The sequence below is a fragment of the Phascolarctos cinereus genome, unplaced genomic scaffold (assembly GCF_003287225.1).
Source record: "Phascolarctos cinereus isolate Bilbo 61053 unplaced genomic scaffold, phaCin_HiC Scaffold_726;HRSCAF=1367, whole genome shotgun sequence".
NCBI classification, from domain to species: domain Eukaryota; kingdom Metazoa; phylum Chordata; class Mammalia; order Diprotodontia; family Phascolarctidae; genus Phascolarctos; species Phascolarctos cinereus.
The window spans coordinates 55318039-55378986 of NW_027556098.1; the positions used below are offsets into that span (position 1 = coordinate 55318039).

The following is a 60948-nucleotide window of genomic DNA, read 5'->3' on the forward strand; positions in this document are numbered from 1 at the left end:
TGTGTCCCATTCATGTAAATGCAAGAGCAAGACCATCAATGCAAAAAGAGCCAAATATGCCACTCATGTTGAAGATCCATGAAGAGAGTCTCCTGTCTTGATTATTCAAGAATTTGCACATTAGAGGATTTAGAGCTACAAGGGAGCATAAGGATTATTTTATTAGACCCCTCATTTTGCAGATTAGGAAACCAAGGCCCTGAAAGTTTAGGCAACTTTTCCAGGCTCACAAAGGTAGACTACAATAGAGCTGGGTCTCAGATCTAGGTCAATGGATATCACGTGCAGTATTCTTTTCAATCCTCCTCATGGTATGGTGTAGTTTCCATTCTTGGTTTCAGCTTTCATACTTTGTTTTCTCCTCCTGGCTGCCTTATGTTTATTTTCGTTCAATACCCACTCAGAATTCTTTATTTAGAGCTCAGAAGGGAAGCATAAGGCTATTCTTAATAAATAAGTCTTTTTTAAAAAAATTTCATCAAATATGTTAGAATAAATCAAAATGAGCCTAAGAATGAGCCTCCTCTATACAACTTGTCCTTCCCTCTAAAGAAGAAAGATATACTATAACTATGGGCCCCAAGTCATTATAAAATACCAAACACATTAAAGTTAGATAAAATAATGTGTGTTCCATTAAGCCTTTTGAGAAATATGACATGAGTGGGAAGGGGGTTTTGGTGGGTTTTTTCCTTTGGCTAACTTAAAGATTCCCCCACCGCAACCCAGCCCCTTCTTCATTCTACTAATTCCACACATTATCTTTTGATCACAGTTTACAATGGAACCTCCCCCTCAAAATTACTTTGGCTTTGGGCTACACATGTTCTAAAATAATACATACTAGTATTGTTCTGATCAATCAATTAATCATTTAATTAACAAGCATTAATTAGGTACTTACTATATGTATAGGGACCTACTTGCTAGGAAATAAGGATTAAAAAAAAATTAAAACATCTCTGACCTCAATTAGCTTATATTCTATGGGGGGTGGGGAGGAGAGATAATACATGCCCCCCCCATATGCTTTTTGTTGTTCTTCATTTGTTCAGTCCTGACCAACACTTTGTGATTTCATGGACTATATGTAGCAAGCCAGTACTGTACATGGAATTTTCTAGGCAAAAATACTAGAGTAGTTTGCCATTTCCTTCTCCAATGGATTAAGGCAAACAGAGGTGAAATGACTTGCCTAGGGTCACCCAGCTAGTAAGTGTATGATGCCACATTTGAACTCAGATCTTCCTGACTCCAGGCTACTTTGCTGCCATACACGCACATGCACACACACACACACACAATACACCCCCATATATATGTATATATGTGTATACATATATATACATATGTGTGTATGTATACATATACACACCTATATGTATACATACACACACATCATCTCAAAAGTCTTAGTGTGGTTTTAAGTCATTAAAGTTTAAAACTTCATTAAGACTTTGAGGGCATCCTGTATAACTCCAATGACTCTGTGAATTCATTGATTCAGGAGTTCCCTCTAATAATGCAGATTGCAACCTAGCTAAGCCTGATCATTCAAAATGTATGTAGAGAAAAGAAAAACTACACAACAGTTCATTATTTCAATTAAGAAGCATTTATTAAATGTCTACTATGTGCCGCTCGCTATGCTAGGTGCTGGGGGATATATGTATAAAGAATTAAATAATCCCTACACTCAATGCATTTCATATAAAATCCCTTTTTTCTTTGTATATCAAAATGCTCATGTTTGTTGATGTTTATTAAATTCACAATAAAAAAGAAATACTCAAAAGGATGTGATCTAATCAATTTAGGAGTAATCTTTCACAATACAGATTATAACCTATTCATGCCACCTATCTTGTTCTCCCATCTATGTTCTTCCATAAATTTGCCACAGAAGGTCCACCCAACATTCTGGAGACTTTGCTCAGTTTCTTCCAACATTGCCAGGGCACTGTCCACTTGTCATCATTTGCTTTTGCTATATAATTAGTCCATCTTCTCTTCCTGTTATACAATCCTTTGACTTCCTTTACTCCTGCCCTTCTTTAGTTATATGTTATTTATTGATTATATATTGTAGCCTTCTGACACCCACTATGCATCTTTCTATCATGCTCTGTGCAGTACTTCTCTTTAGTTTATCAGAGGCAGTGATGTTCTCTGTCTTATTGCCAATAGTGACATCGGGAAAATGTTGGTATTGAACAGATGGACCTTTGCTTTCATGGGAAGCATGGAGTCAGTAAAAGCACTTTGAAAGTTTCTTAAAACAATTGAGTCCATTCCCCTACTCCTTTTCAACCATCACCGAGATCATTCTTGCTCTGTATTGTTACACTGTTGGACAAGGCCTATAGAAGGTTCATCCAGTTTTGTGTTGAAATATGGGCAATAGGTATTCTTGATCCACTTGTTCTTTATTGTGTGCATGGACAGGCCAAACTTTTTTGAATGATTACAGGAGTTTCTACAATGCTTTTTGGCTCAGTACAATCAATATCATCTGTAAACAGGAGCATCAGGAAGATCTTACCATTTTGTAGGATACCTGGATCCCCTTTACTTAGAGAAGGAAATGGCAAACCACTCCAGTATTTTTGCCAAGAAAACCCCATGGACGGTAGAGTATGGTCTATGGAGTCATGAAGAGTCAGGCTCAACTGAACTACTGAAAGACAAATCTCCTTCATTACAATGTCAAACACTTTTTGTGTAAGTACATCTCGCACGTGTCTCTCCTTTTTTTTTTATAATCAGAGGGTCATTGAACAGGATTATTTCTTTTGCTACATATTCCACAGAGTTCTGAATGATTTTAATGGATGGGAGTCAAGTTGCTATAAAAGGCAACATTTTGTACTCCCAAATCAAATGTCTGTTCATAATAAGCAAAGACATATAATAGGACCTTCTAGCTACCATGTCTTTCAGATAATCATGAAATGGTAAACACATGGTCAGTCCATTGTTGAATAGTGCTTGCAACAACTTAGATTTTTCCTATTACTGCCTTCATTGAGGATGACCTTAGTTTGTGCATGGATGACCCTCATAAAGACTTTGTATATATTGGAAAGTAGGTATATCAGTTATTAGTTACTAATGTTCCCTTGGTCACCTTTTTAAATTATTAATAAAGTCCAGTTTTTCCCCATACTTCCAGTATCTTCACCTCCTTCACGTACTTGGTATATTGATTTCTCAATGTCCTCATTTCTTCCAGCACAAACATGCTGTATATATACTTGCTCTAATCTGGCTGATATTTTTTTCATCTTTGTTCTCTTCAGTGCCATTTTTGCTTCTTTTATAAACACCTTTAGACTGTGATATTAAGGTCCAAATGTGATGGTTCCACGCTCCTTGAGAGAGAAAACAGTTTGTTGCAATGCCTTTTGCAATTTTTTTCCATTCTACCCTCCCTCCCCCATTTGTAGTCCTTTTTCCAATTTTCAATCTTGAAGGCTTTGGGGATGATTTTGTTTAGCTGGACATCTTGCCAAGATTTCTTTAAATTGGTTTTCCCCTCTACTGCTTCTCTCTGATTTATGACTGTAATGCCTATAATTATGTATCCTTCTTAATAGATATGTGAGTATATATAAAATAAACATAAACAAAATAAATACAAGTAACTTATAAGGGAGACACTAGGAGTTGGAAGCTTAGAAACAAACTTCAGGAAAGCTCAGAATTTTTGGTGGCCTATAGTAAAAAAATATGGAAAATTAAATTATTGCTTTTAAAAAGAAGTAGCATGACATTTTGGAAAGGAAACAAGACACTGAGGGGAGGCAGCCATAATAAGTTAAGTCCCAAACACAGGATGATTTGGGATAAAGAAACTCTAAATACTAAAGTGATATTTGGGGTGCCAGGAAGTGGTTTTTTAAAAAGATTGAATTACCACTGTCATTACTATTCTTTCAGGCATGGCCAATAACTAGAAGAATTTTAAGATCATCTGTCTGGTTGGTCACATCTTCAGGGTAGGGACATAAACTCAATTGTTGTGTCTCAAAAAAAAATGCAGCTTACTTAGGTTTTAAAAATTAACTCACTTGCCACCCCTTATGTTGTCTTAAATGGAGACATCAATGTTCTCCCTTTTTACTCTGGAAACTTCTACTACAGGTCTAGGAAATTCAGTAGATTAAAATAAGAAGTAATACTGGAGGCAGCTAAGTGACACAGAAGATAAAATGCTAAACTTAGAATCAAGAAGATGTGAGTTCAAATCCAGCCTCAGATAATTACTTAGTTTTGTGCTGTGTAACTCTGAGCAAGTCAAGTTAAACTTTCAGTTTCAGTTTCCTCATCTGTAAAATGGTGATAATAATAGCACCTACCAACCAGGATTGTTGATAGGATCAATAGTAATAATTCCAAGAATAATATTATATATTTTTTTTATTATTGTTGTTGTTGCAGGGGAAAATGAATGCTGATAATCCTGAGATATTTTGAGATCTTAAAGTGCTTTCTGAAACATCCAAGAACTTTGTAATACAATAATAATGATGATGATAACCTCCTAAAAGCCCAACCTACCATCTATCAATCAATCAATCAATAAGCATTTATTAAGTTCTAGGGGCTGAGAATACAAATGAAAAGCAATAAAAAGTCCCTCTCCTCAAGAACCTTACTTACATTCCAGTGGGGGAGGCAACATATGTAAATCAGTGCATGTAAGATAGCTATAAAATAGATGGATGATAACCTCAGAAGGGATGGCACATGCAGCTGGAAGAACCAGCAAAGGCCTCCTGAAGAAAATAGTGCTTGAGCTTGGCTTTTAAAAAAGCAAGAGATTATAGGAAGCACAGCTGAAGAGGGAAGGAATTCCAGGCATGGGTAACAGTAAGTGTAATGGCAAAGAGATGGGCAAGAGTGCTATATGCAGAGGAACAGAAAATAGGCTGGATCATAGAGTATGTGGTGGGGAGTAGAAAACAAGAAGAATAGAAAACATTGGAAGAACTTGTGAAGAACTTTAAATGATGATCAAAGGACACTATACAGTATTTAATTCAATAGGTAAGAGGGAATCATTGGAGTTTATTGAGTAAGAATGTGCCAAGGTCAGACTTAAAAATCATTTTGCCAGCTATGTGGAGGATGGATTGGAGTAGGGAGAGACTTGTTTTAGGGAGACCAAGTAAGAAGCAATATAATAGTTCAGGTGAAAGCTGATAAGAACCAAGAACCTGAAGTAGAGTAGTGGCTATGTGAGTGGAGAGAAGGGAACATGCACAAGAGATTTTGTAGAGAAAAAAAATGGTAAGATTTGGCAGCTGATTAGAAATGTAAAGTGAGATGAGGAGCTGAGGATGATGCAAAAATTGTGCACCTGGATGACTGGAAGGATTGTGGTGTCCTTGATAGTAATAGGGAAATATGGAAGAGAGTTTTGGGGGAAAGAAAGTGATTTCTGTTTTGGACATGTTGAAGTTGAGATGCCTGTTGGACAGTTTGAAATGACCAGTAAGCAGTTGATGATATTAGACTACAGCTTAGGAGAGAGACCTAGGGAGGTCTGAATAGGTAGACTGGAGGAGCAGCTGCATAAAGAAGACGACTGAACAGCTGATGAGGTCAAGTGAGATGGTATAAAGTGAAGAGAGAAGAGAGCATAGGACATTCATGCTATGAATGAAGATCCAGCTAAAGATACTGAGAAAGAACAGACAGGTAGGAAGAGAATCAAGAGAAATCAGAATTATGAAAGCCAGAGAGTAGAAATTATCCAGGAGGAGAAGGTCAACAATGTCAAATGCTGCAGAAAAGTCAAGAGGATGAAGATCAAGAAGAGACAATTTGGTGATTAATAGATCACTTGTAATTTTGGAAAGAACAATTTTAATTGAATGATGAGGTCAGAAAACAGACTGCAGAGTGTTTAGTTGAAAAATAAAAGGAGAAAAAGTGAAACTATCTATTGTAGATGACTTTTCCAAGGAATTTAGCTGAGGAAAGGAGGAGAGATACGGAACAATATCTAGTGAGAATGGGAGAATCTAGTGGGTTTTGGTTTTTTGATGGGAGACCTGTTTGTAGGCAGCAGGGAAGATACCAATATATAGGAAAAGACTGAAGATTAGAGAGTGGGGATGATGGTGAGAGCTATCTTCTAGAGAAGATGGCAGGAGATGAGATCAAGAGGGATAGCAAGTAGAAGAGTTGGCCATTGCTAGCAAAAGGGCTACTTCATTATCATACAACACAGTAAAGAAAAATATAGAGAGTAGGGGACACAATATGAGGAGGAAAGGAACAGAAGAATCTCTTTGCAAATGGTCTCAATCTTTTTCCCCAAGAGTATGAAATAAGGTTCTCAGAGAGAGTATGGGGAAAGAGTGTCTTAAGGAAAGAAAAGAAAGCTGGGAATAACTGCCATGGTGAGTGGGATACAGCATCAATTGGAAAGTAGTAGTAAGATTGTCTTGCTGTAAAACAAAGCCCTGTTTAGATTAGCTAGCATAAATCTGTAGTGGATCCAGTCACCATGGTTCTATGACTTCTTCCAGGTCCTCTAGTTGGTGCCACATGAATAGGAGTAAAGGAAGTGGATTGGAATAATCCAAGGTGTGACTGAAGGTAAGAGAAGTAAGAAAGGATTTAAAGAGGTGAAGATAATGTTGGATTGAACTGGTAGGGAAGAAAATAGATTGTAATGACAGCAGGGGTAATAGCCTGGTATAGTATTGAGAAATGGAGGGATTGGAGGTCACAGTAGGGATGAAGAGTGAGTTTAAGTGGAATAAGTTGTATCGAGAGATGCAAGATAATACGTTATGATCAGATGAAGGAAATTCAGAATCTTCAACATGTAAATAGAATATTTATGAGTGATGGAAAAAAAGGTATGACTATCTTAATGTATAATTGAGATGGGGTGGAAGAACAGGGCATGGGAACTGAGTCGATCAAATAACTTGGCAGTAAGGGGATTTGAGAGAATATCAAAGTGTATGTTGAATTCTCCTAGAATGAGAGATGGAGTTGGAGTGAAGAGGAAGACTGAATTAGGCATTGAACTCATTGAAAAAGGAGGGACAATGTCATGAGGGTTGGTAAATAATAGCTATCAGAATTTGGATTGATTGATAAATTTGAATTAAATGAACTTCAAAAGAGGAGAGGTTGTTGAGTAATGATATTAAAAGAAGAGGTTGCAAGTGGCAAAAAGGAATAAGGAATATTCTGATTCCCACCACCAAATTCTAGAATGTCTAAGTCAAAGAAAAAAAAATTTCAGATAGACTAAAAGAGTTCAAGTAACATGGAACCACAGTCATAACACATAAGACTATGTTGCAACCACAATAAAGTAAAGAAAATCTTTGAAAATGATATTCCAAAAGGCAAAAGAAAAAGACTTACAACCAAGAATAACTTACTCTAAAAAACAGTGTAATATTACAGGATAGAAAAAAAAATGGAGCCTTAAAAGAATATAAAACTTTGAAGTATTATTGATGAAGAGACCAGAGCTTAGTAGAAGCTTTGAAATGCAAATACAGGAGAAAAGAAAAACACTGAAAAGTAAATACATCATAAAAATTAGATAGGAATAACTGATGATTAATGTTTACCTTCTACTAACAGGAAAAAAGACAAGTGTCCTCCTACTTTACAGAGGAAGTAAAGTAAGAAAAATGTAGCACCTGGGGGGTGGTTTGATTCTGTAGTATAGGTTTTAAGAAAATAAAGAAAAGGGAAAGAGAAAGAAATATACAGGAAAAACCAGGAAGAAGTGAGAGGAGGAAATTACTATTTTAATGTATTTAAGATGTGCAAGAAAAGTAAGCAAACATGAAAGAGGGAGTAGAGAAGGAGGTCATATCATGAATCATTTTTTAAAATCTGAATTGGGTGAAGTAGAGCTGAATTTGATGCTGATACATTAAGCTCAACAGAGAAACAGCTAGGAAAAAGGAAGATCGGGCTTATAGACTAAGAGATAATAGGTTTTGAAGTGGGAGAAACTTGAGAAGTTATCTAGTTGAACCTCTCAGTATAGAGAAGGAAATTGAGGCACAGAAGGGATAAATGATTTGCCAGGGGTCACAAATCTAATAAGTGTCTAAGACAGGATTTGAACCCAGGTCTTACTGGAAGCTAGGGGGCACAGGATATAGAGTGTCAGTCCTGGAATTAGGAAAACTCTTCCTGAGTTCAAATCTGGCCTCAGACAGCAGTTATGTGACCTTAGGCAAGTCACTTAACCCTGTTTGCCTCAGTTCCTCATCTGTAAAACCAGCTGGAGAAGGAAATGACCAACCACTGCCTTATCTTTGCCAAGAAAACCCCAAATGAGGTCACAAAGAGTTGGACATGACTGAAAACAACTGAACAGCAACAAGAGCAACTTACTGTAAGTCTTGGTCATGAGCAAAATAAAATTTAACTCCAGAGGGTGTATCGTAAAAGAGTCATCAAAAGGAGAGGAAAAAATATAATTCCAAATTATCAGGACCTGCAGTAGGTGAAGAGAGGAGGGGAATAAGAGTAGGATATTATATTTTCATAAAGGGACAATGAAGGGAAATATGAGGATAGAATGGAGGGAAATTCACAATAAATCATCACAAGAGTGAATGTTAATATATGAACTCTCCCTTAAAATAGAGAAGGATGGGAGGGACAGAGCCAAGCTGATGGAGTAAAAGCAGGGACTCGCTTAAGCTCTCCCCCAAACCCCTCCAAATACCTATAAAAAATGACTCTAAACAAATCCTAGAGCAGCAGAACCCACAAAAAGACAGAATGAAACAAATTTTCAGCCCAAGACAACCTGGATGGTTGATAGGAAAGGTCTGTTGTACCAGACTGGGAGAGAAGCACACTTTAGCATGGTCATCACAGACAAAGATGGGCCCTCAGCAAACCCCAGGTCTCAGGGGACTGAATCACAGGAAGCTGTGGAGGTTTCTAGACTTCTCAACTCAGAAACACCGTTACACCTTAGAAGGTCAGTGGGAAATATCTGTCAGACCTGGATGAGAAAGGAGTGTGGTTCAACCCTGGCCCTACCACAGCCCCGGGGTGACGACTGGGCAGCTGCTTCTGGAGCTCTCCGCCCACAGATATTGGAGAAATTGAGCAGCTGATCAGAGAGGGATTGCAAGGATCTCTTCGCTGGTGCTGGAGTAGGATTCTCTTGCTTTGCCTGTGCTTGGATCTGGGTTGCAGTCCTGGGTGGCAGTCCTGGGGTGAGGAGAAGTGCTAGCATGGTCGTTTGTGGCCATGGTAGACAGGGAATCCTCTTCACAGTTCCAAGGTATAAAAGAGTGCTTGTGGTCACTCATAGACAAGAGCACAGGCCAGGAAAGTACACCTCTCCTTTGATCATACTACCTTGGAAGAACTGAAAATTTACAGGCCCCTAGAAGTATCTCTGAAAACAGCTGCACAGAACTCCTGAAGCTTGGGACAGTACAACCTCCACACTGGAAGCAGACCCCTACCTTAACAAAGAGATAAAAAGTCAAATAATTGGCTGGGAATGTGAGAAAACAATGGAAAAAAAACCCCTTCAGACTATAGAATTTTACTTTGGTGACAAAGAAGATCAAAACATACAACCAGAAGAAGACAATAAAGTGAAAGCTCCTACATCCAAAGCCTCCAAGAAAAATATGAATTGGTCTCAGGCCATGGAATAGCTCAAAAAGGATTTTGAAAAGCAAGTAAGAGAAGTAGGGGAAAAATTGGGAAGAGAAATGAGAGTGATATAAGAAAATCATGAAAAACAAGTCAACGGCTTGCTAAAGGAGACCCAAAAAAAATACTAAAGAAAATAACACCTTAAAAATAGCAAATGGCAAAAGAGTTCCAAAAAGCCAATGAGGAGGAGAATGCCTTAAAAAGCAGAATTGGCCAAATGGAAAAGGAGGTCCAAAAGCTCACTGAAAAAAAAAAAATTCCTTAAAAATCAGAATGGAGCAAATGGAAGCTAATGACTATGAGAATTCAAGAAATTTTAAAACAAAACCAAAAGAATGAAAAAAAATAGAAGACAATGTGAAATATTTCATTGTAAAAACAGCTAGGGGACAACTAGGTGGTGCAGTGAATAGAGCACCGGCCCTGAAGTCAGGAGGACCTGAGTTCAAATCTGACTTCAGATGAAACACTTGACACTTACTGGCTGTGTGACCTTGGGCAAGTCCCTTAACCCAATTACATAAAAAACAAGCAAACAAACAAAAAAACAAAACAAACAAAAAAAATCAACTAACCTGGAAAATAGGTCCAGGAGAGATAATTTAAAAATTATTGGCCTACCTAAAAGATATAAAAAAAAGAGCCTTGACGTCATCTTTCAAGTAATTATCAAGGAAAACTGCCCTGATATTTTAGAACCAGAGGGTAAAATAGAAATGGAAAGAATCCACTGATCACTTCCTGAAAGAGATCCCAAAAGGAAAACTCCTAGGAATGTTATAGTCAAATTCCAGAGGTCTCAGGTCAAGGAGAAAATATTGCAAGCAACCAGAAAGAAACAATTCAAGTATTGTGGAACACAATCAGGATAACACAAATTTAGCAGCTTCTACATTAAAGGACCAGAGGGCTTGGAATATGATGTTCTGGAGGTCAAAGGAGCTAGGATTATAACCAAGAATCACCTACCCAGCAAAACTGAGTATAATCCTTCAGGGGAAAAATGGATATTCAGTGAAATAGAGGACTTTCAAGCATTCTTGATGAAAAGATGAGTAGTAAATTTGACCTTCATGTGCAAGACTCAAGAGAAGCATGAAAAGGTAAACAGGAAAGAGAAATCATAAGGGACTTATTAAAGTTGAACTGTTTACATTCCACATGGAAAAATGATATTTGTGATTCATGAAACCTTTCTCAGAATTAGGGTAGTTGGAGGGAATATATATATATATATATATATATATATATATATATATATATATTATATATATATATATGTGTGTGTGTATATATGTATATATATGTATATGTGTATATATGTACATGTATATGTATATATATATATATATATAGACAGAAGGCACAGGGTGAGTTGAATATGAATATGAATATGAAATAAAATTAAGGAGTGAGAGAGGATTGTAAGGAGTGAGAGAAAGATAAAGGGAAAGATAGAATGGGGTAAATTATCTCACATAAAAGAGGTAAGAAAAAGCTTTTACTCTCATCAGATTTGGCTTAAGGAGGGAATAGTATACACACTCAATTGAGTATGGAAATCTATCTTACCCTACAGGAAAATAGATGGGAAGGGAATAAGAGAGGGGATGAGAGAAGGGAGGGCAGATTAGGGGAGAGAGTGATCAGAAGCAAACACTTTTGAGGAGGGATGGGGTCAAAGGAGAGAATAGAATAAATGGGGGATGGATAGGAGGAGGGAAATATAACTAGTTTTTCACAACATGGCTATTGTGGAAGTGTTTTGCATGACTACACATGTATAACCTATATCAAATTGTTGTCTTCTCAGTGAGGGTGGGTAGAGAGGAAGGAAGGGAGAGAATTTGGAAGCCAAAGTTTTAAAAACAAATGTTAAAAATTGTTTTTACATGAAAATGGGAAATAAGATATATAGGCAATGGGGTATGGAAATATATCCTGTCCTACAGAAAAATAGAAAGGGAAGGGGATAAGAGATGGAGGGAGTGATAGAAGAGAAGTCAGATTACGGGAAGAGGTATTCAGAATGCACACTGTTGGGGTGGGGGGAGGGAAGAGATGGGGAGAAAATTTAGAATGCAAAATCTTGTGAAAGTGAATGTTGAAAACTAAAAAATAATTAATTAATTAAAAATAAATAAGTAAATCTATAAAAATTTAAAGTCACTTCTAGGCCTAAATCTATGATTCTATAATTTTAAATTAGTATAAGTTAGGTGCTTCATAGCTGTGTAGAAATGGCAGAGAGGCTTATTTAATAGGAGAAAATTGTATTCACCTTTGAAGATTTTAAGTGGCATAGAATGGTAGACATTATGATCTCTAATTTATGGATGAAAGGCACAGTATGTTTATCTACTAGCCTTTGAAACTGTAACTGAAATATTTGAATTATTATGCTATCTAAGTTGAGAAAAACACTTTTAATTTTAAAATATAATAGAATGAAAAATAGGTTAAAAAACAGAGGGTGATGGGTTATAAAATAGAATCCAATAATACAATGTTTGCAAGAACACACTTGAAATATAAATGTCCATAGAATTAGAATGAGGGGTTGGAACAGAGTTTGTTACGTCTCAGGTAAATCTAAAAAAGTTCACTTACCTTGATGATATACTTTCCAGGGATGTACACATAGATGATGAAGTTGATGCACATATTGCTAGAGTTAGATCAATGTTTGAGAAGCTTCAAAGGAAAATGTGGGAGAAAAGAAGTATTAGACTGCCAATCAAACTGGAGGTCTATGACCTCATTGTTGTATGTTGGACAGTCTACCAGTGCCATGCCAGGAAACTGAATCACTTCCATTTGAATTGTCTTAGAAAGATTCTCAAGATCACCTGGCAAGATAAGGTACTGGATGCTGAGGTCTTTTCTCAAGCTAAAGTGCCAACCATTCAAACTCTACTAAGACAGCACAAGTCTGATGGGTTGGTCACATTGTTCAAATGACAAATATGTGTTTGCCTAAAAGACTATTTGATGGAGAACTGACACAAGGCAGGTGCTCACATGGTGGTTAGAAGAAGCAATACAAGGATGCTGTCCAGGTCTCTCTGAAGAACTTTGGAATCAATTGTGAGACATGGGAGATACTGGCAAAGGACCACCCAGCATGGTGTGTATGCATCAAAGAAGGCTCTGTGCTCTTTGAACAAAGCTGAATTGCAATAGTTCAAAAGAAACATTAGATGTGCAAACTTAGAGACATCTCCACTCCAAATTTTTACATGTACTATTTGTGCCTGACCTGTGGTAGAGCCTTCTGAGCTTCTGTCTTATCAGCCATAGTTGGACACACTATAGCTTGACCCTAACATAGTGATATCATTTTGATCCTCTTTGAGAACAAAGAACAACAACCAACCAAATCCAAAAAAAGCAGGTGAACAGGAAAACTAAACATGATTAAAAAAGGCAAAGAAACTACATTATGCTTAAAGGCATCACTGATAATATAAATACTAAATATGTATTCCCCAAATAGTAGAACATCAAAGTTATTAAAGAAAATACTAATCAAATTAGTGGTAGAAAAAGTATAACAGTTGAGCACTTCAATGTTCCTTTTTCAGACCTAAAGAAATCTAGCCCCCCCCCCAAATAAAAAGAAATATAAAAGAAATTAAAGACCTCTGTAAAATTTTAGGAAAGTTATATATGATAGATCTCTGGTGATTATTAACTATTTCTCAGCTGTGCATAATACCTTTACAAAATAGTCATATTCTAGGGCATGAAAACCTCATAAACAATGCATAAAAGTACAAATATTAAATGTATCCTTTACAAACCATAACCTAATAAAATTGTCATAAATGAAAGGCCTTTGAAGAAAAGATTAAAACTTAATATTTAAAATTAAATTAAATAATTTAATCCTAAAAAATTGGTGGATCAGAGAACAAATTATAGGAACATTAAATAATTTCCTACAAGAAAGTGGCAACAGTAATACAACATGCCAACACTTTTGAGAGGTAGATAAGGCAGTTTGTTAGGGAACATTTGAGAACAAATTAATTGATTGAGCATGCAACTAAAAAATTTTTTTAAGTAACAAATCAAAGAAGTAAAGTAAACACAAAACAAATTCTGAAAATTAAAGGAGAGGTAAACAACATTGAAAGCAAAAAATTACAAATTGGCATTTAAAACAAGGAGCTGTATTTAAAAAAAAAAGACCCTAAAAACACAGGGAAACTAATAGCTAGTCTGGAAAAATAAAAACAAAAACAGAGAGGAAAACTGGATTGCTAGTATAAAAAATGAAAAAGTAGAAGAAATATAAGAAAAAGTAAGAAATTATTTTTATTTTCAAAATTATTTTACACGCATTATTTATGCACAAATTAATTTTGAACAATTACATTCCAACAAAAATCCTAACACGAAATGAATGCATGGATATTTTTTAAAAAACAGAAAAATTTATGCACTACTATACTAAGAAATAAAGAATTTAAATGACTTAACCTCAGAAGAAATTGAGCAAGACATAAATGAAATCCCAAATAAGGAACCCCAGGATCTGATGAATTTCAACAAAAGTTATATCAAATTTTCTAAGAAAAACAAATAAAATTTACATAAATCACTAGCTAAAATAGGAAATATGATGTATTACCACATTGCTTCCATGCAATCCTTATACCTAAAGCAGGGATAGATAACTCAGAGAAAAAACCAAAATTATAGATTAAATATCAACTATAAACTAAAACAATAAATTATAAATGATATTTATAGTGAATACAAATTCAAAATACTGAATATGATATCATCAAAGAAGGTACAGCACATATTAAAATATCATTCACTATGGCCAAATTGGATTTATACTAGGAAAGCAAGGTAAGTACAACATTAGGAAATCTATTAACATAATATACAATATTGATAATAATGACAATTTTTTAAAAAACACTACATGATCATATTAATAGAGGTAGAAAAGGTGTTGACAAAATACAACATCCTTTTTAACAATGAAAAAGAAGAACAAGACAAACTCTATCTTGGGACAACCTTTATAGTTAGAATAGATAGAACAAGCAGATTCTTATGAAATCACACAAATTTAGCTAATGAAGCAAAATGTTTTAGAATGTAAGATGTAGATATTGCAGTTTGAGAATGTAAACATAGAAACCACAAAAATGTTGTAATGTCCTTGACATTTTTCACTAATTCCCACTATTGCTTAGTTCATTCTGCCTTTAAACTTATAAAAACATAAAGCTGTGGCATGTAGAATTGGGAACAGTATCTGGAGCAATTTGATTCTGTTTTCCTTTGTTTAAAACAAGTATATACACAATCTTTTAGGCTTAAGTGACTTAGTCTGTATAATTTCTTTTTTTGGGGGGGTGGTTAGGGACACTTTGGGAGGTTCTACTGAGATATGCCTTGCATAACGGATGCTTGAAGGACTGGGACTAAAACTGGTGAGAAGTGGTTTACTGTGGTCCTTTGAGTCTTCTAGACCATTGTCTCCTGGTGGTAAATATCAGTGGCAAAACAGGTGGGCTTTTGTTCTCAATATCCCTTGCTAGACAACTCATTTTGTTAACCTCTGGCTAAGGCTCTGAATTAGTCACCAGTAGGTAGGGCTTTAGCCTCTATGTAAGACTTTGTATTAGACTGTGTCTGTTTCTATCTAAATGGCAAATAACAGTAGCAAGCCCATGTTAACCCTTTGAATAGGGAGGTTAATATCCTAATATGAAATTTTACTAAACCTTTAAAGCAGAAGTATAACCCTTCAGTTTCAAGGGAAACTAAAACTATTATTCAGAAAACTATTATTCAGAATGAGTGTACATAGTGGGTTTCTGTTTGTTCACTTTTTTTTTTTGTGGTAATTTTATAACCTGGTCATCTGAACAGAATTCCCTTTTCCTGTGGTCTGATCAGCCAAGGGAAGAGAGATGAGAAAAGAGAGAATTTTTATACAGAAAATTTCAAAACTTTCAAAGAAGAATATAATTTTACCCAAAGATTGCTAAATCTAGTTAATTGAGAATATACAAAGAGATATCCTCACCCCACCTCCGTGATATTTTTTTAGGGAGGGAGGCAATAGAGGTTAAGTAACTTGCCCAGGGTCACATAGCTAGTAAGTGTCTGAGGCTAAATTTGAACTCTGGTCCTGCTGACTCCAGGGCCAGTGCTGTATCCACTGTGCCACATAGTTGTCCTCCCCTTTATCCCTCTACCATGATCTTTATTTTTTAAGTTTTAGTTTTCAACATTCACTTTTATAAGATCGTGAGTTCTAAAATTTCCCCCCCCCTTCTCTCCTCCTTCCCAAGACAGCATGCAATCTGATATAGGCTATACATGTACAATTATATTAAACACATTTCCACATTAATCATGTTGTGAAAGAAAAATCAGAACAAAAGGGAAAAACCAGGAGAAAGAAAAAAAAAGAGAGAAAATGTTATTCTTTGATTTGCATTCAGACTCCATAGTTCTTTCTCTGGATGTGGATAGCATTTTCCAGGCTAAGTCTTTTGGAATTGTCTTAGATAATTGCATTGCTGAGAAGAACTAAGTCTACAAAAGTTGGTCATTGCACAATGTTGCTGTCACTGTGTACAATGTTCTGGTTCTGCTCACTTCACTCAAATCTGCCTGGTCATCATTTCTTATGGCACAATAGTATTCCATTACATTCACATACCACAACTTGTTCAGCATTCCCCAAATGATGGGCATCCCTTCAATTTCCAATGCTTTGCCCCCACAAAATGAGCTGCTATAAATATTTTTGTCCTTTCCCTTTTTTATGATCTCTTTTGGATACAGACCTAGTAGTGGTATTGCTGGATCAAAGGGTATGCACAGTTTTATAATCCTTTAGGCATAATTTCAAATTGCTCTCCAAAATGGTTGAATCCATTCACAACTTTACCAACAATACATTACTGTTCCAATTTTCCTACATCTTCTCCAACATTTATAATTTTCCTGTCATTTTCAATCAATCATTTTTCATTAGCCTATCTGATAGGTGTGATGTGGTACCTCAGAGTTGTTTTAATTTGCATTTCTCTAATCAATAGTGATTTAGAGCATTTTTCATATGACTGTATAGCTTTCATCTGAAAACTACCTGCTCATATCCTTTGACCATTTACCAATTGGAAAATGACTTAGTCTTATAATTTTGACTCAGTTCTCTATATGTTTTAGAAATGAGGCCTTTAGCAGAGATGTTGGCTGTCAAAATTGTTTTCCAGCTTTCCACTTCCCTTTTAATCCTGGTTGCATTGGCTTTGTTTGTGCAAAACCTTTTTAATTTAACATAATCAAAATTATTCATTTTGCATTTCATAATGTACTCTGTCTCTTGTTTCATCAATAATTCTTCCCTTCTCCATAGATCTGACCAGTAAACTATTCATTGCTCTACTAACTTGCTTATAGTATCACACTTTATATCTAAATCATGTACTCATTTTGACCTTATCTTGGTATATGGTGTAAGATGTTCTATGCCTAGTTTCTGCCACACTTTTTTCCAGTTTTTTCCCAGCAGTTTTTGTCAAATAGTGAGTTCTTATCCTAGAAGCTGGAGTCTTTGGGTTTTTCAAACAGTAGATTACTATAATCATTGACTACTGTGTCTTGCATACCCAATCTATTCCACTGATCCATCACTCTTATTTCTTAGACAGTACCAAGTAGTTTTGATGATTGCAGCTTTATGATACAGTTTTAGATCTGGTATGGCTAAGTCATCTTCCATTGCATTTCTTTTCATTAATTCCCTTGATATGCTAGACTTTTTGTTCTTCCAGATGAATTTTTTCTAGGTCTATAAAATATTTTTGGTAGTTTTATTGGTATAGCACTGAATAAGTAAATTAAGGTAGAATTGTCATTTTTATTATATTAGCTCGGCCTACTTATGAGCAACTGATATTTTTCCAATTATTTAGATCTGTTTTATTTGTGTGAAAAGTGTTTTGTAATTGTGTTCACATAGTTCCTGAGTTTGTCTTGGCAGGTAGATTCCTAAATATTTTATATTGTCTATAATTTTTTTAGATGGAATTTCTCTTTCTATCTCTGGGTTATGTTAGTAATATGTAGAAACATATATAATATATAGAAATGCCAATGATTTATGTGGGTCTATTTGTATCTTGCAACTTTGCTAAAGTTATTAATTATTTCAAGTAGTTTTTCAGTTGATTCTCTAGGATTCTCTAAGTATACCATCATATCATCTGCAAAAAGTGATGACTTTGTTTCTTCATTACCTATTCTAATTCCTTCAATTTTTTTCTTCTCTTATTGCTAAAGCTATCATTTCTAGTACAACTTTGAATAATAGTGGTGATAATGGACATCCTTGGTTCACCCTTGAGCTTACTGGAAATGCTTCTAGCTTATGTCCATTACATATAATGCTTGCTAATAGTTTTAGATTGATGCTACTTATCATTTTAAGGAAAACTCAATTTATTCCTATGCTCTCTAATGTTTTTAATAGGAATGGGTGTTGTATTTTGTCAAAAGCTTTTTCTGCATCTATTGAGATAATGATATGATTTCTGTTAATTTTGTTATTGATATGGTCATTATGCTGAGAGTTTTCCTAATATTGAACCAGCCCTGCATTCCTGGTATAAATCCTGCCTGGTCATAGTGTTATTATCATCACGTTAAGTTGCTGTAATCTCTTTGCTAATATTTTATTTAAATTTTTTCATCAATATTCATTAAGGAAATTGGTCTGTAATTTTTCTTTCTCTGTTTGGCTTTTCCTGGTGTCAGTAACACATTTATATCATAAAAAGAATTTGGCTACTCTCATTCATGAAACTTTAGTTCTATCCAAACTGATTACTTCTTATCTCTAGAGAAAGCAGACAGCTTTCCCATCTCTGTATTTTTATTTGCTCATGCCATTCCTTCAGTCTCTAAAGCCCTTTTTATCTACTGATCCTTCAATTCACACCCAATCTCCTCCATGATGTTTGCCCTGATCCTTTTAACCCATGGTCTTAGAATCAATGCAATGCAAATGTCTTTCCTGTGTTCTGGTTCCTCATCACTAACTGCCTGCTGAACATCTTCGCTGGGATGTCCTAATTTCCAAATTACAACGTTTCCAAAATTTCTCCCTAATCCACCCTTCCTCCAAATTTCACTGTTTCTGCTAAAGGTAACATCATATTTTCATTCATCCAGGTTTGCAACTGTTGAATCATTCTTGATCCTTCCCTCTCCCTCAGTGCCCCACTTCCATATCCAATCAATTACCCAAGTTTTATCAGTTCTACCTCTGTAATACTTCTTGTATGGGGCAAGAGGGGAGGCTCATGAGCATCAGATCTGTCAATCATCCCCTGAGCCAGAGGTGGCCTGAACTGCCCAGACAACATATACTCTCACTCCTTTCACAAGGGAGGAGCTTCCTGCTCCAAGCAAGTCCTTCTCCTTCAGATACCGATTGCTTTCTCTTTCCAAACAATTTGATCAACCTCCCTTTACAAATACATTTCTTTTCAAACCCAATGAGTCAGATGGCTGCATCCAGGGAAAGGAAAATATTTGCCCTTTGCTTACTCCCAGGCTAAGTAGGAGTGAGACACTGTCCTAATTTCTCCCAGACTACTTTCTAATTTTCCCAGCAGTTTTTGTCTTTACTTCAATAGCTAATTTCTTTGTGTCTGTTGCACGCTGTACTACTATATTAAATTGCTTCTGGATGTTATGAATCTATCATGATCCAAGATTAACTTTTCTCTTTTTTAACCAATAGCAAATTGTTTTAATGAGTATAGTAGTATAGCTTAAAATCTGATATTGCTAGGACTCTTTCTTTACCACTTTGTTTCTCCACATGTATTTTTAAAAATAATTTTGTCTAGATCTATTAACTAAACCTTTGATAATTTGATTGATACAACACTAAATCTCTAAATTAATTTAGGCAGTATTGTCCAACCATAAACAATTCCTTTCCAGTTAATTAGGTTTGTCTTAATTTATGTAATTTATTTATATCTTAATTTAATATATAATGCAATTTATAATGAACTCTTACTCTCCTTGCTAGCAATGGGACTGGGGGGGGGTTCCCTTTCTCATGAGAAAGCAATAAACTCCTTTCTGCTTTCAAGGTCTCTAAGTCTTTGTTTTTAATTTTGAGTAAGTGGTCTCTGTCCCACACAGATACTAGAGTGATTTGCCGTTTCCTTTCCAGCTTATTTTACACATGACAAAACTGAGGCAAACAGGGTTAAATGACTTGGGCAGGGTCAAACAGCTGGTCTGAGGCCAGATTTGAATTCAGGAAGATGAGACTTCCTGACTTCAGGCTTGGCATTCTTTTCACTGAGCCACCTAACTGCCCAGATTTACACCAAGAAAGGGCCTTAGAGATTATCTTCCAACAACTACAAGTTACAGATAAGGGAGAAAATTAAGCAATAATATTTCTATAAAATAAAGGAGTTGGACTAGGTGAGCTTCCTTGTAGCTTTAGATGTGTGAACCTAAGGAACTCTGAAATCCCTCTTCTTAACACTTGTCGAACTCCCTTTTGAGGAGGAAGAAGTACTTCTTTTTCCCTCCCCACCCACCTACCCCTTTAAGTCTGCTACTGTTGAACCCAGGGAATCTCCTCCTCCTTAAAGTCAGTTAAGGAATCATTAAAAGGTGGGTAATAAGGCATTAGAATCCAACTGAAGCTTTCTGCAATGTAATCTATAAAATGAGGGTGTTGGACAAGATTCTTAGCCTGATTCCATCTCTAAATCTGCGATACTATACAAGGTATCCCTAAATGTTTAATGCAGTTTTTAGCTATTAACATGTAAGACTTTTGGAACATCTTATATAATAAAATTTGAAAGAACATTAAAAAAAGGAGAGCTTTGAGAAGAAAGTACGTTATGTTGGAAATAATTCTTAAAATGGCAAAGCCTATTCATAGGGATTTTGAGGCATAGAATATATTAAAATGTAGAATTTTTACATTAACTATCTCTGAAAAAGTCTGATATTCAATAGAAGGATCTGACCTTCTATACATCAGTGGTCAAAGGCTAGAAAGATACACCAATTGTCAAGAACCACATAAAAAATGGTTTAAAGTGCTAAGAAAAGAACTATAAATAAAAACTACTCTTATGTTTCACTTTTCATACTACAAATTAGCCAAGATGATAAAAGACAGAAATCATTTGTGTTGGAGGGGCTATGAAAAGACAGGCACATGAATACATTGTTGATGGAGCTATGGACTTGTCCAATTCATTTAAGAACACAATTTTGATTTACATAAAAAAGATACTAAGCTGTCCTCTTTGGTCCCACAATCCCACTACTGGCATATAAACCAAAGACTTTTTTTTTTAAAAGAGAAGTTGCATACAGAACAAAATACTTTTAGTAGCATTTTTTTTAACGGTGCCAAAAAATTGGTGAGCAAAATGGGTACCCGTGACTGGGCAATGGTTGAACATGTGGTATGTGAATGTGATTAAGTTCTATTACAACATGGGAAACAAGAAATAAGAATTCAGAAAAATCTGGAAAGACTTGTTTTAGTTGACATGGAGTAAAGTAAGCTGAATGAGAACAATAAAGTAAATGAAGACATTATAAGGTAGCTGAATTCAGATTAATTGCAATGGCCAGTCTTGGTCCAGGACAGGAAATGGAACAAGATACTTCCCTCCTCTTGGTTGAGAAGAGAGGTGGGGCCACAGGAGAAGAATGTTTCAGGTACTGTCAGGTATGACTGAAAATGACTGTAAAAGTCATCAATAAACTGTATTAAATGTAAAAATAAAAAAGATAAAACAATGATGCTGGTGATGGTTTTTACAGGGTAGTTTCATGTGACTAGAGTGGCTAAGACTGCATCCAGGTCAAATATGGCCAACTCTTAGTTCTCTCTTGTGATCAGGTACCAGAAAAAAAAAAAAGAATTGACCAAGTCCTTAAATAGGTCCCATTTGGTGCAAATAATAAATCCTCTGCAACGTAGTTACATCATTAAGGTTTGCACTACATATTTCCATTGGGCCAGAACCAATTGCCATATTTTACAAAATTAAAACTTTTGAGTAATACAAATTTATATATAAGTAGCTTCTTCAGAGGATTCCTTATTTGAACTAATTGGGACTTAGCTGTACAAAACCAAATAATACAGACCTGATTTCTGTTCAGAAGTCTGCTTCGTGTTAGTTAGAAGCGAATTAAATAAAGGCATGTTGCTTTTAGGTTAGAAAGCTACAAGTTTACCAGGTGCTGGATGAAGGTGGGGCATATGTGTGTAGGAGGGTTATTTTCAATTGTAAAATGGCCACTTACAGAGTAGGATTTCTGCTATCAGGGGTGGCCAGGGCAAAGTCACATAAAACCAGAGTTGGAAGGGATATTAGAGGGTATGAATATGATTCATTCCTGAAGAATCCTTTCCATAAAATACTTGAAAAATTATCATCCAGACTTTGAGGTTTGCTTGCCACTTGTAAAAACAGGTCAATTCACTTCAATTCAATAAGCATTTGTGTTTCAGGCATTGTGAAAGGTTGAAAAAATAAAAATGAGACAATCCTTGCAATTTCAGTGAGCTTTTACCCTACCAGAAGAGAGCACCATATAGATAAGTACATGCAAATTACATGCAAAATACATACAAATTAACTAAGGTATAGAGAGCTGACATTGGGAAAGGACATTCTTGAACTTAGTCTTAAAGGGGGCTAGGTATTCCAAGCAAGAGAAATGAGAAAAGACAGCATTCCAGAACGGCCTGGAAAAGTCACTGAGGCAGGAGATGAAATCTGGGTAAGAGTTGGTCAGTTTGATTGAATTATAGAGTTGAAGCCTCCAAGTGGAAATGTGAGTGTAATAGATTGAATTAATGATGACAGTCATATAGACATAGAAGGAACCTGGGGAATCATTTAGTAAAATGTTCTTATTTTATAGAGGACACAGACACTTAAGAGAGGTTACATGACTTGCCCGAGGTCATGATTGTTTTTCCTTTTTATCCTTCCTTTCTTGGCTGACTCTAAAATCTCTCATTTGAGGGAAGGGACTGTTTTTTCCTCTTTTTGCATCCTGCGAACTTAGCACAGCACCTGACACATAGTATTTAATAAATGCTTGTTTAAAATAAATAATAAATAATTCTTCATGCTTTACGAGTATTATCCTGAATAATAAGGTCCATTTCATCTGATGCTGTCTCTGGCGGCAATATGGAAAAAAAGAAGTCACCATTTTCCGCATTATAAGCTATCACACATTTCAAGAATGCTCTTAAGTCACCCTTTAGCATTCTCTTTCCAAGGTTCACCTATAAGGAAACCTGGTATAAGGTCTGCCAACCACCATTCCTTTGAGATCCCTACCACTAACTGTATTTTTCTTGAGGCCTTAGTTTGGGAAGTGGTTCAGTAGCTATTTCTCTTCAAATAGGAAAGTACTAACACAATAACCAAGTTACTTATTGTGTGAAATGGAAATATATGCATATATATCTATGTAGTGTTAAGTACTTTCTCTTTTCCAAACAATGAGAGAATAGGCAATAAACATGTACCTCCCCCGCAAGACAGGACACATTTTGAAGATAAAATTTTTAAATTTTGTAATTCTAGACAAGTTATCTAAGATGAAGCAATTTATACTGTGAATTTTTGAAACATTCATTCCCCAAATGGGATAAATACAAACAGATGGGACCAAGATCCCCTTCCAACTTCCCTCCCTCACCCCTGCAATGGTAAAAAGACAAACATTTAAACATCTAAACATTTCACACTAGAAAAAGAACAGAGACCAAATGTACAAATTTCAGAAAACTCTAATAACCTTCTACAGAAGGCAGAATGCAAGTCTGACACAGACCAAGAGTACCTCAAGGTATCAGTTGCCATCTTTTCCAACACTTTACAACGGGGGGAGCATGGCTTTTTTGAGCCGGTGGAAGATACTAATATGAGTATAGCTGGTTGATGGATCTCTCTTTTTCTTTATTTTTCTTTTTAATTTTTTCCCACTTAATAGTATTTTTTTTTCCTAATTGCATGTAAAGATAGTTTTCAACATTCATTTTTATAAGATTTTGAGTTCCAAATTTTTTTCTCTCACTCCACCCTCCTCCCCCACCAAGATGGCAAGCAATCTGAGATACGTTATACATGTTACAATCATATTAAGCATATTTCCACATTGATCATGTTGGGAAAGAAGAATCGGGTCTCTACTTTTCAATAGGGCTGACAATTACATAAGACCTGGCACTCCACAATACTGAAAGACCACTCACTAACTCAATCTAAGTCCTTGGAGCTATGAGTTCTAAATAGGCAAATATGAAGGGCTCACTGGAATGCATCTTTTTCAGGCTGCTTCATAATGCCAGTAAATGGGCATAGAAAGTGGTTGAGAAAGGGCTCGGCATTCTGTAAGAAATAAAACAGCAACTTGTGGAATCTGCTGACAGCATGTTTGGAAAACTTTGACTCAGATACTTACTGGTTGATTCAGAGTTGTAAAAAGTGAAAATTAGGGCTCATTAAACACTGTTTACTCTCCCTGAGGTGAGAAAACAAAGGAAACCTTTGATGATACTGAAAGAAGAAAAGCAACTCATGCAGCAATTGTGCTTGTCTTGCCTACAAGTTTGTTTTTTTAAACTCCAGCTTATTCAGTCTACATAAGACAACCACCTATTTCCACCTACATGTTGCAATGTGCCAGTATTCTAAAGCAACAAGAAGTCTCTTCCTTCCAAGAACCATCCTAGAGTATGAAGTCTCTAACACTCTAAGATGTTGTAGTGTCTTTCCCAGTCCCTTTGTTGAACTCCAACTCGTTCTCTCCCTAATAAGCACAAAATTTCAGAGGATTCTAAGATCTAGAGCTGGGAGTCAATTTAGAAGTCATCTGGTCCAATCCCCTTATTTTACGATGTGGAAACTGAGGCCCAAAGAGGGGAATTGACTCATATAAGATCACATGACAAAAGAAAGGTTTTGAAAACAGGTCCTGTTATTTGTTCTTTCTATTCTACTATGATGCCTAAATTTGAAGTTTCAAATCTGATTTTCAGTGAGTGCCACACCCAGAATTTTGAATTTGCCAAATGATACCCCATCCTTTAAGAATTGAACTATGAGAGGTTTTTTTTCTCTTAAAAGAAAATACACACTTCTCCAAACCCTCCAAATTTAAATTGTGTATTTCCCCAATGTCATTTGTTTCAAAGTTGTATCAATACCATGTCTGCTGAAAGGTGGAAAAAATCCTGGAAGAATAATTTTCTCTTTCCATGAGTATTAGACTTGTATATTTTGGTTCTAACTATTGACATTTCCCTTCTAATCCCCAACAGTGGGTCTCAGAATAACATCTTAGGGGCCCCGAGGTGGTACAGTGGATGGAGCTCTGGCCTTGGAATCAGGAGAACTTGGGTTCGAATCCAGTCTCAGACACATGACACTCACTAGCTCTGTGACCCTGGGCAAGTCACTTAACCCTGATTGTTTCATCAAAAGGCAAAAAAAAAGCGTCTTGTATCAATCCTCAAACATACAGTGTGACATAAAACGTGCAACAAAAAAAGCTCAAAGAAAATATCCTAATCTCAGAGAATTATGGTTTTCTCATACTACCTCAGGGTTGCCAGTCTTTGGTAGTCAGCTGCCAAGGTGCTGACCTATGTTCTCCTAGTGTTGTATTGGCCTACAGTACTTAAGGGGTCACAGGAGGACAAAGCCTTTCTTCATATATATATATATATATATATATATATATATATATAATCTCCTCAACATAGACTATCAATTGGGGATTCATTTAAACCAACAAAACCATCTTTTAAAGTAATAACTATCCCTGGGGAGAGTCAAGCCTGGAAATCATTCACATGTCAGTCTAAATTACTGTAATAAGATTAGTTTCTCCACTGAATTCAGTGAGTACTGAAGGAAAGGGATTTTTAGATTAGAGAATAGATAATTCTGGAATATGGCTCATTACAGTTACACCTGGGTGGGATGCTCACTGGGACATTTCATATTGCTTAAAGTTACATTGGACATGGGGCAGGTGGGAGGAGGGAGATAGACAGAGGGACATAGGTAAATATGAAAGAAACTTGGTCCTCTTTGTAATTTTTCCAAGACTGAGAAACTCCTTCTCAGTGCCAAAATTTTTGTCCATATTTTACTAACAAATTTTGGATGCCTTCTTAAAAAAATACTCACAGTCATGGAAAAGATGAGCTTTCCAATCTCTCTTAAAAGAAGGAAGAAAATGAACTTCTACCTTTTAATCATAAAACAAAACCAACTTCCCATGGATGGCCCTCTTTTTTCTGTCTTGTTTGTCTGTTTTCTCTTTTCCTCAGGAATCTGAGTCCTTTAGGACTATAGTGCCTAATGACTTAATTGAACTTGGCTGTTGGAGAATGAAAACAAAACGAAAAAACCCTCCTACGTTCCTTTTTGTCCCATTTTGGGGGAAGAGTACTAGAAGTACAGGGGCTATTCACAGACTCAATTACACTATTGTTCAGCCCTACTGAGCCAGCTTAGATGTGCTCCATTTCCATCCTGAACCTATTCTCCCCTTGTTAGGTAGCCTGGTGGCCCCTTGCTCTTGGAGGCTCACCATATTGCTGGCAGACTTGTGTAGACCCCAACTGACTTAGCTAACTATAGCTCAGAACTCCCAATAAAAGAGATGGCTCCACTAGCCTCAGCCTTTCTGGCAGCAGGGATTAGAGGCATTCACCATATTTTACACATTATTGCATCTTCAAAGACTGGGGCATAGAGCGTGAGTATTGCTAAGGGAATAGAAGATAAGAAATCACTTCCATAGTAGGGTAGCTGTCTCCCAAGGCCACACAGTATATCTCCTCTTACACAGTCCTCAAAAGTGTACAGTGCAATCACATTCTTTTAAAACTACACATCCTTGCCATGTATGTCACCTTTTTCCCGTTTCAGAAACTCCATACCCAAATGCCTTAATTCCAAGTTTTGCATAGTTTGGTTATTCTTGGAGCTGAAGCAGATGCAGCCTGGGCTCCCAGTGGGAAGATAGGTACTTATAGAATGGAGGGATGAAAGGAAAGAATTAAAAAAAAAACAACCTGAAGACTAGCTTTTGCTCTTCAGTCAGAACTGCCTCCCTTTTCGATCATGGTCAATAGTTAATGGTTAGAAAGAGGAAGAGCCTTCTTGGATTCTTCTACTGCAGAATGCTGTTGACCCTCCAAAAAATAATCTTGAATTAGCTGCATTCTCCTTCTAGCTGGGATCAGTGCAGTCAGTACTTTTCAAAAGTGACCACCATGACATTCCAGTAGTATAATAGTACTCCAGTTCCTCAAAGGTACCATCCCAGTGTTTCGAGCTTCAGATGGCTATTCTTAATCTTCTTTGAGAGGTGAGTAGAAAGGTAGAAGGCAATCACTTCCCCTTCTTTCCATTTGAAAGACAGTCAGTCATTTCACCCTCTGTAGCAGGAGGAGTTTTGGTCAAGCATTGCCAAATCAAAATTGCCTTTGTCATATGGTAGTTTACAGTCAGGTGTCTTGTTTTCTATGCAGATGGCTTCCCTTTCAAATATACTCTTGATTAGAAAAGAAAAGGAAAGGGAGAAAGATGAAATACATATGGATTCCCATTTAGTATTTATATAGCATTTTATCCATATTATCTCATTTAAGCCCCACAATAGTCATGAGAAGTCGAGGCTATTATTAGCTCTATTTTACACATGAAGAAATGAAGGAATCATCCTGAATCACACATGTAATCAGATATGTAAGGTAGGATTTAGATAATCTTCCTCAATAAGTCTAGCATTATACGCTGTACCATGTAGGGCTTTTGTATCTGCCTTTGGAAGGAAAAGGAATTGACCATTATGGATTATGCCATTACATATGAAAACCCTCTGTCCACTCACAAGCAAATCCCAAATGAAGATATTTTGAAAACAAAGCACATATTACAAAGGTAGCCAAACATTTGATCTTTTAAAAATCATCATTATGGGGTCACTTGCTCTTTGGGATTTGATATTCATCCTCTATCTCCAACTTGCCCATAGAACTTTGTGGATGTTTTTTTAATTAGAAATGAAGTTTCTCACTTAAACACGGAAACAAAAACAATTAGGGTCTAGGCTAGAATACTTTAAAAGCCTATACAACCACGAACATGCCTTAAATATCGTAATCAGCATTATTTAAATTACATTAAATTAATATTATTTACATTGTATTTATAGGAAAGTGGATTCTGGGTCACAACCTAGGAAGCAACTCTCCTTGCCTGAGACTGACTCCCCAGGCTCTTGTGGTTGTAGAGGTGAGAGAGGTTACAAGGTCCTGGTAACTGCATTGACAGCAGGGTTACCTGGCTGAAGGGCATAGAATAAGGTGAGGACATAGTATCAGGCCATTCCTTGGCATCAGTAACTTGCTTACTGTCTTCAGTGTAGAAAAAGTACCTTTCTACAACTACATCAGAGAAGGTATTTGTAATAATCCACATTTACATGGTCCTTTAAAAGTTTTGCTATAAAGTATGTAAAAATTCCTCAGCTTGATCATTTCTCCAGTATTCTGGAGAATGAAAGGACAATTGTCCTCCTCATTGCTTATGGCACTCTGGATGGTGAGTCCTCCCCCTCCAAGCCTATTTCTTCTAAAATTATTTTTAAATTATTTCTAAATTTATTTCTAGAAATTTAGAAAAAATTTCTCAATTATTTTTAAAGCAGGCATTCCTACTTTACAGAATCTCAGTAATCTCTTTTCAGGAAGGAAGGTCTTTGGAGGAAACACCCAAAAGAAAGTGACATTTTACTGGGTAGCTCCGTTAGTCCTGATACTTTCCTGTGACATGAACAAGGATAGAACTGATACAGGATTCCTTTTGGGGAAAAAAAAAGAATTTCAAATCAAGACCATAGTGCTTAAAATAATTTCTCGTCATGTCTTTATCGATAATTAGACTTCATTTAATTGTAAATTAAGTTCATTTTTAACTTGAAGGTTTTCACATTTCTGAAAAGGAATTTATCCTTGAAAAAGGGCAGTCTCTCCACAGCAGTCAAGTACTAGTATTGATTGTCTAGGGCATACTATTCATTGAACAACTATTTATTTCTAAAGATGACCATATCTTTTAAATTGCAAAAGGAGCACTAAAAGAATGACTTTTCTAACCCTGGATTCTTGATAAGCCTAAGACTGTAGTCATTTTTCCAAGTTGAAAAATGCCTGATGTGAGGATTTAAAATTAATATGCAAATAACTTTTCTAAGTGACACTAGTTTCTATTTAGTTTCTTCTTTTCCTTACCGGTAGTTTCTGCCATCTGTCTGTTTCCCTGGGGACCTATTAAAACAGAAATTCTATTTAGAAATATCATAAGAATAGAGATAGACACATAGAAAACTTCCTTCTTCCTTTACAGCTAGCACTCTTTATATGTCAATGTCATGTTGGGGATTTGGAATAACTTTCCTCTCATTTGTCATTTCTCTCCAACCATCGCCAAGAATGGAAAGACAACTGGCTAAATGAGTTAAAAATTCAAATAAGTTCTTTTGCCAACAATGATTGCTACTTCACTCTTTAAATTTTTTTTTGTACTTTTCCAAATACACGTAAAAACAATTTTGAACATTCATCTAAAAAAATTTGAGTTCCAAATTCTCTCCTCCGCTTTTACCCTCCCCCTTGAGAAGGCAAGCAATTTGATGTAGATGATACACGTGTAGTCATGCAAAACGTATTTCCATACTAGCTACATTGCAAAAGAAAACACAGACCTTCCCCTTAAAAAAAAAGTTAGCTTTGATCTGCATTCAGACTTCATCACTTCTTTCTTTGGAGGCGGATTTGATATTTCATTCTTAATATGAACTATAAATCACTAATTTTAAGGGAATAGATATTTTAAAAATTTTAAGTTTTTAATTATGAATAATTCTACATATAAATGGAATGTACATATAACATACTGTTAACTGTTATCAACCACTATTATGGCAGAGACTATAGTATTTGAAAATCATTGTTGGAATACTTAGAATTCATAATAGAAGAAGAAAGCTGCTGGAAGGATATGAACTGAAGGCAGAAATAAACTTTCAGTCTTTAGGGAAAGCGACATTGTCTCTTTCATCCTAAAGTCATAAGAATACATTTAAGTACTGTCCTTCATTCTCTGTAGAGTCTCCAAAGCCTTTAAAAAGAGCCATCCCTGGGTCTTAGGCTTAGCTGAATTGGCAGTGCCAACTGTCTTCCACTTGGAGCCAGTTCTAGGGACCTTACCTTGGTCCCCATGAGTTTTAGATTTGAAGTTTTTCTGGACATCCCTGATCACTGAAATCCAATGCAAGTGACTCCTGGATCTTCTTGGCCCTCAGCTGTCTTTTCCCACCTTGGTTTCAGAGATTTGCATCCTTATTACCTGCCCCCTTGTTCAGGGGTTACCACCATACATTGGTGGTGGTGATGGGATATGCACCCAAGCTGAGACCTTTGTCCCAATTTGGACCCCATTTTTCTGCAAGCCCTAGAAAATCCTTGGACTATCCTTAAATTCTGCCACTTGATCAAGAAGGTCTCTGACCTTCCCCTGAGGCCATAATTCCATCAATAGGCCTTTCATTGCAGCTATGTCCAATCTCTGAATTCTATTACTAGCCTAGCCCTCCATTGTCTTACCTCCCTATGGCCCCAGGCCACTTCCCACCCTTAATCCTATCTAGGCTCCAATCTCGGAGGTCCAGGCCCCTGGAATTCTATTACCTCATAGACTACTTGGCTTTGCCTAGATCCCTCCCATAGTCTTTCTGTATATAAGGTCCATCTTGTCACCATTAAGTTGCTTAGATTCTTTAAATCTAGCCAATAGATTACTAATGTTCAGACTCCTTTAGAGTGAACCCAATATGGTGGATGTTCTAATAAATCTTATATTTGGCTGAAAGAAGGCTTGAGCCAAATTCTTTTGGGCAGGACCTGCGTGTTGTGATTTTGGGGTCCCAGTGCCCCTAAACCTCAACAGTTGGTCCAAGTTCCTTTCTTATTTCCTTTCTACCATTGTCTACACACGTAGTAGGCCACAATAGAAAAAAAAATTCTAGGAGTTATTTACAAGGAATCAAAGCTATTGCAAGGGTAAGTAAAATATGTGAATTTGGAAATAGTATGCGGCCTCAGACCAAACACTTGACACTTACTAGCTGTGTGACCCTGGGCAAGTCACTTAACCCCAATTGCCTAAAAGCAAAAAAAAATAGTATGAGGGTAAGGTATTTGGCGGTTCCTGTAAGAGAAATAGCTTTAGTTCTAGACTGAATGGCATTTGTTTTTCAACCTAAACCTTAACTAAAATTCCACAAAGGCTTTGTCTGTTCCATCCTGATTCTTGCCAGGTGTGTCTAATATGTAATCACTTGGTTTTTAATATCTTCTCCCTTTCCCCCAGGACAAATAATGAAGTATATATAGTAAGCATGAGTGTTACTGTCACCTCAAAAAAAAATACCTGAAATAATTAGCCCTATTCACTCCCAAAAGTTCACAATAGATAATCTCTTCCCTTAAAATTAGACAGGGTAGAATTCATACCTCTTTTCCCAGAGGTCAAATAGAGCTTGCATTTTCTTAGAACTCTGTTTCTTGGCTTTTTTTTTTTTACATTAGTTGCTATTGACCATTGTAACTTAAGGTGTATAACTGACTTCTCCCAGAACTATATACTAACTAAGCTGGACTTGTTTAATCAGGACAAAATTGCATGGAAATCTATATTCTTTGTTGTTACAAAGATTCCCAAGTTTCTTTTGCATGACTCCTATTATTATTAACCTGCTTTTGAGAGGGGGTTTAGTTTTTTTAGACATGTGGTATGTTCAGTCATTAGAGAAGAATCTGTTCTGATTCCTAAATTCATATTACTTTTCAAATCCATCTAGAAATTACAGTTCTGAATGTCAATTGCTATGATACCAACTTATGGTACCTTATTTTGATTGGGATGCTTTGTTGGAATAAAGGAAATAAGATGTTTAGATTGCAAACAGCACCTTAACTTTCTTAAAAACAAAACACCTACATTATCTGTATTGGCAAACTGTTGTTTTACATGAATATGAAATTTAGGTCTATTTTTAAAAAATGAAAAGGGAGTGTTTTATAACCCATTTGACCCTTGTGGAAAAAAAACACCTTAGAGCATTAAAAAGAATACATATTTTTTAAATCACCTGTGTAATCTCCGTAGCGATGTTTCTTTTTACACAGCTTTCTACTACCAATCCCAACAATCAGAAGAATCACAAGTAAAATTCCAAAGATAGTAAAGAAGACAGTATTTGTTGTTTTCTCAGGTGGTTTAAGCTGATTTGGGGGAGTAGTGATTGTTTGACGAATGAAGTTTCCGCCTGGAGAAAGGAGAAAGCCTGAGATTTAAAAGTAAAGAAGGAAATGTTTATTAGTCATCTTTAAGATGGACATATCAGACAGTAATATTTAAAAGAATTTCACTACTACCATTAACCTTTCCTTTTGAAAATTATAAACATCTGAAAGCTTGCTTTGCTCTAAGAAAACTAACTTTCTGCATTTCACCGTTTTCTTCATTTAATCCTTTTCACTATTCCAAAATTTTCCTATCATTGCTCACAGTTTGAGAGGGGATATTTTATTCTTGAGGGCACAAAACATTAAGATCTAAGATGCACATTCTTTTGAAAAAAAAACAACAAAAAAGGTGCATCCCATAGGAAAAGAGGAACACGGAAAACAAGGTTGACATCCATTTACATATGTACAGGAGTCCCTCACCTAACACATTAGATAATTTCCTGAAAATAGAACTGTAGGTGAAACAATGTTGTACGGCAGTTAATTTCACAGCTACAAAGTTCCAAATGGAGGATGTTGTTGGATAGTCATAGATTTAGACTAAAGCTCAAAATCTCCCTAGCCTCAAGGAACTTACATTCTATTTGTGGGAAATGAAATGAACATAACTAAGTAAATTAAAAATACATGTGAAACAATGGAGGCATGGACAACAATTTGTAGGCTTCTGAAGTAGTTTAAGAATATTGAACTTGTGATTATTAGTCATCTTTAAGATTGGCATATCACAAGGTAATATTTAAAAGAATTTCACTACCATCATTAACCTTTCCTTTTGAAAATTATAAACATTTGAAATGATCATTGATGAGGTCATTCATTGAAAGATTGTGTAAAAAGAAAGAGGGTCCAGGGTCTAGTCTTGAGGTACACCCACAGTTAGCAGATAGGACATGAGTGAGGTTCAAGCAAAGGATATTGAGGAGAAACCAGACAAGCAGGGATGGGTTGGGATCCCGGCCCCAGAAAGGAAAAACCCTAGACTTTCCCACTGGGCTAAATCTCTAGCCTGAGGCTACAATCCCATCAACTGGCCTTTCATTGTGGCTATACCCAATCTCCCCTCTATTGTTTTACCTCCCTATGGTCCCCAGCCATTTTCCACCCTTAATCCCACCTAGGCTCCATTTCCTTGGAATTCTATTACCTCATAGACTACTTGGCCCCTCCTAGATCCCTCCCACAGTCTTTCTTATCTTGTCTCCATTAAGATGCACAGGTTTTCGCAATATAACCAATAGCCCATTGATACTCAGATTCCTTAAGAGCCTAGCTAATATGGCGAATCTCCAATAAACCTTGTTTTTGGCTGAAAGAAGGCTTGGGTCGAATTCTTTTGGGCAGGACACACCTGTCATGATTTTGGGATTCCAGGACCCCTAACCTCTAGACCTCATCAGTAGGAGAAGTGGGAGACTGTAGTATCTAGTAGAAGGTGGTCAACACCATCAAATGATGCAGAGAGGTCAAGAAGGATGAAAACTGAGAAAGGGCCTTTGGATTTGGCAAATTAGGTAACTGGTAACCTTAAGAAGAGCAGTTTCAGTTGTGTGATGAAATTAGAAGCAAGGAGTAGAGAAGTGAGATGATATAGAAGCAATGAGTACAGGAAGCTTTTTTAGGAGTCTGTTTATGAAAGGAAAGTGAGATAAAGGATAATAAAGTAAGGGGATAAAAGGTCAAGTGAAGTTTTTTGTTTTTAAGTATGGGAGAAGTTTGTAGCTAGCAGGGAAGGAACCAAAAGAAGGAAGGGATTGAAAATTAGAAAGTAAAAAGGGATTATTGAAAAGGCAAGCTAATTCAGGTAATGGGTTGATTTAAGGGATTAAGTATAGGTGAAGGCTTAACCAGAAACCTAACAAAGGAAGATAAGGGAAGGTTTTAAGGGGTTTTGAGATGTAGAATAGAGATAAGAGCGAGCTTACAGCAAATTTTCCTCTACTTTCTTAGTCAAATAAAAGACCAGGCTCTCGGTTAAGAGGGAGGTAACATGGGATGCTTGAAGAAATAAGAAAAGTTTTGGGGACAGTGTGATTCCCCCAGCTGGGGAGTTAATTGGGCAGAAGCAAAAAGATTGTTTTGCCCCAGTGAGGACCCAGTTGAAATTAGATAACAAACTTGTGATAGACCCAGTCAGAACAGTTTTATGACTTCCTCCAGAAACATTCTATACATGTAAGGGCATAGAAGGCAGATTGTGGTTTGTTTAATCTGCATAATTATAACCTGCCATTTAAGATTTACTTTGCATTCTGAAAATTTTCTCCAACCCCAATGTAGCTTACAAAGCCAGCTTGTGAATAAACCATATATCCTGGAACACTTGTTGGATTGCTTTGAAAAATTTGAGCTTTTAGGTGCTGTGAATAGTGGAAACAGTTTCTCCTTAGGTACTGACTATTCAGTAGGTCAAATGTAATCTGGCAGAGAGCACTTTAGTAAATCGCACCACTATACATATAATCATAGAAGCTTAGCTTTGGATAAGACCCCAGAATCATCTAGTCCAAATTCAACTTAAGCAAGAACCCTCCCTGTAACATTCCTGATGACTATTCATCCGTACATATTCCTATACGGTACACTTTAAAAAAGCACTGGATTTTGAGTCAGAAGAACTTATGTTCAAATCCTGTCTTACTCATTTACTACCTGTGTGATCTTGTGCAGGTTACTTAACCTCTTTGTATCTATTTCCTTTGTATCTATAAAATGAGGGGTTTGCACTAGATGGTCCTTCCAGCTCTAAGCATAAGATCTTCTTTATAAAGATTGTACTATTGCTTTGCAGGGCAGCTAGGTGGCACAATTGATAGAGTGCCTAGCTGGAGTCAGGAAGACCTGAGTTCAAATCTAGTCTCAGACACTAGTTTGTGAACCTGGGCAAATCACTTAAACCTGTTTGCCTCAGTTTCCTCATCTGTAAAAGAGCTGGAGAAGGAAATGACAAACCACTCTAGTATCTTTGCCAAGAAAACCCCAAATGGGGTCCTGAAGAGTCAGACACAACTGAAATGACTGAACAACAACTAGTGCTTTAGGACAAGGATTTAGATTCACATCTGAATGGCATAATATCAATGGAATTTTTTTGTTGTTGTTATTTTCAAATGATATTCAATGAACAATTTAAATCAAGTGAATGGAAACATTTTATGAATCACTGATCCAACCCATCAGCATTTTCATAAACATAATTTTGACCCATCAGTAAATATGAGGTTTTTTATATAAGGTCAAGGATTGTATCTGATTTATTTGCAGTTTCCCAGGCCTAGTTCAGGACTTTGGCACTTACTAAGTGCTGAATCAAAGTAACTGAAGTAAACTGAACTCTCTGGAGCCTGCGACTTTTCAACTCTAAATCTATTATACTATGATATGACAATTCTGGAATTGTAGGCTGAGTGGCTATAGAATTTCTTTTTGGAAATCATAGAATCACACTCTCAACAGTCTGAAGGAGCCTTAGGATTCATGGAGCCCAACCCAGACTTGAACAAGAATTCCTTCTCTAACATCACGAACAAGTAGTCATTCAGCCTCTATTTAGAGGCAGCAAGGTATCTCAGTGAATAGAGTGCTTGGTCTGGAATCAGAAAGATCAGGGCACTCAGACCTTTACTAGCTGTGTGACCCTGGGCAAGCCTCATCACCTCTGTCTGCCTCAGCATCCTCAAATGTCAATAAGGATCACAACAGCACCCACCTCACAGAGTTGGTGTGAGGATCAAATAAGGCAATATTTGTAAAAGTGCTTAGCATGGTGCTTGGCTCAGGGTAGGTGTAGGTGCTCAATAGATACTTATTCCTCACCTACCTCCCCTCCCTTACTTGAAGACTGCCAATGAGGGGAAAGCACTACCTATGGATGGCAAGGTTTTCTTCGCTCCAAAATAATTTTTCCTTTGTTCCAAGAGTTCACTCTGTTTACACTCACATACTCTTCCTCTATTATTTTTGGGGTATAGTTTGGTTAATGAAAAACAAATGCACACTTTTCCCATCTGACCAATGAATAACTTACTTGACTGAACTGTTAGGTTTTGCTGTAGGTTCACGTTTTCTATACAGCATTCAATACTGATATTAGGAGTCCATGTAATCTTCAGCACACTGGAGACGCTGAATAAGCCTTTCTCATTGGTGGTGAAGGTATCATTTTGTAGGCTTTGATTAAGCAAACTATTATCTGTTTTGTTTACCCAGTAAACCTTTGGCTTTGGAAAACCATTGTGGGAAGTGCAGGTGAAAATGACTTCTGTATTGTTGGTCTTATCATCTACTATTGGAACACTATAGTTTGCTAGAGAAGGAAAAAAAATGATTATATTAGGGATATGACCAAGGTTCTGAAAATTATTAGGGAGCTGTTGCAAGGAGGAAACACTTCCCAGGGTATTGGGCTATAGGTAACACTAAGTAGGACTAGGGGATGAGATGTCAGCACAAAAAGGCAGCTAGGTGGCAGTGGGTAAAGTGCTGGGCCTGGAGTTGGGAAGATTCATCTTCCTAAATTCAAATCCAGCCTCAGATACTTAAGTGACCCTGGGCAAGTCACTTAACCCCATTTGCCTCAGTTTCCTCATTTGTAAAATAAGCTGGAGAAGTAAATGACAAACCACTCCACTAACTTTGCCAAGAAAATCACAAATGGGGTAAAGGAGAGTCAGATGCAACTGAAACAACTGAACAAAGAAGACAGTACCCTTTATTCAGGGTACTGCTAAGCCTGAAAGAAAATCCCCAAACACCTGGCAACAGGAGGCTCCACCATCCCCCAGGACCTGGTGCTTTCCCCAGCCAACAAATACTACAGAAGTGTTTCTTTAATGAGGGTATTTTTTCAGTGACCTCCTTGGTATTTACTGATTTTCCCCTCTAATACTGAAATATCTAAGTATGAAGTAAAATGGCAAAGGAGAGAGAAAATCATCTCCATCTGCAAATGATCTAATAGTCTACCTAGAAAATCCCAGAGAATCAGCAAAGATACTGAGATTTTTTTTTTTAATAACTTCACTAAAAGAGCAAGAGGCAGAATAAATTGATACAAATCATCTTTGTTTCTAAATAGTACTAATAAATACTAAGAAAAAATGCAGAGGGTTGATTTGTGCTAAGTATTACTGGTTAGACATCATCACAGCTTTTTATTGTATCATGGCCTGGAATGCCTTCTTTCCTCATCCCCACATACTGGCTTCCATTAGGTTCCAGCTATAATCCTGTCTTCTACAGGAATATGTTCCCCAACTTCTCTTAATTCTAATGCTTTCCCTTTCTTAATTATTTCCTATTTATACATAGCTTATTTTTACATATGTGTTTGCTTGTTGTCACTCCTATTAAATTGTGAATTTTGGGGGGGCAGAGACTGCCTTTTGCCTCTTTTTGGGTCCTTGGCACTCAGTATAGTGCCTGGCACATAGTAAGGGCTCAATAAATGTTTATTGCCTGACTGACTTGATTTGATCATGGGTAAGCTGTTTAATTTTCTGGGTCTCATTTTCCTCCTCTGTAAAATGAGAGGGTTAGATTAGATGACTTCTGTTGTCATTTCTACCACAAAATCTATGATTCTATGAATACTAATTGACTGGATGGACAAGAATGGCAAGGTTATGGTTTTTCCTGCAACACTTGATCTACTCGAGATAGTCAAGGGAAAAGAAAAATTCAAGTTGGAAAAAAAATTCATAATATAATTGGCTCTATTTCTAACATTTTTTCAACCAATCTCTCTCTCTTTTTTTTTTTTGTCAAGTTAAATGGAATCCTGGCTATTTGTAGAAATTAAGCTTTTTTTTTTTTCCTGGATGGAAAACTAGTGAATCAGTAGATAGCAGGCTTTGTTTGACATACTTTCCCAAGAGTTTCACTAAACTCTTATTCTGATATCTTATCATGAGACGGCCTTATACAATTCTTTAAGTATGGTCCTGGTAAAAATTCTAAGGATGGGGGGCAGTTAGGTGGCGCAGTGGATAGAGTACTGGCCCTGAAGTCAGGAGTACCTGAGTTCAAATTAGGCCTCAGACCAAACAACCCCAACTGCCAAAAAGAAAAAGAAAAAAGAAAAAATTTCTAAGGATAGACAAATTCAAGTTCATTGCCACAAGATTGGCTTTTGGGGGGGGCATAATCACTCACAAAATCTACTGTCAGCTAAGAGTTTAAATATGTTAATAATGTACTACATCATAAAGAAAAGGATCTTTGATTTCATAGGGGTGTGGACTCTTTCCACCAAAAGAGACCATGACTCAACTATAAATCTGAATTAATTGACTTGTCCATAATTATACAGCTAATAAGTATTAGAAGTGGGATATGAAGTCAGATCTTTCTGACTACAAGGTCAATATGCTATCCATTGGGCCCCACTGCTTTCCTACTCTTCCAATAAAATCATGGAGTCTTATTGGATTAAAATAGTTTCCCACAGCATCACAACAGCTAAGAATCAAATTTCTCTATTTCCAGTGTCCTTACCTGCCACACGGAGATTTACTATAGATGTGAAAAAAAACTCAGTATTAGATTTGTTCACAACAATGCATGCAAACTCCAGCTCATCTTCTATGGTGATGTTAGACAAATGCAGAGAAAAATCGCCTTTTTCCATTTTTTCAAGTGTCAGTGATGTCCTGTTCTGATACTTTAAGTGAATATATTTGGAAGTATCTTCTCCAGGAATATATGAATTTAGAAGTACGTTGTTTTTTGTTTGCCAATAAACGAGTGTTTTATTTAAATCAAAATGTTTTCTTTCAGGACTAATGCAGCTTAAGTCAACATTGCCGCCTACCATACCATGTACTTCTTCCATTATAGCTGCAAAGACAAAAAGAGTGCAAAATTAATTTATGAACATTTTCTCTTAGCCTTTCAAGTTATTTATCTTCTTTGTGAATGTATTCACAAGTGTGATTTTACAAATAATGTTTGTGACTACAATACATTTGTACTTAATAGAAGATACTTATATCCTCCCTTCCCCAGGTAACAATCACTTTAGCAATTAAATAGAGATTATCAACTTATTGCCCAGAAGCACTGAATAATTTAATAATCTCAGAAAAAGAATTTCAAAGTTAACAGTAGCACCAAGGAGAATGTTCAGTGAATGAGAAACAGAGTAGTATGGTACAACATAAAGTTGGATCTGGAAGGGATCCTAGCGATCAGTCTGGTCTAATCTCTCCCTCTCCCAATTTTGAAGAGCTCCAGGGAGTTGGAAATCCTTTGCTCAAGGTCATAAAGCTAACTAGTGGAAGGGGGGGGGACCTGACTTCTAACCCAACATTATTTCCAATAGCCAAGAGAGGATTATAGGCTAAAAATGTCAAGAACTGACAAGTTTGAAGACAAGTAAAGGATTGTTGGGGTAACTAGTGGCACAGTAGATAACGTACTGGGTTTGAAATAGGGAAGACTCATCTTCGTGAGTTCAGATCCAGCCAGCCTCAGACACTTAGCTGTGTGACCCTGGACAAATCACTTAACCCTGCTTGCCTCAGTTTCCCCATCTGTAAAATGATCTGGAGAAGGAAATGGCAAACCACTCCAGGATTTTTGTCAAGAAAACCCCAAATGGAGTCACAAAGAGTTGGACAAGACTGAACAACAACCACAAAGGATTGTTGAAATACATAGGATCAGGTGAAATTTCTGCCACTGCAGAGGGTATAAATTTGTATTTTTAAATACAAATAATAGTACACCTAGTGATCACTTATGTTCAACTTTGTGCATATTATGTTCCTCATTGCAAAGAACTATGGACACATGTGTTTAACCAACTACATTAACACCTTAATGATTTCCAACCCCTTTGGGCTGACTCACTGTCCTTGTAATATTTTGTGGTCTCCTATTAGTCAACTTTCTTTAGCATACATAAGAGTAAGCCTCAGATGGGTCTCTCTAGAGCAAAATATGATAAACATAGTTGCATAAAACTTAAAAGAATTAGAAAGATTCTCAATCTCCTCTTAATGAGCAACAAGTAATTACTGGGTAGTAGTACTCCCATTGTAAAAACATGATCTCCTCTCCTATGTATGTGCTTTAACTTTAATTTTGTTTGGAAAATTTCTTTTAAATTTTTGTGACATGCCTTGAGAAAACTAGAAATAGCTCATAAACCAGGCCAGAGTTAGAAATCACTACATTGACTATTTTTTCACATTTTGAAACTAAAAACATGGTGGCACCGAAAAGACTATATAAATAATATTTAAAAGTACAATGGAGAAGAAGGGGAGAATAAGCATTTCTTAAGTGCCTCCCACGTGTCAGGCACTGTGCTAATTGTACAATCTAGTAGCTTTCTATTGTTGTTCATTTTCATATAGAATAATAATATGCAAAGTTTATATTTTTGGCTTTTGAAACAACTCATGGATGAATTAGAATACAATAATGTTCAAAATAAAATAGATTAGTGTGGTCTAGGAAAGAGCCCATTTTTATAAGGTTTTCAGTTTCCTTCACTGTCTCCTAGATTTATTTTCTCACTTCTAAACTCATCAGAGAATCTATAATACATTTTTCTTGGTTCCTCATGTAAGGGGAGGAGTATTAAAAAAGGTATAAAAATTGTACTTTTTCAATAGCCATTACTATGAGAGTGATTCTTTCTATATTTCATGGGTCTCCTCAAAGTATGGAGCAAGGACAAAATGGGAAATCCCATCCAGGTCTGTTTGTTTCATTTATGTGGCTCCTAAGAAGACACTAGTGATACTACCATCTTTTTCTACCCTATGCTCTACAGCTCTATCACAGTGACACCATGAGGAGGGGAAGGCATGTATTATTTTATTGATAAAATAAAATGCCTTTTACTCCTGTGGAGTTAAGAAGGTCTGCAGGAAAATTCTACATGGAGATACATGTTGTATTGGTCTTTGGTAAGGCTAGACCACTCCCATTTTTATCTTTCTGTGCAGGCTGAGGAGGGGCTGTGCTCATGTGATATAATGTCAGGGATCCTAGGAAGATGCCCTAATTCATCATTTCCTCTTTTAGCTGCTATCTGAGGTCTATCAGAGTTTCATTCCTTTAGCTCAAGACTTTGCTATGAGGGCTGTTACTTCAAGTGGGTCTCAATAATTTATACCTTAGTGTGAAAGAAGAATATGTGAGCCAATTTTTAAAGGCAGATTTGGAAAACTCTGAGTACTACAGTGTAAGGAAGATGAGGTGGGAAGAGGGTGCAGAACAAGGCAGCTAGAACCAATACTACCTATCTCATAATTTGCATAAAGTCAGTCTATCCTGGCCTTTGAATTAGAACTACATGGAGCTCAGTGTATGGTTTTAAAGGGAAAAAAGTTAATAATACCTTATGTGTACATTACAATGAAGTTTTTCACTGCTTAGATTTGTAACAAATGTTTTAAATATTACTTAGGAAAACTGCTTGACTCTGTGTACAAGAACAGAGTTCAATTGTTACTTCAGTTGCAAAACAAAATGGAAAAAAAAACCATTTCAAAATTCTGTTAGAAGTTTCCCTGATTCATGGTCAATTGCCCATTCTCATATACTGGATTTAATTTAAATGATTTTATTTAACCTGATATAAAGAAATGATTAGGATAAGCCAAAGGAAGCTATTAACTCAGAATACATATGATCCTGCCCATATTTATTCAACCATTCCCTGAGCAGAAACCTATAACTACAATGTAGTGTGACTCAATTTATGGAATCGGCATATTATGAAAAATTTCTCTGAAACTTAAATTTTTTCATATTGAACCTTATTTTATCATGAATTAGAAAATTAATTACATTAATTATTATAAAACTGGAGATCTATTTCACTGGAAAACATTTTGATCCCCAAACAGAATAAAATCATACAAGATTGCAGCAAAACTTCTATGATTACACATTTAAAATAAGTGATTATTTCCTGTGGATATAATAATTTGATGATGAGTCATGAAATGCCTAGCATTATTAATATAGGTTATGGGTTTTTTCCCCACTTGCTTGGCATAGAAGTTTAAAAAAGAAGTAATTGTAACAATTATAGGTTAACTGAACTGGACCACAAAGAAACACAACTTTTAGAATTCTCCCTTATTATCCAAGCAGAGGACAATATGCAGCTGGCTTTGACAATTAAGGGACTTTTTTCTAGCACTTTGTGGAAGTTATTAGTTCTTAGAAATAAACAGGTTGATCAGCCCTGTAATATATAGAGCATACAGCCATGGTAAAGGCAGCAACAGAAGCTATAGGTTAATGATTTCAGAATGAGGTTTCAAATGAATAAATGGAGTGGGAGGGGCATATTTGCTGCATTTTCACCTGAGGCAGAGATGGATTTTTACCTATGTAAGAATTACAAAATCTAGGAAAGCATGAGTGTTTTTGCCTTGAGGAAATAGCTGAGGCTAGGCTGAAATTCTGACTTTAATTGCTTTGTTTTGTTTTGTTTTTTCAAACAGCAAGACAGAAAGGTAGACTAGAGGTTAAATGAAATAGCTTTAGATTAAGCAACTTTTGCTATGGAAAAGTGGGGAGATTTGGGTAATGATCTCTTTTACTACTATGTGTCTACAGATCCCAATGGAAATATTATGGACTTACCAGCTCTCAGACAACCAAAAAGGAGCAAGAGGAATCCAGTACTATAATAAAATAAATAGCAAATAACAGAAACATTAGTGGTGCAGTAGATAGAGCTCTGGACTTAGAATCAGGAAGGCTTGACTTCAGATCCAACCTCATATACTTACTAGCTGTGTGACCCTGAGCTATCTGCCTAGTTTCCTCAGCTGTAAAATAAAATGAGGATAATAATGGCAGCTACCTCCCAGGGTTGGTGTGAGGATCAAGTGAGATACTATTTGTAAAGCATTTTGCGAACCTTAAATGCCTAAAGCATATGTAAATGCTTGCTATCAGTAACTATGTGACATCAGAAGGAAACTAAGAACCATAAAAGCTGACTTTGTAGGTGTGCATATTTACATTATATGGAGATACAAACGGGCAATTTCATTTTCTGTGAGTCAACAAACACATATTTCCAGGTTATTTCTCCATCAAGAGGATAACTAAATGTCCTAGTCAGGAGAAATGGAGAGGGAGCATGGTGGAAAAGACAGTAGCATTTTACGTTCTGTTTTATAGTAGCCAATAACAGAAAACTTTGAGGCACCTGGTAATAAGGCAACTTGGATTTTAAAAATCAACTATGAAGAGGCCACCTGTGAACTTATTCCGAGTGTACTTCTGGTAACCTAGCCCACTATTAAAATATTGTATTAATCCAACCCAAATGAGTAAGCTCTGAGTGCCTACTCTGCACAGGCATTGGAGCAGGTGTTTGTTGGGCATTCAGTGACTAAATCTATCACAGACCTTGCCCTTAGGAAGCTTACATTCTACCTGGCAGACACAGCTCATAAATACATAATTACATATACTGTAATTTGAGAAGGAATGAAAGAGCACTGAAATAACGCTTAGAAATATGAGACTGAATATCTGGGGCTTATGAGAATAGTGTTCCTCAGTATTCTGATCTTTAAAATTAAATAAAAGGCTGCAGATTAAAGATTAAGCCTATGAATATAATTTCTACAAATCAGTGAGATCTCTGGCTCAATAATGTGGTCTGAAAAAAACTTCATCATTACCATTCCCTGAACAGCACAGGAAGAACTCTAATATTATTTCTTAGCTTTATTTGAATTATAGAATGCCAGATCCCTACAGTTGGTTAGTACAATTCCTTCATTTTACAGACGAAGAAACTGAAGCTCAGGAAAGCGCAGTCATGAATTAAGTTCAACCAATCCACAAGCATTTATGAAGTGCTTAATCCATGTCAGACCCAGTGCTAAACACTGGGGTTACAAATAAAGACAAAAATGGTTCCCACCCTCAAGGTGTTTACATTTGAATGGAGGAGAAAACATGTAAAGAACGATATATATACAGGATATATATAGGCATATGGAAGGTAACCTTAAGGCAGAAAGCTCTAGCATTTGAGGGGATTGGTTAAGGTGTCCTAAGGAAACTGATACCTGAGCAGGCTGCTGAAGGAAGCCAGGGACTCGAAGAGGCAGAGCTGAGGAAGAAGAGCATTCCAGGCATGAGGAATATGACAAAAGACAGCAGGCAAAATCTTATCTTCAAGAACAGCAAGTAGGTTGGTATGTCCGGGTCATAGAATTGGGGATTGGGGAAAAAACATGGAAGGATTTGCATGAAATAACAAAGAGAGAGATGAGCAGAACTAAGAGAACAGCGTAAACGGTAAGGGTAATATTGTTTTAAGAACAACTTTGAGCAAAGAAGTTGTTTTGACTATTATAAATACCCAAATTAACTGTAAACAACATGGAAAGGCTCTAGTTGCATCCACAGAAAGAACTAATAAATAAAAGTATGCGTAGAATAATTTTACATATACATACGCGCATATACATATACACATGTATAGATATGCATACAGGTGTATATACGTGTGTGCATATACATATATACACAAATGTGTGTGTATATATATGTACATATATATGTATGTATATGTGTGTATATATATATGTACATACATATGTATGTATATGTGTGTATATACACACATCTATTTGCGTCTAATGGTGGCCATCTCTAGGACTCGGGGAGGAAGAGGGAAGAAAAAACAGAAAAAGAAGGAATACATGATAAATTTGTTGTATATTTAAAAGGAATAGATTTGCAGTTTCATGTGCACTTATCTTTTTTATTAAACTATGTTATGGAAATGCTTGTTTTGTTCTATAAATTAAAAATAAAATAAATTTCAAAAAGAATTAGGGGTTGGCAGAAGGGAGCAGCGTATAAGAAGACGGGAAATGTGGAAATCAGGCAGGCTATGCAAAGATTTGCTGCATATTTGATCCTAGAGATAATAGGAAGCTACTGTAGTTTATTGAGCACTATAGGCCTACATTTTAGGAAAATCCCTTTGGTAGCTATATGAATGGTAGATTGAAGTCAAGAGAGATGTGAGGCAGGGATATCAATTAGTAGGCTACTATAATGGTGTAGGAGAGAGGTAATGAGGGCTTGAACTAGGGTAGTGGCTGTGTGAGTGGAGAGAAGGGGACGTATAGAAGAGATATTGTAAAGGGAGAAATAAGATCTGGTGACAAATGTGATATGTGAGTGTTGAGAGAGGAGAAATGAAGAAGACCTTAAGGTTATGAACTTAGGTAACTGGGAAGCTGGTGGTACCCTAAACGGTTATGGGGAAGTTTGGAAGAGGGAAATACTTTAGGAAAAAATTCAAAAATTTTAAAAAATAGTTCACTTTTGGCTATCTATTCAATAGGCAATGATGATAGACTAGATCTCAGGAGACTAAAGACTGACTACAGATCAGGGAAACATTTGTATGACAATGATAGATGGACCCCTGAGCATTAATGAACTGCCAAGAGAGATTGTATAGACAGAAAAGAGGGCCCAAGGCAGAGTTCTTACACTGCAGATGGTGAGCACGACCTGGATGAAGATTCAGCAAAGGACACTAAGAAGGAACAGTTAGACAGGTTAGGAGGAGGACAAAGAGAAAGCAGTGTCAGGAAAACCTAGAAAGAAGAGATAATGCTCAACAGTGTCAAACACTGCAAGAGAGGCCAAAAAGGATGAGAACTGAGAATAGGCCATTAAGTCTGGCAAGTAAGAAATCATTTGGGGAATATGGTTTCTGTTGAATTAAGAGGCTAGAAGACATTGCAGAAGACTTAGAAGAGAGTAAGAGGAGAGGAAGTGGAGGTACCAATTTGTAGATGGCTTTTTTTCCAAGGAGTTTAGCTGATAAGGGAAAGAGATGTGGGATAATAGCCAGAGGGGAAAGTAGGATCAAATGAGGTGGTTCTGAGGATGTGTAAGATATGGGCATGCTTATAGGCAGCAGGTAAGGAGATAGTAGACAGGAGGAAGCTGAAGATTAGAGACAGTATGAGTATGACAGAGGGGACAACCTGCTGTAGAAGAATGGCTCAAGGGTGGAGGAAAGGGCCTTGACAAGTAGAAGGGTCATCAAAGTGAAGGAACATAGTGGAGGATTCTGTTGGACGGATGTAAGATGAGAAGGAGAGAAGAGGATGTTTTAATCAAATGGCATTAAGTGTGTGTGTGTGTGTGTGTGTGTGTGTATGGGGTGGGGGGAGAGACAGAGATAGACACAGAGACAGAGAGAAATATGTGCATATTCTTAACTGAGAGGGTATGGGGAAAAGAGGCCATGGAAAATTTGAGGACAGATGAATGCAAAAGCTGCTGTGGTGAATGGGGGTAGAGAATCAATTAAGGAAGAGTAGAAGGGATTGTGTTGCTGCAGTGAAGGCCCAGTTGACCAAATTAATATCTTAGCATGTTTTTATGCATGATTATAATAATTTATTAGCCCTCAGTTCCTGAATCTGATAAAGCCTATAAATTAATAGTATACACCATCTCTCATTAATTAATCCATTAGCTCTGGGCCTTCACTCTAGTATATAAATAGAACAGAGAAAACTATTTTCTCCACTTTCAACTCTCTCTCTCTCTCTCTCTCTCTCTCTCTCTCTCTCTCTCTCTCTCTCTCTCTCTCTCTCTCTCTCTCTCCCTCTGCAACCTTCCCATCTGTCTTATACTCCTAGTCCTATAACTTTAAAGAAACATACAATTTTGTAGTAGCAAATAAAAATACAGTCATACGTTAATATTTACAGTGTATTGCTGTGAACAAAGTTCACAGAGTCACCTTTGAATTCTTCAAAAGGCAGAAAAAAAGAGACATGAAATGGAATATTCAGCCCTTGTCATTCAGTACTGTTACTGACTCCTCAATTCTGGATACAACTGTTCTATTAGAATGGTAACTCCAATGTTTCAGGAATTCTCTTCATAATATCTCTTTACAAAATGAGTTAAATGCAGTTTACTCACAATGTATCTTAACATCCTCTCACAAGAAAACAATTAACTTTCATAGTCCCCTCACAGATGACAGCTAATTCCCTCAGTCCTAATCTTTCTTAAAAAAATAAAAGCTAAACTCTCAGCTCTCAGAATCTTTGCAGATGAAGATTCTAACCCATTCCAGTTTTGTGTAACCCTTACCCATGTCCTCCTATGTTCTACTTTACAAGGGGTATATTCAAAGTTTTGGGGGCCATATACTAGACCTCTTGATATTGCATGGGTACCAGTGGAGAATGCATGCTGTCCATGAGCTATGCCTCAACTCCCAATACATGACTGGCTCATTTCCTTCTCTAGTCATACCTCCTTTTGGGCAATTTTGATGTGTGATTGTGGCAACCCATCAATTGTATATAGCATAGAATCAATATGTGATCTTGGCCAGTAGTCTCAAATAGGGCCATCACATGTATAGGATGCAGAATTGAAATATTGTTACCTTAGACAGTTTTGAAGAAATATTGTGAAGTAAATAACATTTATCTTTTGTGCTTAGTGTCTCTTTCAGACATCCCCTTCTCCTCCCCTTCCTCATCCCTCAAGCACCAGTTACTACCTACTCTCTGGCATCTCCAAAACTTCCCTCCCCCTCTCTTCTTCCTCTGCTCTCCATCTCCAGTTCCTCATACTTGAATTCAAAATGACCTTTTTTCACTTCCCCTATCAAAACTCCCACTCCTTCATATGATATTAAGAGAAAAACAATTGGATTATAATTCACACTAAAGTGTGAGGTAAGGTCTTTACATGAAAAGAAGAAGCAGTGAAAATTAAAAGAAGGAACAAGGGGAAATGTTCTAGATTTGAAGTCAGAAGATTTTAGTTCTAATTCTACAACATTTAAACATTCAAGTGTGAAAAACAAACAGGTATATGAAGGAGTCACTGGTCCAGAGAGAAAAAGGAATAGGTTTTTATGGAGAGGAGAAAGATGACCTTAGGTAAGTTGTCCTTCAGTAAAATGGGGACTGGACTCAATGATCTCTAAGGCTCCTTCCAGTTTTAATCTAGAATCAAAAGTCTCTAGAATTTCAGGTTAGTGGAAAGTTAAAAAAATTAAGCTGTATAGGAGTGGCATTTGGGGATTTGGTGAAATTTACAAAATTCACAACATAATGTTATTAGGGGACCTATTATAGCTAGCCCTGTTCATGACAGTATGCATGTGTTTACATATGTAATAAAGAGATATGCTAAGCTGTTAAAATATTTAAAGTTATCTGTCACTCCCCAACCGCACGTGGATTTTTGCCTACTCCTCAACTTCAATGTCTTAAATTGAATTTTTTATTTTCCCCTCAACCTATTCTTCCTTTTGGCTTCTTTGTTTTTCTTAAGGACACTACCATCTTCTCAGTCATCAAGGCTTTTACAATTATTTTGTAAAAAATTTTTTTTTCTATCTTTAATTCCCTTTTCCTTTTTCCTCCCATCTCTTTCCATTATTCACCTAGACGTATGAAGTCCATCCCTTAGCAATGTTTCTCTTGTCCTTCCCCTCTTTTCTGGCCCCATTACTATCAACCTAGTTCAGGCTTTTATCTACCTTTTGGCAGGTCTACTTCAAGTCTCTTTAAAACAAAACAAAACATTTTTTCCCAATTACATGTAAAAAACAATTTTAACACTTTTTTAAAAAAATCGAGTTAATAGATAATAAATAATAAGAATCCTGTCTCCTGTCGCCTTCCTCTTTAATTCCTCCCAAATAGGGCTGCCTTATTAATTTTCCTAAAGCATATCTCTGATTAAATCACTCCCGGCTCAAAGATTTTCCTTGGTTCTCTGCTTCTGTTTAGCATGGTATTCAACACTTTCCACATATGATCTTACGAACTGGTTTTCTCTCTCAGTTCTGGAACCCGTCCCTAGCTTTCCTTCTTCTATGTGTTTGCTTGGGCTTCTCCCGATCTGCCAGGCCACTTCCACCCCCCTCCTATCCATCTGCTAAAAAACCTACCCCACCATTCCAGGTTCTGTTCAAATACTGTCTTCCTCCATGAAGCCTTTCCTGATCTCTCCTGTCAAAGGCGATCTCTCCCTGCACTCTCATAGCTTACTTTTCTGGGGAACCTCTCTTTTGGTGTTTCTTTCTGCATTATATTACAGTTGTGGGCCTGTATCTTAACTCTCCTCTTTGAAGGTAGGGGCTACAACTTATTAATCTTTTCATCCCCCCACTCCTCCTCCACTGTGCCACATAACATATACTGAGCATAGGCATATAAGTAGAAGTTGACAATCAGTAGTTCATTGAAGTGAAATCTTTATGATCGTGGTTTTGCACAATACATTTAATTCCTGCCTTTTTACTCCCCGCCCCCCCCCGGCAGGTTATGCGTGATGCCTTTCTACTACTTATTTAGAGAATGTCTAGTTACCTTCATTTATGGATTTCTGGTAAAATATCCATTTGTGACACGAGTGTAACTTTGCTACTCTTCCCTCGTCACATACCCATCCCTCCTTTCCGATACTTACTTTAAAAAGTCTTCTATGTGCTGAAACTCAGATATAAACGTTTGCTGCGAGGTAGCCTTCCTGCAGAAACTCTTCCCTCATTACTAAATTTCCTTGGCTAACACCTTATTACAATAATTAGTTCGTTTTAAGCCTAGGGGTGCCCCTTATAGAAATGCCTCTGAGAGCTGACTTTCTCTCCCATCTCTCGCCCAGTCAGCTAAATGCAGCAGCTCCCATTCCGGGTCTACAGCTGGCTCTTGTTTAATAACGCCTTAGACCCCGGCAAGTGACCCAAGTTACTCTTTTCTTTCCCGGTCTCCTACTTAGGGCTGGCTACCCAGCCTGCCCTGCCCGACAAGTTTTTGAGGTAATTTTGTTTAGCTAACGATCAGTCACTTTCAGCCGCCTCCCCCTTGGGGTCCTTAGGGGGGGCTGGAACCGCTGGTGCCGCCGCTTTCTTTGCCCTCTTCCCTCCCAAAGCACCTGGGCGGCTTCCAACTCCCAGGGAGAACCCGATTGGGCTGTGTAGGTGGGAGAGTGGGCTGGTTATACAGTTTTAGCAGGCATTGAGAATCCTGATTCAGTGACCCTTCTCTTCCCCTATCCGCCCTCGTCCCACCACCCTCCTCCTTTCTTTTCACTCACCTTTTCAGGGGCATGTTGTGAGCGCAAGAGAGAGATTATGGTGACCCACAGTGGCTTGGAGAGCAGAAGAATCCGAGCTCTAATATCTTCCGCAACCTGAGGCTGCAACCGCACAGCTGTCAGTTCTGCCACGAACAACACAGTCTTGGTCTGAGGGAGTAGTGACGGACGGCTCCCGCCCGCAGTTTCCTCCTTCCACAGTCTAAGCCCTGCCCACGCCACGCCCCCGCCTTTACCCTTCCCCACTCGTCCCCTACTCGTCCGTGCACGGTCTCTTGAGCGCCTCTTCACCTCTCCGGCTAATCTGCTCACTCGTCTTGTCTCTGACCAGCTCCGGGTTAGTCCACAGACCAACCCCAAGCAATTTGTAATGGATTACTTTTCTCAGACTGCAAGAGAAACTGGGTTTGCTCAGAGACAATAGTTTCCAAAGGCAGGATAGAAAATGGGCAAAGGAAGTGGAGGGTGGTGAAAGTCTTCCAGAGGCATACGTCCTTTGTGCCGGGTGGGCTGTTGGGCTCTGGGCAAGGGACTCAATGTCTTGGTGCCGCCAGCCTAGTTAAATGGTCCTTAGCTCTCCATACCGGTCATTCTCCTTCCGGCAGGTCTATAGTATCTGTGAGGCTGTGTGGTCGAATCAGAAAATAAGGATTCAAATCCCGCCTTTCCTATGTATAATCTATGTAATCCTAAACAAGTACCTTCACCTCTCTAGGCTTCAATTTCATCTGTGTATGGAGAGGAAGGATATACTTGGTCTCTGTTAGGGATCCCCACGCCTCTTTGGGGCCTTTCAAAATTTAATCCCTTTTTTTTATTTTAAGTGAGGCAGTTGGGGTTAAGTGACTTGCCCAGAGTCATACAGCTAGGAAGTATTATGTGCCTGAGGCCGGCTCAGGTCCTCCTGATTCCAGGGCCGGTGCTCTATCTACTGCACCACCTAGCTGCCCCCAAATTTACTCCTTTTTAAGATAGCCTTGCTTGACTTAGTGAGGGAGGGTAAGTTGGAACGTCTAGTTTCTTGTTGCCAGTACTTACAGAAATTTTCAGCACAGGACACTGATTTCTCAATTGGAAACTGTAGGGACTAGGTTTTCCCTCTGAGGAGGAAAGCTGGATTTTCCTCTTCTTTCCTTCAGATCTTTGGATTGGGGAAGGCTTTGAAAGCACCAACACGAGTTATAACTACCAGAATTTTATGAATGCCACTAGTTACAATGTACAACCATGTATTTGGGCATAAATCTAATTCCCATGTATGCTAATTATGATAGATCTATAAACTTACGGAAGAATGTTTATTTTAGATTAAGAACTGTGCCACATGGATTTTTCTGGACTTTAGAGAAAAGAGAAACAAACCCAACTGATTTGCCCAAAACAGCAAATATTTAAATATGGAGAAGAATGTGCAAAAAAGATTTCCTCATCTCCCCTCTCCGCACCATAGGTGATATAAGAGAAAACAAAGTGTATATAACAGAGGGAATGAAGTACTAGTAAAAAGATATTTTATGAAGCATGAATACTCTTCTCCGACAGAATTTAAAGAATTATCAATTGTCAAACTGTCAACTGGGCAGCGGAAAATCAGCCTTGCCTCTAAGGACCATTAAAAAGCTGAGCTGCTAGCTCAGCAATAGTTAGAAGTACCTGGCCGTAGAGAGAGACTTGCCACTGGGGATAGTGAAGGCAGGGGAGAATTTCTCCCTCCTCCCTCCTTCAGCCATGTTGTTTTGAAATAGATCTACTGTATTTCTTGGGGATAATGTATCCATGGAAACCAAAAAAACCACTTTCAATGACATGGATTCAGAGGCAATCACTTGAGGAAGGGTGTTGCTTTCAGGAAAGAAGCAAGACTTTTAAAAGCAGGGAAGGGGGCTAGCTGTAGACTTTGTGAATGGGCTAGCCCTAGCCATTCGAGTCAAGGTGTAGACAGGAGCAGACCCAGGAAGCCCAGCTGAAGAACTCACCCAGCTGAGATGTTGCACACAGGAAGAGATTTGCCTCACTGGAGAGAAAAGACTTTTAGTCCCTTTAATACTAGACTAGTGAATATCCTTTACCATGTATGTTCCCCACATATATGCCTCACTACCACTGTACCCTAAATCTGCACATTCTCTTTTTATAGATGGTATTTATATCTGCAGGAAACTGTGCCCCGGATTATAAGGGAAATGAAAGCTATGTAAAAAAAAGCACTCAGTAAGCGCCTTTGCTAAGAGCTAATTGCATCTACAGAGTACTGACCCTGGAGTCAAGAGGACGTGAGTTCAAATCCAGCCTCAGACACTTACTAGCTATGTGACCCTGGGTAAGTAATTTATTTGCCTCAGTTTCCTCATCTGTAAAATAAGCTGGAGAAGGAAATGGCAAACCACCGCAGTATTTCTGCCAAGAAAACCCTAAATGGGTTAATGAAGAGCCAGATACTAAATTGACTAAACATCAACAATTGCACCTATGGACTAATTATTAATAGGAAGCACATCGGGACTCATCAGGCATAGTAGTAGGAGCAAGTGACATTAGCATCCTCCTCTGCCTTTGAACTTGGGGTAGCAGTCACCCTCTGGGGAACTAAGCCAAGAGTATAAATGAAAATTAGGAGAGTAGTCCAGAGGGTCTGTTGCATGTAAAATAAAGAGGTTTGAACCAGATGATCTTTTTTTTTTAGGCAATTAGAGTTAAGTGACTTGCCCAGGGTCACACAGCTAGTAAGGGCTTTGTATCTGAGGTCACATTTGAACTCAAGTCTTCCCGAATCCAGGGCCAGTGCTCTATCCACTGCGCCACCTAGTTGCCCCTAATCTTTAGCATTTTTAACAGCTTTTATTCCTATGAAAAACCTAGGAAATGCTAAGCCTGTGCACTTCATCCTTCTCTTGTTGGAGGGGTGTGTGTGTGTGTGTGTGTGTGTGTGTGTGTGTCTGTGTTCAAGTTTGTGTTCTTGTGTGTGTGGCTATGGTGATCAAGTATGTGAACATAGGGAAGGGAGTGGTTGAAATGACTGATCCCCAAAGTAATTTCTGTCCAATTCAGTTGAAGTCTTTAGCTCATAGCAAATGTTTACAGCTGTTGAGGTTAGTTGGCCCTGCGTAGTTCTACTCAATTGCTTTATGTCTGAGAGAACGGGGGTAGAGTGGGCAGAAGAATAGTTGAGGTAGGAGCCCAAGCCACCTGCTGATAATGGATATGAAGAGCCAAACCCTAGGGAACATGGTGGTTTCCCTCTCTTCACAGCTGTAGCTCTGTTTCCTGTTCTGTTTCTGGTGATTACAGCACTCTATAGCCCTGCCTCCTGTAGACACTGCTGTAATCATGAGTTTCTGTTCTGGGCCAAAGCTTTCCTGTTTTTATCATAGGACTTCTGGACAAAATGTTAGTACTAAAGACAGAGGCAGGTGTAGAATGCAAAATGAAAATCCAGCCAGCTTCAGGCAGAAAGGCCTAAGCTCAAGTTCCTTTCAGACCCATACTGACTGGGAGACCCTAGACTACTTACATAACTCTCATTGCCCTCAGGTAACTCTCTCTAGTCTCTAAGGCTTTAAACTGCAGAGTACTCAGCAAAAATGCTTTGATAGAAGTTATTCTTTCACTAGTTTTCTACCCAGCAAAATTATGCATCTAGTTTGAAAGAAAAAAAGAGGGCAGCTAGGTGGTGCAGTGGGTAGAGCACTGCCCCTGGACTCAAGAGGACCTGAGTTCAAATCCAGCCTCAGACATATGACACTTTCTAGCTGTGTGACCCTGGGCAAGTCACTTAACCCCATTGCCTAGCCAAAAAACACTTAACCACAGTGATCCTGCTTAATAATTTTCTCACATTCAAACTCGTTATTTCAATATTAGTAGCAATAGATGCAGGAAAAAGGGTGAGGGAATCCTGGTGCAAAGGATAAGTGGATGTTGTTATAAAACCCAATTTTTTAGTTAATCCTTGAAAAAAAAAAGACTGTTTATGGCCAAGAACAAAAATCACTTTTCTAGCATAATAGCATCTACCTAAATTTGTTTGGTTTTGTCTAGATCTGTGATTTTCTATGTGGAGGGAATTCTGGGTGGGGAAATTCCCTCTACCAATGCAGATCTGCAACTTATCTTCAATTTGTAGTCCTACAGGGATGAACAACAACACAAGTCCGGTTATAACTTCAGAAGATTGGTAACAAATCAGCTCTTCACCCCTTGGCTGAAAGGTGAGCATCAAAAGTGCAGAATGAGACTTTTTTTTTTCCTAAAGATATTACCAATGTGGGAATGTTTTGAATGACTACAGTACTTATTTATTACAAGAGAAGGATTTTATTTTTCTTTTTTGGGGGAAGTTGGGGAGTGATGTGGGAGCAGTGTGATAGTGATACTATAGAAAAAGAAGAGAGTATTAATGAATTATTAAACATATACAGACTCAGCCTAAATGTCATCTTTTCAAGGAATTATCGAGGAAAATTGCACTGATATTCTAGAACCAGAGGATAAAATAGAAATTGAAAGAATCCACAGATCACCTCCTGAAAGAGGTCCCCAAAGAAAAACTCCTAAGAATATTACAGCCAAATTTCAGACTTCCCAGGTTAATGAGAAAATATTACAAGCAGCCAGAAAGAAACAATTCAAATATTATAGAAACATAATCAGGATAACACAAGATTTAGCAGCTTCTACATTAAGGGATCATAGGGCTTGGAATATGATATTCTGGAGATCAAAGCTAGGATTAAAACCAAGAATCACCTACCCAGCAAAACTAAGTATCATCCTTCGGGGAAAAAATAGATATTCAATGAAATAGAGGACTTTCAAGCATTCTTGATGAAAAGACCAGGGCAGAAAAGAAAATTTGACTTTCAAATACAAGACTCAAGAGAAGCATGAAGAGGTAAACAGGAAAGAGAAATCATAAAGGACTTTAATTAAAGTTGAACTGTTTACATTCCTATATGAAAAGATGACATTTGTAACTCAAGAGACCTTTGTCAGTATTAGGGTAGTTGGAGGGAATACGTGTGTGTGTGTGTCTGCATGTGTTTGTGTATATATATGTATGTATATATACATACATACGTATATATGTAGACAGAGGGCATAGGGTGAGTTGAATATGAAGGGATGATATCTAAAAAATAAAATTAAGGAGTGAGAGAAAATTATACTGGGAGAAGAAAAAAGGGAGTGGTAGACTGGGGTAAATTATCTCACATAAAACAGACTAGAAAAAGTTTTTACGGTGGAGGGGAAGAGAGGAGAGATGAGAGGGAACGAGTGAAGGTTACTCTCAATGGATTTGGCTCAAGGAGGGTACACTTAATTGGGTATTGAAATATATCTTACCCTACAGGAAAATAGGGGGGAAAGGAATAAGAAGGGGTTATGATAGAAAGCAGGGCAGATTGGGGGAGGGGGTAATCAGAAGCAAACATTTTTGAGGAGGCACAGGGTCAAAGGAGAGAACAGAACAGAATAGGATAGAATAGAATAGAATAAAATAAACAGGGGGAAGGATAGGATGGAGGGAAATATAGTTACTTTTTCACAACATAACTATTGTGACTATTATGGAAGTGTTTTGCATGACTATACATGTATAACCTATATCGAGTTGCTTGTCTTCTCTATGAGAAGGGTTGGGGTGGGGAGGCAGAAAGAGAGAGAATTTGGAACCCAAAATTTTAAAAACAAATGTTAAAAATTGTTTTTACATGAAACCGGGAAATACAATATACAGGCAATGGGGTATAGAAATCTATTTTGCCCTACAGGAAAATAGAAAGGGAAGAGGATAAGAGAAGGGGAATGTGTATGAAAGAAGGTAGGCCAGACTAGGGGAAGGGGTATTCAGAATGCACACCACCTTGGGGTGGGGGGAGGGACAAGATGGGGAAACAATTTAGAACTCAAAATCTTGTGGAAGTGAATGTTGAAAACTAAAATTTTAAACATATACAGACTCATGTAGAAGAAAGTTTAGATGGGAATCAGACAAACAGGGCAGAGTTGGAACAACATTTTAGGTTTGAATTATATGCTTGGTTCTTGCGATAAGCATAGCACTTCACAGTTTCAGTCAATCAACAGGCATTTATTAAGCACCTACTGTGTGCTAAGCACTGTGCTATCTGCTGGGGATATGAGTACAATGAATAAAACAATTCTCACTTGCAAGGAACTTTAATAATCTTCTTCTCCTTCTCCTTCTGTATGTCAAAACATTGTTTGTCTTTCATTTTGGAAGAGTACCAATGACATCACTGGGTAATGTCTTGACTTGCATGTAACTTGGGTTTAAGCGAGGCAAAGGTACACAAAGCCATCAGCCTCACTCTGTCTTCCAGAGTCATCAGAGGTCCAATGACAAGACAAAAGTCAGGATGACTGGTGATGGACAGGGATGCAGTGGATGAACTTGGTGTCTTTGATATCTGCCCAAGCTCTAAGTGCTCCACGGTGCCTACCTGAATTGCCTCCACAGTTGGTAGAACAAATTGTTCTCACCCACCAGTTCCATTGGGGGAAGTCTTCACATGCTTGGGGTAGACACCCTCCTAAACTACTGAGGGGTTTAAGGTCTGTCAGTTGCTCTCAACCTGGTTTAGCCAGTCTGCTGAGAAGGCTTACTGGGATGTGGCTGCTGCATATACTACAGCTTCTTCTTCTTTTTTTTGTTTTTGGGGTTTTTTTTTTGGTAAATTTTTAAAATTTTAAACTCAAATACAAAATGGGAAAAGGGAAAAAAAACATTGCCATGTGTACAGCAGACTGCAAGAGAGAATTCAACATAAAACAATAAATTTCCATTTCAAGGAAACCTATATAATGAGTACTACACATTGTTTTCAAAGCTGTCCAGTTTTTCTTTGCTTTATCATTGGTTTTCTTTTGTTCTCTGCTGTGTACTTTTTCCTTTATTTTCCCCTTCCCACCCCCAAGAAGGCTGCAATTAAGTATGGAGAAACGCACACACACATACATACACAGATCTATAAACATACACATATATACTCATACACATATGTTAGACTGCACTAAGCTTATTTCCTCCTATCATCTGTTTCTTTGAAGATGGATAGCATCTTCCTTTATAAGTCTAAGTCTTTACATGTTTTTCTAAATCAACCAGCTCATTGTTTCCTACACCAGAGCAATATTCCAACCCAATCACATGCTATCTGAGACATTGTCTATGAAAGTTTCCCCCCAGTTTTCTGCATTCCTTCTATTCTTGGCTTCATAGGGTTTTTTTTTGTATAGGGAAAGTTTAATGTAAAATAATCAAAATTGTCCTTTTTATACTTCAACAATGTTCTCACCTACTTCCTTTATATCCTTTTCTCCTGGTTTCTTTGAAGTTCCTGAAGTTTCTTCCAGATGAACTTTGTTATTATTTTTTCTAACTCAGTAATTTTTTTTCAGTAATTAATTGGGATGACATTGAGTAAATAGATTAATTAAGTAAAACTGTCATTTTAAAAATTATATTGGCTTTACCTACTTGTGAATAATAAATTAATACTTCAATTACTTAGATCTGAGTTTATTTGTATAAAGCTTTATATGTTTATGTTCATATAGTTCCTGTGTCTCTTTTCTTTTAGAATCACCCCATCATACTCAACTCTGCCAATACCTTTCTTTCAAACTTCCCAAATAATGATGGCAATCATAACAGTATTGCTAATATTTTCACATATAAGAAGTAAAACATTTGATCTTATTGAGTCCCTTGTAATTGGTCTTTAAATCTTTGAGTTCATTAAATGTCCATTTTTTTTCCCATTCAGGATAATATTTAACTTTGCTGGGTAAGTTACCCTTGGTCATAATCCTAGCTCTTTTGCTTTATGGAATATAGTATTCCAGTACCTACAGTCATAGTAGATGCTGGGTCTTATGTAATCCTTCTTGTAGCTTCATGATATTTAAATTGATTTTTCCCCCCTCGTGCTTCCAATATTTTCTCTTTAACCTGGGAGCTTTAAAACTTGGCTATGATATTCCTGTAAGTTTTCCTCCTGGGATCTCTCTCAGGTGATGATCAGTGGATTTTTTTTTTCTATTTCCACTTTTCCTTCTTGTTCTAGAATTTCAGGGCAATTTTCCTTGATAATTTGTATCAATATTATAATATTGTATCAAGATTCTTTTTTTATCCTAATTTTCAGGTAGTCCAATTATTCTTATGTTATTTCTCCTCAATCCGTTATGCAGATTGATAATTTTTCTGAGGTGATGTTTTACTTTCTCTTCTTTTTTTCCATTCTTTTGATTTTTTAAAAATGATTTCTTGGTATCTTGGAATGTCATTGGCTTCCCCTTGCCCAGTTCTAGTTTACAAGGAATTATTTTCTTCCTTAAGTTTTTGATTCTCTATTTCCAGTTGGTTGACTTTCTTTTCATAATTTTCTCAGCTTGCTCTTTTATTTTTCCTTGATCTCTCTTGTTTGATTTTTAGTCCTTTTTAAGTTCTTCCAAGAACTCTTTTTGTTCTTTGAACCATTTGACAATTCTCATTGAAAAAGGAGTGGCTTTTTTTAAGCTCTATCATCTTCCTCTGAATATGAATCAAGATCTTTTCTAACCCCATAGTAATTATTCATGGTTGGGTTCCTTCTCCTTTGCTTATTCGTTTTTATTTATTTATAATTTAATTTAATTTATTTTAATAGCTATTAGTGTAACCAAGTTGTAGTCCTGAGGCATGAGGAATGATGTCCCAAGCCTCAGGTCCTTCTTCATGTTATTTTCTAACATGGGGCTGTCTCAGGCCCCAATCTTGGTCTCTCTTCTTCACTCCCAAACCACAGCTATGGAGTCCAGACCAACTGTTCCCCAGATGATCTTGCTACCTGCAGTCCCTCGGGTGGCTGCAAGCTACAGCTGTCCTCTCTGTCCCAGAACTGAACCCAGGAACTCTGCTCTCCTGCAAGTGCCCACAGCCAACAGAGTCCCTGCAAGTTGCTGCTGCACTCACCAGGTGTGTGCTAGCTCCTTCTCCCCACAGCTACAGCCCTGGACATGTCTGATCAGCACAGCTGTGCTTGGCATCCCTCGAGAGTGGAAGGTCCTTCAATCTTCTACTCAGCCATCAGATCTCAACACTGTCTTCAAGATGTTATATATTTAAAAAGAATAGCAAGTTGTACATAATAGATTTTCAGTTTCATCTTTTTTAAAAAAATTATACTATATTGTGGAAATGTTTGTTTCATATATTATGTGTGTGTGTGTGTGTGTGTGTGTATGTGTATACTGGGGCCACTTCTCACTTCTTATACTTTTAGTACTTTATAATGGAGTGTTTTGTATGTAATAGTTGCTCTATGTAATTTGTTGATTTGCTATTGAGTATCAGAACGAGTAAGCTCCCTTCTTTCCAGGGGATCACTGAGGCAGTGCTAAGAAGGTGGAATTAATATAATATAATCTCCAAGTTATAGGCAGTTCCTGTTTCAAGAGTACATTTGTATTCCAAATTGACTATAAAGGACATATGAAGAAAGATGCTATCTGCATCCAAAGAACTGATAAATAGAAATATGTATAAAACAATTTTACACACACACACACACACACACGCACACACACACACACACACACACACACACACACACATATATATATATACCTATTTGTTTCTAATGGTAGCCATGTGGGAAGGAAGAAAAAAAGGAAAAAAATAATTTTGTTGCATATTTGAAAGGAATAGCCAGTTGTGCATAGCAGAGCTGTAGTTTCATGTGCAATCATCTTTTTTATTGTGCTATGTTATTGAAATGCTTGTTTTGTTACATGGATTAAAAATTTAAAAATTAAATTAAAAAAAGAAAAGAAAAAAAGAGTACATTTGTAAGTTAGTGGTTTACAGATGTAAAAATAAGTGGTTCTTACAGATGTAACAATAAAAACCCAAGCTGCTGCTGGCCCCAGACAGGATGGTGCACTCCACCCTCTCCATTTCCCATAAGGGGACCCTTCCATCTCTGGATCCTTGCATGCACAACTTGGTTCAGTTCTAGAGGAGTCTAGCCACCTCAAGAAGGGTCACACTTTCTTTCTCATACTTTTTGGCTCTTTTTAGTTCAGCCCCACAGCCCTGGGTTTTGGCTGAAGGGTAGTATTCTACTCCCCAAAGAGGGGAGTAGAAAGATACTTGGATCAACTATAGAATAGCTATTTGTTTCCTCTTAACAAAGAAGTGCTTCACATACACAAGATACACAAGCATCCATTGACAGAGAATTTGAAACAAGCAGCAATCATAACTATAACCCTGGGAATTTAAGACTTAAAATCACCAAAAACAGAAAGCATTTTTGCAGAATTGCTGATTAGACATTTTACATTTCACGTTCACTCTGCACTGTCCAAACAATTCTATGTCTTCTGGAAAGCCAGGCTCTCATCCTTTGGCTATCAGTTGTCTTTTGCTGGACCTCTGTAGAAAATGTAGAAAGGGCACTTCCTGCAATGCAGCTTGCACAAACTGAGCACCCTGGATTTCCTAATCTCTCAAGACTGGTAAAATTGCCTTTAAGCTGGACCATGTCCCTCCCAGTCACCTGTGATTAGGTAAGGAAACAAAAGCAGAAGAGGAAGCTAGACCAGGGTGTGCTGGAGCCACCTTGGACCAGCTTGGAGAACTGATTGGTAACTTTTCAGCAAGAATTTACGCCTTGAAAATAGGAAAATGC

General features: G+C 37.2%; 1 protein-coding gene and 1 long non-coding RNA gene across 5 annotated transcripts; one reads left to right on the forward strand and one right to left on the reverse strand.

Moving 5' to 3' along the window:
- Positions 1 to 23300: 23300 nt before the first annotated feature.
- LOC110214884 (ICOS ligand-like) lies at positions 23301 to 50431 on the reverse strand. Of its 4 annotated transcripts, XM_078146570.1 has the most exons (8): positions 50249 to 50431; positions 44206 to 44249; positions 42758 to 42798; positions 38642 to 38983; positions 36174 to 36452; positions 31987 to 32181; positions 29066 to 29101; positions 23301 to 27324 (listed from the first exon to the last, which is right to left on the reverse strand). In XM_078146570.1, the coding sequence occupies exons 4-8, from the start codon at positions 38976 to 38978 to the stop codon at positions 27314 to 27316; spliced, it is 858 nt and encodes a 285-aa protein (XP_078002696.1). In that variant the 5' UTR covers positions 38979 to 38983; positions 42758 to 42798; positions 44206 to 44249; positions 50249 to 50431; the 3' UTR covers positions 23301 to 27313. The 4 variants fall into 4 exon arrangements, with proteins under 4 accessions (XP_078002696.1, XP_020851646.1, XP_020851645.1 ...); XM_020995987.2 differs by lacking the exon at positions 44206 to 44249 and having other exon boundaries at positions 31987 to 32163; positions 50249 to 50365; XM_020995986.2 differs by lacking the exon at positions 44206 to 44249 and having other exon boundaries at positions 50249 to 50365.
- Positions 50432 to 52406: 1975 nt separating this feature from the next.
- LOC110214891 (uncharacterized) lies at positions 52407 to 59859 on the forward strand. The gene is made up of 3 exons (XR_002326382.2): positions 52407 to 52568; positions 54372 to 54456; positions 59022 to 59859. It is a non-coding gene; the product is annotated as an uncharacterized LOC110214891 (long non-coding RNA).
- Positions 59860 to 60948: the final 1089 nt, after the last annotated feature.

What these genes read in the sequence shown, in the direction of transcription:
- LOC110214884 (XM_020995986.2), bottom strand. An exon ending in AAACCTAACAGTTCAGTCAA is followed by an intron (nt 32,182 to 36,173) that starts GTAAGTTATTCA and finishes TTTAAATCTCAG; the next exon opens with GCTTTCTCCTTTCTCCAGGC. An exon ending in TCGCTACGGAGATTACACAG is followed by an intron (nt 29,102 to 31,986) that starts GTGATTTAAAAA and finishes CTGTTTTAATAG; the next exon opens with GTCCCCAGGGAAACAGACAG.